At 44.9% G+C, this 64273-nt stretch overlaps 4 protein-coding genes across 4 annotated transcripts; 2 read left to right on the top strand and 2 right to left on the bottom strand.

Annotated features, from left to right (window-relative positions):
• Nucleotides 1-3555: 3555 nt before the first annotated feature.
• On the top strand, nt 3556-6363 carry LOC119355701 (transcription factor MYB2-like). Its single transcript, XM_037622548.1, has 3 exons — nt 3556-3950; nt 5247-5376; nt 5467-6363. Exons 1-3 carry the CDS (start codon nt 3797-3799, stop codon nt 5963-5965), a joined length of 783 nt encoding a protein of 260 aa, XP_037478445.1. The 5' UTR covers nt 3556-3796; the 3' UTR covers nt 5966-6363.
• A 6552-nt stretch (nt 6364-12915) lies between these two features.
• On the top strand, nt 12916-14260 carry LOC119355699. The gene has a single exon (XM_037622545.1). The coding sequence runs from the start codon at nt 12916-12918 to the stop codon at nt 14098-14100; it is 1185 nt and encodes a 394-aa protein (XP_037478442.1). The 3' UTR covers nt 14101-14260.
• Nucleotides 14235-16719, bottom strand: LOC119355700 (glutaredoxin-C6-like). Its single transcript, XM_037622546.1, has 4 exons — nt 16464-16719; nt 15690-15778; nt 14667-14765; nt 14235-14515 (listed from the first exon to the last, which is right to left on the bottom strand). Exons 1-4 carry the CDS (start codon nt 16565-16567, stop codon nt 14421-14423), a joined length of 387 nt encoding a protein of 128 aa, XP_037478443.1. The 5' UTR covers nt 16568-16719; the 3' UTR covers nt 14235-14420.
• Nucleotides 16720-17214: 495 nt separating this feature from the next.
• On the bottom strand, nt 17215-24359 carry LOC119355698 (isocitrate dehydrogenase [NADP]-like). Its single transcript, XM_037622544.1, has 15 exons — nt 24064-24359; nt 23923-23966; nt 23718-23827; nt 22585-22622; nt 21688-21765; nt 21155-21208; nt 20972-21073; nt 20783-20868; nt 20605-20708; nt 20096-20164; nt 19903-20018; nt 19700-19734; nt 19474-19616; nt 19207-19329; nt 17215-17602 (listed from the first exon to the last, which is right to left on the bottom strand). The coding sequence occupies exons 1-15, from the start codon at nt 24296-24298 to the stop codon at nt 17509-17511; spliced, it is 1431 nt and encodes a 476-aa protein (XP_037478441.1). The 5' UTR covers nt 24299-24359; the 3' UTR covers nt 17215-17508.
• Between the last annotated feature and the right edge of the window lie 39914 nt (nt 24360-64273).

Raw genomic sequence — 64273 nt, 5'->3', positions numbered from 1 at the left:
GATGAGATGCTTCCTATTCCATGCTGACTGATCGGTCAAGACTTGACCAGATGGGGCAGGCCGACATGCAGCTCAAGATCAGGTGCATGCGGGGGCGCGTGTAATGCACGAGGCTACCTGGCATGTCGATCGAGTGACCGATCATGTGTTTGCTTTTGATTTGCTTCGTGCCTTCTCTTTTCTCGATAGCGATGCAGATCAGACGTCTGATCGGTACTTATTAGCACAATTCTCCTTTCTAGTTCTCGGCAAAGCACCACAGCACACACGCACATATGCTTTTGTAACCGCGTGCCAGCTCAGGGGTGTGCCGGAGCGACCAGGTGAGGAGGATGTACGCGAGAATTACTGCACTCCAAGCAGTGCGGCGCATGGTCGTCAAACTAAAGATGATTAGTTTAGTCCGCTTGTGCGTCGGAAAGTCGATCCATCGAACGCTACAAGTACGATTGCAATCAGGGGATGAACTGACACATGTGGCATATCCAGTGACCCACGACGCGCTCTTCTGGAAAACCTACGACGTTTACGTCTCGCAAAGTAACTTTCGGTCCATTCGGTTTGCGGTAAATCCCGCTTTCCTTTTTACCGATAGCTATTTTTTAGCTTTGCCAATGTTCTTACGATATCTCTTAAATTTAGCCATAACACGCCTCTCGGTCTATGCATATTCAGATACATACAAGTTTTTTTTTATGCTAGATACACACAACTCTTTTAAGAAGGGTCTGTCGCTCAAACGTCCATATTGATAAGATCAAACCAAAAGGTCAATTGTGGGCTATCACCCCTAAAGGCAGAGCCAACACCTCCAACAAGAGGAAGATGCATGTATGTTGACATTCTCGGATCCGGCCAAAGAAGATGATCAAGGGTTTTCACCTCGGAGAAAACTCATACTCGTCATTGGTTCACCAATGCACTTGTCGACCATCTCTACCGGTTTGTTGTGGAGTAAGTCGGCTCCCCGTGTGTCCATCGACGCAGTTTGGACTCCACACGAGCCATCGCGGTCGCATGAGAAATTCGTCAGAGCCATCATGGTGTAGTTGCCGCCCACTGAGATAGCAACATCGCGTCACATGCCAGCTCACTCGCAATCGCATACTGATTGTTGCGCATCCCATCCACTACCCTTGTGGTTGTTGTGCCCATAGGCACCACATCCATCACACATGGACTCAAGGTATTTGATTTCAAAGGGTACCCCTGATACAGTTGTTGTCATGTGCCTGTAGTTTTTTTGGTTTTTGCATAATAAATCAGGTGTACATGTTCTTGATATTTACTTCTTTTTACTTGTCGATTTCTCGCATGCTCTTCTCCATCCTCAGCAAGTACACTCTTTGTCCAGATAAATATGGTATGTTTTGCTGTGTTAATACGAATCTCGATCAAGAATTACTCTACTACTACTATGTAGTTTATATATGACACAAACGGATTCATATTCAAAGTACCAGCTTATGATTTGGAATTTGTATTACAAAAATCACTTACCAATAGATTAGCTATCGGTTAAAGTCTTGCATTAGCCAGAAAACAAGCCTTATATATCCTTGGCCAGGGAGGTTTCTACCCAACATGGGTAGCAAACATAATCTTTGAATCAATCCACCTCCTCCTTCTACATAGGCAAAATGTCCGTTCCATAGGACTTTACTGCTGGCGATATGTCGTTTTGTTTATTTATTTATTTTTGTCAAACTTGTTCCTGTTGGTTGTGTGCATCCTAATTATGCCAAGTCTGAGTGTCGCTCAATATGATGTATCCGCTTGATCCTACATTTTAAGTTGATAAAAGCGCTCTTTATCAAAAGAAAAAAAAAATCAGATTGAGGAAGTATACGAAAACTGTGGGTATTGTTCGTGCATATGTTAAGTTTTGTTGCCCGCACTTGCTTTAAGTGAAGCTGGTGGGGCATGCACGCGTGGATTACGTGTGTGTTTGCCTATATCTTGATGGATCTTTTTAATCAAAAGAGAAAAGTATGTTTTTGGTCCCTCAAGTTCCCACAAAGTATAGACTTGGTCCCTCAAGATTTTTTTTGATATACATTTGGTCCCTCAAATCTCAAAACCGATAAGTTTGGTCCTAAACTAGATTTTGAGCACGTTGACTGGTTTTGACCGCCACAAATCCGCCCGATGAACAGTAAATTCGAAAAAAGAAAATAAAACAAACCTTAAATTTTTTGGGGTCGAATATGCTTACATGCGCAATATGCAAACAAAATTTCGAGCTCTTTCGGCACTCGAGGAGCTCGTGGCAAAAGAAAAAAAATCTGGCTGATGAATAGTAAATTCGAAAATAATCAAAAAATTCTGAAAAATTTTGGGGTCCAATATGCTTACGTGCGCAAGGTGCGACCAAAATTTTGTCATGAAATGACATTGAATGGGCTCTAGCAAAATTTTGTCATTTTTCAAAGTTCTTTTTTCATATTTACTGTTTATCAGGCGGTTTTGTGGCGGTCAAACCCGGTCAACGTGCTCAAAATCTGGTTTAGGACCAAATTTATCCGGTTGTGATACTTGAGGGACCAAATGCATACCAAAAAAATCTTAAGGGACCAAGTCTATACTTTGTGGGAACTCGAGGGACCAAAAACATAATTTTCTCTAATCAAAATACAAAGTCGTAAATGTGTATACACACGTATCACCAGATGTGCACACTCGCACATCGAGAATACTGGAGTCGCGGAGCTTTAAAATTATCAAAGTAATCAAGGATGCCTTGCTATTGACAGGTACATCATCTTTTACTTGAAAAATCTAACTTCTTACGTTACAAGATGTGCCTGAAGCGGGCACTGCGAATCGAAAAGGGACGGTTACAATTATTATTTTTGAAGAAAGAACAATTCTAGGAGGCAATGCAGTTTATGGTCTTGTGAAATGCAATATTTTCAACTCACTCTGTAGAATTTCATTCTATATATGTGACCTTCTTCCATTGAAAGATTCCTCGATTCGTGTAAATAAAAGTATGAGGGCCCCATGGTATTCGTATATGATGTAACAGGCTTAACGCACAAAATTCACCTCTCTTCAAAATTCATGGGAGAACTCGTTTGTATCAAACATTTGCTGAATTCTAATAAAGAAACCAAGAAACATAGTTTTACAGTTTCGACTCACTGCACTGATTGTAGTCGTTGCTACATGGTCTACGTAACTGAATGTGATTTATGCTACTTCTGGTGTTCTTTGTATTGCTATGACAGGTACGCTGATGAATGAGTCGAAGTTTTTTTAAAGAAAAAAAAAACTATGGTTGATTCTTCCAAATCATGAGGCCGACATAGCCCGATACACGCACCCAGCGCTTTCCGTAAGCAGCACGCAGTAACTTATCTTAAAAGAGTGAGAGTGAGAGAGAGAGACAGAAGAGAAGGAAAAATTACCGTGGGCATTTTGGGGAATCTCCGCAAGCAGGGTAGTGGAGCTGGAATTCCCCTGACAGTGACGCAGAGAATTTCTTGCTATCGATCGATCCTCTGCCCCATATATACGCGGCAGCGGCTCACTCGTCCCATGCCATCGCTCGCTGGGCGACAGCATCGGAGGAAAGAAAGGTTGCCTCTCCCCCGCCTTGGATTTGATAGCCGCTAGCTGATTAAGCGTAACACGCTCTGTCCCTACCAGCAGCTAGCACAAAAAAATATCTCCAAGAAAAGAGCTGAAATCGCAGCAGCAGCGGCAACGTGCTCAGCTTAGTTAGCAGTAGCAGTGCTATCTCTTTCAGCTAAGTGGGAGAGCTCGCTCGCTAGCTGAGGAGTGCGCGCCATTAATGGCGGAAGCGGAAGGGCAGCTCGCGGCCTGCTGGGGGAAGCAGGACGACGAGTGGAGGAAAGGCCCGTGGACAACCCAGGAGGACAAGCTGCTCCTCGACCATGTCGCCCAGCACGGCGAAGGGAGGTGGAACTCCGTCTCCAAGCTCACAGGTACGGCCCGTAGAGTACTAATCGTACTCCTAATTAACTCGAGGTTCCTGGATGAACAGATCACTACTAGTACTAAGAGTATTTTTCTTGTCCTGCTCTTGATCTGATGTTTTCTAGCTTGCTCTAATGCTTTATGTTCTTCCTTGACTTTTGTCGCTGCAAGTACGGACCTCCTTTTCCAATTAACCCGGCCGGCTCGTCTGCAACTGGCAAGTTGCGAATGATTGATCCGGCCTGCAAGTTGCACACGGCCGTAAACAGTACCTTAGGATCTTCAAGTACCGGCAACTTGCGAGTTCACAAAGCTAGCCGGCCGCATGCATGCATGATTCGATCCTGTACTGTACGGTCTTGTGTGTGTTCGTCTCTTCTTGCTAGGACGAAGATGGTGATGAACTACCTAACGCTCTCTTTCACTCACGCATTGAAATTTCTTGGAGAATATCGTCAGTGCGTTCCTTTGATGAGATTTCAATCATCAATTCTTCAACTCTACAAGAACTAGCTTGCACGTAAGTAGAAACCTATTAGCTAGCTCTGCTTTACATACGATATACATGGAAGATGCATGCGTGCATATAGTGCTGGTCCTGATTCCTGAGCGAGCTACGTACGGGAAGTCCGGGCAAGTTCCATGGGCTACTGATTAACTATTTAATCAAGACACCCATGACCATGAGCTAGTGTACGTACACGCGTTTGTTGAGGTGAAAAATATACATACATATATGTATAAACTAAGTGTAGCATGGCCTATAATGGACGGACTATACATCCCGTCTATGTGCATCCACCTCGCAGAATTGGCAAGCCAAAGGGGAGTGTTGGACGAATAATCACCAGATAATTAGTTAATTGACGTATGAAAAATATCTAGTCAGTTGGCTATGTATCAGATGGAAAGACATTAGCACTTATATATACCTAAATAGTTAGTTGGATTAGTATCAACATAGTGATGCCGACATCAACTATATATGCACAGCACTAGCGGCGTATCCAGCATCCAGGCATGCGTTGGGGTTAATCCAACCCCAATATGTGGAAATATATCTTTCTCCCTGGGCTCGAGCTTTCGGGTAAAGCCGCATGCAAAGGGATGAATTCAGTATTACTAAATGAGGCAAATGACACCAATAGACTATATAGTTCATATGGGTACGTGGCCAGGCCAGGTAATATTTTTTCCTGGACCACCCCTGCGTGGTACGTAGTATAGTATTGCACATGTGGTAATCTAATCACTTGGCCTGCCCCCGAGTACGTTTCTCATTTGAGCTTTGCATGCTGCTGCAGGTCTCAAGAGAAGTGGCAAGAGTTGCAGGCTGCGGTGGGTTAACTACCTCAGACCTGATCTAAAGAGAGGCAAGATGACACCCCAAGAGGAGAGCACCATAGTCCAGCTCCACTCCTTGTGGGGGAACAGGTAAAATATACACTGGTACTGCAGACTGATCAGCTGAAACAATAGACTTGAACGATCGAGCTGAAATTCAGTGTCACGTTTCTTCTTCAGGTGGTCGACGATTGCACGCAGCCTCCCGGGGAGGACGGACAACGAGATCAAGAACTACTGGAGGACGCACTACAAGAAGGGCAAGCCGTCCAAGAACATCGAGCGCGCCAGGGCTCGGTTCCTGATGCAGCGGCGTGAGATGCAGCAGCAGCAGCAGCAGCAGCAACAGAAGCTGCTACTTGGGCAGGGCAAGGACGTCGAGCTCGCCAGCGCCACTGCCGAGGACGACGTCGACGAGAAGATGACCGGCAACGTAGGCCCGGCAGCGACGGCGCTGGCTGACCACGGCCACGAGGAGCTGATCATGCAGGACGTCTTGGACTTCCTGTGCCCCATGTCCTGCGCCCTCCTCCACAGCGCCGGGCAGAGCGGCAGCTGCGGCGCCTCCACGAGCGAGGAGTATGGGTCGACCGAGGATGACGGCGCCACGTGGGGAAGCCTGTGGAACCTCGAAGACGTGGCCCATGACGGCGACGGTGGGGCATGCGCGCTGTGGTAGCTGGATTCCCACCGTTAGCCCTCGCGGCGAGAGAAAAAGAAGACCCCATTAAGAAGTTGCATGCTCCCTTCTGATAGCGAACGGAGGGATGCGAGAGTACATGGTGCTGAAGTGATGGATAATGATGCGGCAACAACAACAACAACTATCGTACGCCCACTTTGCAGGAGGCTCAGTTGGTGACACGTTGAAAGCTCTGCTGCACTTTCTCGAGGGGAAACTGAAGATGTGTTTTCCCTGGTTGGCACTGACGAAGCTGTCTTCCTGACCGGTGCCTACTCAGACATCAGGGACAGGGGTGTGTTGAAATTGGTTTCTGTGTTAATATTAACTGTCTGAATATAACATTATCTCTGAGTATTACGTCGGGTTATGATAATCCTGTTTGTCTAACTGTATTTTGACTATTTTATGGTCTGTTTAACCGCCCTATTGTTTAACACATGTCAGGACTAGCCCTTAATGGTTTGTTTTCATAGAAGAAACACCGTGAGCACGAGCACTGAGTTCGGAACTCGAACGCTTGGTGACTTATTTTTTATACATAGAAGCAACGCCGTGAGCATGCAATGCTGAGTTCAGGACTCGAACGCTGGTGGGCAGCATGTGCACTCGCCCAGCTAGCCAACCGAGCGATGCTCGGTGCTCTAACCGGCTTTTTCAGTTTTGGCTACTTCGCATGGTTTTATTTTTACACCAGACTATGAAGTAGGTTTAGCACAACACAATTCGACAATTCAACAATCGCAAACTGAGCATTACTCAACTACATAATCAGCGCTACCAGCCTTAGAATCTTGATCACATGGCTGAAAGATCCGCATCAGCCTTTATTGCGCAAGGCCTAGAGAAAATAATCATGAAAGACTAAACTTATAGAACAAAGGCCTCATAGCTTGTCTAATATCCTGATATGAGGAAGAGGAAGGAGGAGGACATGAGACGCTGACCGGCCGGCGAGGTGAGGTCAATGTTGATCTCGATGGTGAAGGCGGGTAGCTAACCAGTGATGGCAATGAATAATGAGCTCCCATCTAGGCTTGGAGAACTGCTTGATGGGGGTTTGGCGGTAGTGGTGGTTTGTCATATCTAAGCAGTTATGGTTTACGGTGGGCGGCTGGAGCAAAAAAACAAGGGGGCCAGTGTCATGGGGTTGACGGGTGCGCTAGTCACTATAGGAGGAAGGAGGAGAGGAAAGGCGAGGAAGGAAGGCGATGTGCAGCATCATGCCCTAAGGGTACAATGCAACCGAACTGAATTGCCCATATCCAAGCCTAAAATCCCACTCCTTTTTTTTGTGCTTGGTCCACGAGTTGGCAATATTCTCGGTCCACTCAATATTAATAAAATCCATCTCTATTAAAATTAACTAAGGGGGCCATTATAGCTCAACCGATGTAGAAAAAGTAATGCAATTTTGTTAATCGATTCTTACAAAATTTAATTGCATATATATTTAAAAACATATTATATATAAAAAAGATGGTATCTATTTTTCCTTTCTGAGGGAAAATGGTATCTTCGGTAGTCCATGCATGCATGCATGTGCTAGGGTCATATATGATAATGTGAACCTAGGGCATGCCATCATTCAAGAGGGAGTGACTCCACACTAATCAATGTGACTCCGATTTCTGCCGTCTTAAGTCTTCCTTAACCAATCCCATTATCACATGAATTGTCTAGCCCGTGGTAGTTATTTCAAAGTCTGATTTGGCCGACATATATAAGCATAGGCATGTTAATGGCGTATATACCGTTCAAATTTTCCGGTAGTTGGAAAAAAGCTCTGAATATAGATTCAAAGCATCAACATAGGTAGCTCAATCATTAGTTCACGACTCATAACAGTTTAAGTAGAAAGCTTGCTTTGATATTCCATAGTAGATGAAATGTGTAACCTAGCTTATATAGTTTGCAAACATCCTCTCGGGCACTTGCTCGTACGATCCCGACATCACATACTTTAGTTAGTTAAGTTAGTGTGCACATTGACTAATTGATGGAAGTATTCTAAAACACTAATTTTTTGAAGAAAAGGACATTCACATGGCAGATAAAAATGTTTTTTGTTTCATGTTTGGTTTAGTCCAGGGCTAATGCCTTTGGTTTTAGGATAGTGGTAGTCTGTGGATCTGCTTATGAATCTAGGAAGGAAGCCTTTCTCTCTCAGTTAGACTCTTTGTTTGTAGACTACTCTATCCCGACTTTGGTTGAGGTAGATTTAAATTTAGTTAGGTATAGCTCTGATAAGAAAATTGTAATGTAGATCACAAGTGGTGTGGCCCTTTTTATGCTTGGGGTGGGGATTTGGAGTTTGTTAGGGATCAAGATGGGCAATAGGTTATTCCCTTAGTCCACCAACCGGAGTGATCTTGTCATGGCCATCATTGATAGGGTGTTCTCCTCAACTGACTTGAATCTGATTTTCCCATTACCAACCATTCAGGATCTCCCTAGGCTGGGTAGTGACCATACCACCATCTTATGGGATTCTGGTATGGATCGAAAATCCAGAAGCTCTAGTTTTAAGTTTGAGAAATGGTGGTTGCTAAGAAGTGATTTTAGAGTAGTTGTAGTAAATGCTTGGACTAGGCCTGCTAAGGGTAGGAATACAATAGATATTTGGCATACCAAGATGAGAAGTCTTAGGAAAGCTACAAAAGGCTAGAGTATTAATATAGAGGCTAACCATAGGTACCTTAAGAGAAAGATGATGCAGGAATATGACTGGGCCTACCGAGCTATTTCTGGAGCGGTTTCCCCCTGGGTTTTTTTCATGGAGAATTATGTATGGCTTTCTCTGTTCTTTTTCATTTTCATTTCCTGTTTTATTCCTTTTAAAAATTTGCAACTTATTTCTCCAAATCATGGGCTTTTCTAAATTCGTGAACATATTTCAAATTCGTTTATCTTTTTATTTGATTTTTTTCTTCCTTTTTCTAAAATGCGTGATTTCTCAAATATGTGAACTTTTTCAAATTTAACAGCTTCTTTTCAATTTCTTCGTACATTTTCAAATTGTGAACTTTTTAAAATTAGGAACTGTTCAAAACCAATAAACAGATTTTAAAATTTGTGATTTTTTTCAATCCGTGATTTTCTAAAATAAAAATGCATGAACACTTCCTATTCAATTTTTAAAATTTTGCAAACTCCTTTTCCAAAATCTGCTATTTTTTTATTAAAATCAATGAACTTTTCTCAAATTTTTTATTTTTTATTTTTGGAAATTTCTGATCTTTTTTTCAAACTAATGTTTTTCAAAATTTGGTTTTTTTTATAAATTTTACGGTTTTTCAAATCATTTTTAAAAGTCAACGGTCAACCGATCCAGCTGGCAACCCATCCAAGGTCCACCTGTCATCCAGGCGTAGCTGGGCCGGCCCACCATGCGTGCGGTGGCGCTTAAGGCGTTGCTTAGGTGCGAACCAACCTGTGGTTGAGATGGTTAGGTGGACAGTGGTATCCCAACCCGTCAGGGTTGAAAGGATCGATATGGTTGACTAGAGGGGGGTGAATAGGCAACTACCAATTTTTTACTTTTCTTTACCAAATTAAACTTTGCATCAAAGTAGGTTGTCTAGATGTGCAACTAGGTGAGCAACCTATATGATGCAATAACAACAAGCATACAAGCAAGCAAGAGAAGTAACACTAAAGAGCTTGCACAAGTAAAGATAAGAGATAACCAAGAGTGGATCTGGTGAAGACGAGGATGTGTTACCGAAGTTCCTTCCTTTTGAGGGGAAGTACGTCTCCGTTAAAGCGGTGTGGAGGCACAATGCTCCCCAAGAAGCCACTAGGGCCACCGTATTCTCCTCACGCCCTCACACAATGCGAGATGCCGTGATTCCACTATTGGTGCCCTTGAAGGCGGCAACCGAACCTTTACAAACAAGGTTGGGGCAATCTCCAAAACTTAATCGGAGGCTCCCAACAAAACCACGAAGCTTCACCACAATGGACTATGGCTCTGTGGTGACCTCAACCGTCTAGGGTGCTCAAACACCCAAGAGTAACAAGATCCGCTAGGGATGAGTGAGGGAATAGAAAATCCCTTGGTGGAAGTGTAGATCGGGGCCTTCTCAACCACTCCCGAGCAAATTAACAAGTTTGATTGGCTAGAGAGATAGATCGAGCGAAAATGGAGCTTGGAGCATTTAATGGAGCTTGAGGGGGAAGAGGTAGGTCAAAGGGAAGAAGAGGACCCCCTTTTATAGTGGGGGCAACAATCCAACCGTTGCCCCTCATCAACCAGCCCCGCACAGGGCGGTACTACCGCTAAGAGGGGGCGGTACTACCGCTAGGTCAGCGGTACTGCCGCACCAGCCAGCGGCACTGCCGCGTCAAGGAGACTAGTAGGGAAAAGGACCCAACGCCGTACTACCGTGGTGGTAGGGGCGGTACTACCGCTCCTGAAATGGTACTACCGCCTCTACAACCGCAACTAGTGCCGCAAAACCCGACACGAGAAAAAGAGCCCTTGAGTCGAGGCGGTAGGAGCCAGACTGCCCAGCGGTACTAAGGCAGCGGGGTCACGGGCGGTACTACCGCTACGGAGCAGAACTACCGCTTGTGACCCTTCGGCCGTACTATCGGTGGTAGTGCGGTACTACCGCTGGGACAGGAAGAGAGAGAGAGAATCTCTCCAAAGAGGCTGAGGACGAGGCGGTGGTGCCAGGTACCCCAGCGGTACTACTGCTGTGGAGTCATGGGCGGTACTACCGTTGTGGAGCCGTACTGCCGCTTGTGGCTCCTCAGCGGTACTATGGCTGGGTTGCGCGGTACTACCGCTGGGACCCAGACAAGACAGAAAAGTGGAGAGATCTCTACAATGCAATGGAAAAGCTCGGAGGGTGAGAAGCTGATGTGTACGTGTTGATTCCACCCATGCAATACCCCAGCGGACCCCCTCTTGATAGTACGGTGCCCTCTACGCAACTAGTCTACCGAGAGAGAAACGAAAGAGCTACACCGTCTTGAAAGACACTTCGAAGGGAAGAAAACGTCTCATGCCAGGGATGAATCTGTGAACTATTCAAAGCACAAGATTAGTCCGCAAACATGTTACCATCAATCACCAAAACTACCTTGAGAGAGATATTGCCGTAACAAGGGTTCAAATCCTGGTGCTCGCATTATTCCTAGATTTATTTTAGGATTTCCGGCGATGCGCTTTTAGTGGGAGGAGACGTTCCCGTCGAGGACGAGGCGCCTACGGTGACTTTGTAAATCTCAAGATGATATGCCGCTCAGTCTCTCGGAGGTGCTTATAGGGGTAGGGTGTGCGTGTGTGCGTTCATAGGGATGAGTGTATGCACGTGTATATGAGCACTTGTGTCTGTACTGATGCTAAAAAAAGGCGTTGCTTAGGTCTTTTTCTCGATTCAACTAAAAAAGGGGTTTTTCTCGCTTTTTTTAGGATCAGGCGTTAGTTAGGTGCTCTCCGCTCTTTGCGTCAAATGGTTGTCTTTCCGCACAGGAGCAAGCGCACTGGGCCGGCCCCTTTTACGGTTTGTATATTGGACTCTGGTTCTGGTTTTGGAAACCTTCTGAATGTTATCAACCCGGCTTTTTACCGGATAAGTATGGGAACTTTCTAAAAGGTTCCTCTGAACTGGTTTTCTATTTTTGTTTTTTACTAGATTTTTTGGTTTCTTTGTTTTATTATATTTTATTTTTTTAAAATTTATTTTATTTTATTTTTAACTAAATAGTGATACAAAAATGTTTACAGATTGTATAAATGTTCATAAATTTGAAAACAAATGTTTATGTTTTCATGAAACGTTGGTTTATAAAAAAACATATTTCAAATAATGTTCACAACAATCCATGAGCACGTGTTCAAAAAAAACAGCAATCCATGAGCACCTACGGGTTTGTGTATGTTGTCGATCAAGGTTAGATCAGCGAATTTTGAAGAAATCAGGTCTTCTCAAGAAATCCAGAAGCTTGAATTGGGAGGCCCATCGACTAGCTAGAAGTTCTTTCTTTTTCAGGTAGAAATTTGTATAACTCAAAACCTCAAGTCCTTACAATCCATCGCAGCCAAATTCAAAGCATCGAGGTCCCGAACCAAGCCAAGTCATGGTTCTACCCTCGCTACGAGCAAAATATGCTAAACAGTTTTGCTAAAGCACATCTAGATGTGCCATAAGTATTGCACATCTAAATCATATGTCATTGATCTTACATTAAGATTCGTGTGAATATTTTCTTTCTCTTTTATCCTTTTTTCTTTATGCTTGATTCACTCACTTAGATGTGGAATAACTAGGGCACATCTAGATGTGTCCTAGACACACCCTATGCTAAACTATCACTAACTTTATTTTGGCTACGATCTACATGAGTAATACAAAAATCACGAAAAGACAGAAGATATCTAATTAATCTCCTTGATGATGGACGAGTAAACCGATCTGTCAACATCTGAAGCGTGAATCAATTTTACTGCCATTAGAGAGTCCATCTCAACCTGCACTGGCAAGTCGCTTCTCTAGGTAGAAAAGGATAGGCCTTACATGCATGCACATAGACCCCTTGACAAGGGTCAAAATATATTCGGCTCGTTTTTCTCAAAAAAAAGTCGGCTCGTAAATCCGCCGGAAGGCATATTGGTATCCCTATATAACCTTTTCTTCTAATTATTGTTTGAAATTCATTTATCCTGCTTTCCCTTTAAATTAAAAAATAAAAACTGGCAACGAGATTTTTCCTTTAAAAGGCGAGATTTACCCCGCGTCCAGCCGTACTTCGCTTCGGATTCCGTTCCGATCCATGATTCGACCGGCCGGCTCGACCTCCACGTCAAGTTCACCCGTTGGGGCGGTCGGCCTCGTGGACCTGAACCGCGCGCTTCGCGTTGACATAAACGATCTTGCGTGCACCCTTGGAGGATCGACCGACCCATCGCGCGGAACGGTAGCGTGCGGCACACAAACATGTACTGGCCCGCCCTTAAACCCTCGCCGGCCAGGAAGAAGCCTGCGCCGGAGGCCACCACGGCGGCTTCCTCCGCCCTCCGCGACCTGGAGGAGGAGACCGACGACGGCTGGATCGTCCTGCCTCCGGCGCCGCCCAACTCGGGCAAGCCTCCCAGGCCCCCGCCGCCGCGCGCCACGGCGACGGACGCCGTCAACGCCTCCCCCGACGAAGCGTTCGACCCGGCCCTGGACGCCATCGTCGCCCGGTACCTGCCCCTGCGCCGCGCCCTGCTCTGCGACGGCCTGCCCCGGCAGATCCACGACGCCGACGTCTACGGCGCGCACCCCGGCTTCCTCGCCGCCGTGTACCCGCCGGCCAACGGCCGGCCCGAGTGGTTCTTCTTCGTGTGCCGCGCGCAATGCCAGGGCGGGCGGCGCAGGGCCGGGCCCGGCGCGTACCGCCTCGGCAGCGAGGCCAGGCTGCTCGGCGGCGCCGCCTACTGCCACGCCTTCCGCTACTACGAGGACGAGGCCGAGGTTGGCTCGGCCTCGACCAGGGAGACCGAGTGGCGCATGGACGAGTACGGCGACTGCCGCTCTGCCGCCGCTGCCTTCGACATGGTGGTCTGCAAGCTCTACCCGGCGCGTGGCGGGGTCGTCCATACGATGCTCGGCGTCCACCAGCCCGCGTCCCCCGCGCACCACCAAGACATGAATAAGCCGCAGGTGCTCGTCCAGCTCTACCTCGACAGCCTCAACCTGGGTGACCCACAGCGCTGCAGATTGTACGCCGTGCCCGACGTCTTTGCCGCGCACCCGGCGGTGCTCACGGTGGCGTTCCCGGCGGCCAACGACCGGTGCGAGTGGTTCTTCGCCGCGCATCGGCGCCGGCGCGAGCTAGAGGAGAACGACGAGGACAAAGCGCGCCCGCGGAGGGCAGGGCCAGGGGCGTACGTGCCGGTGCGCGAAGGCCGCGTCGTGAACGGCAATGGCGGGGACATAGGGTACCGCCGCGTGTTCTTGTACCGGGAAGACGACGTGACGGTGAGGCGGGTGTCTCGGACGGAGTGGTGGATGGAGGAGTACGGGTTCGGGAAGGACTTCCCGCACGGCGAGCTGCCCGCAGCGAAGGCACCAATGGACGAAGACGAGGAGCTGGTGGTGTACAAGCTGTGCCTGAAAATGCTTGGTTACCGGCGGTAGAAAAATTGGTCTGCAGATTCTGTCATGAAACTGAATTCTGCCTTAAACGTCTACGGTTCCCTTTCAGCAGGGAAACAATAAAGAGTGACATGTATATATGCAAACGAACGACAGTAATTTGGGGTTTGATGATATCACCAAAATAATTTGCTTTATTTCTAACGAGTTTTACACTGAGATTTAACAGTCGCTGCGGACATGCTAGACAGCAACAAGCCCTGAACTTGCCAAACACATCCAACTTCGTTATTTCATGACACGGGAACAATGCAACTCATGTAACACACTAACATGTCGATCACAACAACTCGCAAACAAAGCTAAGCAGTGACGGTGGTCTTCGAAGAACCGGAGATCGCTCCAGCCTCTGTCAGCAGAGCAACCAGCTTCCCTCCCTTGTTCAGTGCAATAGTATCTGCCACAGAAGACATTGACATGGAAGTAACTATCAGAAAGTAATCCAATTGCAAGAAAGCAAAGCTCGCACAATGGAATTTGCTGCTTGTTCATAGAACCATAACTACAATCAACAGTTTAACATGGTTGTAGGGAGCAAATCAGCTCACCGTCACAGCCACCGATGTGTTTTCCATTGATGAAGACATTGGGAACAGTCCTCTGCCCAGTCCATTCAGCAAGAGCTGACTGAATCTCAGTTCCATCGCCTTCATAAAAGATAACATGGGTTAGTTGAATAAGGTTTCTCCCAAGTCCTGTGCCGATCATCCCAATGCAGAGCCAATACATGATGCAATTAGAACTTAGAACATGCTTGATTGTTTATCATGAGCGTAGATGAGTAGTAGCGTAGTACGACTGGGAGCAGAATCTAAAAGAAACGTGTTTTGCTCATAGCATGTAAACACTAAAAAGAAGACTAACTACTCTGAGGTTCTGATGATATCACTTTCATTACGGTCTAGTTCTTTTAGGCGGCTTAAAAAATAAGCTGCCTCTCCCCAGCTTATAAAATAAGCCGCACATAAAATTTGTTGAGACTTCTAAATTATTTATCCCATAACTAATTTAGAAGCCCCGATGAATAAGAGAGAAGGCTTATAGGAAAAACTAGGAAGAAGGTGGCTTATTTTTTAAGCTGCCAAAAGACCTGCCCCTACATAGTGATTCATTGTTGGATCCTTGGGACCTCAATTGCTTCTTTGTTAACAGAAAACTCAATTGCTTCTTAATGTGTCTAACCAATCATCAAAGCTACCAAGAGATTTGATATCACACTCACATCATTACGTAGTGAGCTTACTGAAATCTTTTCCAAAAATTGTGCTGTCATATTAAATTCTTTTCCAGGCCACAGCAGTATGAAAGCTCATAAACCCAATACGCATAGTATTTCAACAAAACAGTACACAGGGCAATCCAAATGCAGGAAAATAACCTGCATTAAGCTCTTATAAACCCAACAAGGACACTATTTCAACGCAACAGTACAAAGCAACATCCGGATGCAGGAAACTTAAGGTTATTATTCATCTAAAAAATAGTTGGGAGCCCGTGGCCGTGAAACTTAGGTGCATACAGTCTACTTAAGTGAAATTTAAATAACCAAGAGACAGGACAATTCTACTTACTTTCAGTGTCCATCTCAACGGCCTTGAAACTTGCTCCAAGCTGCATGAGCAACTTCTTCACTTGAACACAGAAAGGGCAGTAAGACTTGCTGCAGATAGCCCAAAGAATCAGATGAATCAGAGTTAGCGTCAACAGGGCATGTAGCATTGGGCATCAAACATGTCGTTACAAATACAGTACTACTACTACATATTTGATCGGAACAGGTACAAACAGTAGTTGGACCAAATATTTAGGACGCGACATAAAACTTGAACCAAAACCACGAGACTTAATTTACTTTGGAATGGATGGAGTAGTAGTTAAGCTCATCATCACCGGAACAGGTACAAACAGTAGTAGTTGGACCAAATATTTAAGACGCAACATAAACCTAGCTAGTAGATCCCCTAACAACGTCCCAATCCCTTGCAAGAGGTCCGAGGATCCTTAATTTCAAGGCCGTGGCGCATCCGGAATTCAAACAAGCCAATAGGATTTGGGTACAGTTCTTCTAATTAAATATATTTAAGGCAGCTTTCTTCCTCCACCGGAAAAGAATTTAAAAAGAACAGGGAATAAAAAACAAGAACGAATATGCTCTACTCATAGGGGATGGGGAAAGAAGACCAAGGATAAGATGCGGAAATAGTGTGGGATCTATTCCTGATCATCCGCGCCCCCTTTTCAGTTCTTATCACAGACCGAATTTCCAAGTCGAGTTCAGCGGCGTCTGTTCATGGCAGGAGCGATCGGTGAGATGGAGAGAGGGGAGATGAGTCGGAGAGGCAGACCTGAAGACGACGACGGGAGCGGAGGCGACGATCTCCTTGGCCTTGGCGAGCGCCATAGCTCTGGACTCTGGGGTGGAAGAGGAGGAGGAAAAAGCGGTACCCATCTCCGCCACGGGCGCCTTGTATTTATACGGCCGGAGGGGCGCGGGGCAGGTGAGCGGCGGGCGGCGAGGGCGCTGTGCTGGTGGGGTGGGTCGGGGCTCGCGTAATCAGTGGGGCGTCTCCAGCCGACGACCGCGTGGGCGTGGCACGTTCCACTCACGTCGCGCGTGTGGAGACTCTCTTTCTCTTCTCTTGCTCCGTTTCGTTTCTGTAGCCGGGGAGGCGGCTAAATACGCGGTCAGGCCTCAGATCACAAACGAGTATTTAGTACGTACTTCTTGCTGTACGGCGAGGAGACTTGCCAATTCCACACGGAACGGAAGGCCCTAAATGTAGAAGGCGACCTCGCCGGAGACGTGACGGCGACCACTGCGAATCCCCCGCCTTCACGCCATGGACCCACGCCCACGCATAATGACCTTCCTTGAATAATCGCCGTTGACCACCCTTTTGCTACTCACATGTTTTGAACAATTTTACAGCGAACGAGAGTTCTTTACTTTACAGATACAAGAATTTTTCAAATCAAAAGAACACATAGGACCAATGGAAGTATATAAACCATTCCACCGCAAAATTTCAATCAGAAGTGAGAAACGAAAAAAAAAACAAATACGTGGAAGTGAAAAAAGGGGACATGGACAGAAGGCTAGGCTAATAATCTACGTATATATTGAAGTCCATTCAAAGTCTAGTTTGGCCGCCTAGGGACCATTATTTACCCAACAAACGCCGAAGGGATATGGTCGGATATAGCAGATTATTAACACGAAGTTCAGGCCTTACAAAAATTGCTTCCACACAATGCAACTGTATCAGATCCTCCATCTCATCATCTCAATCAAAATACGTGACGAATGCGCACAGCCAGAGTGAACTTGAACCTGGTCCGCCCAACTCCAGAGGCTTCCAGCTAGAAATAACATATGCACATGGTTGAAATTTACAACGAGGCTGGCATCTGGATCTTTTCCCGCAGCTGCTGAGCTACAGCATCAATGAATTCCTCGGTGCTCAGATAATGCTCCCTTGTTACCCTAGCAACAACAATACAGAGAAAACAGAATGACATGTTAATGTGTAACACCAGGAAAGAAGCATAACAGGCCAAGCAGAAGCAACAAACAGTGGCAGCAACATATTTGACACGCTCCCACAAATAAATGTGATTTCTTGCATTTGCCGACAGATTGGCCTGTTGACATAAAGTACCAGACAACTCAGAAAGACCATGATGCAATATACTCCCTCGTTTATTTTTATTTTTTATTTTTTATTTTTGATGAGTACATTTCTTGAAACTATGCTTTGTGATAAAATAGCAAAGAACAATGTTCTAGCTTATAAGTACTCCCTCTGTTCATAAATATAAGATATTTTGGATATTTCAATATGGACTACATGCGGACTAAAAGGAGTGAACAAACACACTAAAACGTGTCTATATACATCCGGTTCAAAAAAAAAGGTTAGAAAATCTTATATTTGTGAATGGAGGAAATCGTACCTAAAACTAAACCACATTTGTGTCATGGTTCTAGAAAACCACATTTTAGGATTTCAATGGAATTAACAGGTGTGGCTAGGCCTACCCATCAGTGATAAGTCCATGAACGGGCCTGTTATGAAGTTCCACTAGTGCCGTTCATAATTGTGTGCGTGATGAGCTGGCTGTGCTATCAAATTCCATTCCATCGTAAATAGCGTGGTTCTTCCGGAAGAGGAGCGCAAGAAGCTGGTTTTAGGAAACTCCTCACGAGATTTAGTACTTAGAAAAGAACTGTAGATTTAAGAAATTTCTATAATCTTATTGAAAATCGTAAGGTGTGGATTCATAGTTAATATTATTTCCTGTCTTTTGGCCATTGTTTATTTCATCCTTTTCTTGAGCATTTACGCATGACAAAGGACACAAATTATTCTCACTCATCTCTCGAAAGCACTAAATATAAGGGTAATTTAGTCAACTGTTTACTTCATGGAGGGTACTGTGACTAAATTATCCTGCAACAAAGTGCTTTGAAAAGAATGAGAGAGAACAATTTGTGTGGTTAATCATGCATAAATACTTGAGAAAAAAAGAATAAAATAAGGAAGGGCAAAAAAAGAGAAAATAGCACTAATGATGCATGCACGCCTTATAATTTTGAGCAAGATTGCAAACAAAAAAAACTTACAAACGAATGGGGAGAATACAAAACAAAAGACTAGAGGTTTCAAGAACATTCACCAAGATTTAAAAAATAAGTTTGAGAGAGGGGAGGAATATTATTTTTGATGAACTGTTGTTTCTTGCAAATTCGGGACTGGGAATAAACACTGTAATCCGGCCCACCCACTCTCATGAGCTAGTGAAAGTGCTACTGTTAAGCAATTAAAATTCTGGTACCTATAAGAATATTTGGTCCATTGCAACAGCAATGAATTTTCTGTTTACCTTAGTCACTAATTATCCTCAATAAAATGCTACCATATTTGTTTTAGCTGTTTCATTGTTTTATTATTGTCAGTTTGAGATAATATATTGTTGCTTACAATAATAATATCACTGTGCTTCCAGATCAATGAGTAACCACAAGGATATCAACCAAAGTTTCTGAAACACCACAAAAACTGAAAACATATACATAAATCAGCTTACTTGGTGCCATGGCTAAGAAGTGCAAGATCCTTTGTCATTTTCCCAGATTCCACTGTTTCAACACATGCAGATTCAAGCTTCTGTGTGAAATCCAGCAGCTTATCATTATTATCCAGCTTTGCTCTAAACAGAGAAATAAGTGGTTACTACATAGGCAGGGGAAGAATGTGAAAACACTTGAGCTGATTATAAACAAAAGCAGAAGAAGATTCTGATAGATCTCCTAATTCAAGGGTAAATTTTCATCATCAACACTATTGTGATTACCTATGCTCTAGCCCACGAGTCCAAGCAAATATAGAAGCTATGCTATTGGTACTCGTCTCCTGTCCCTTCTCATGTAACCTGAAATGTCTAGTGACAGTCCCATGAGCAGCCTCTGCCTCTAATGTCTTCCCATCAGAAGATAACTGTAGAAGAGGTGCTGTTTAGCTAGTGATCGAATACAATAACATAAATTCCACAGAAAAGCAGAAGGAATAGCATGACTTACCAGAACAGATGACATCAAACCCAGAGAACCAAAACCTGAAACAAGAACTCATCAACAAAAATAGATTGAATATAAAACATGAATGGCAGGACAAATTCATAGTATTAAGCAAGCGTGTTGGCTAACATCATCATGCAGCTTCAGAAAATATAGAACTCTTTAATTATAGTGTGTTGCAAGATCAGGAAGAAAACAATGCAAACCTTGGGCAAGGAAGTCACTTTGAACATCTCCGTCATAGTTTTTACATGCCCAGACATATCCACCCTCGTTTTTCACAGCATATGCCACCATGTCATCAATCAACCGGTGCTCATACCTGCATGAATCATGTAAGATCGAATATAATTTAAGCAGAACTTTACTGATCCAAATCTGGCATAAATTGGCACTAACCATATTGAGTTTTCCTCAAACTTCTCCTTCCAATTCTCTTCATATACCTCCTGAAAGATGTCCTTGAATCTATGGACATTCCAAATTTGTACATGTCAAGTTGGGACTGCTGTATGACAATATGATTAACTGCAAGATTATACTCTCGAAACGCCATCAGAGAAACAAAAAACAAACCACTTGTACTACATATAAACAAGTCTGCACGTTCAACGGAAATTATAAGGTTAACGAGAGTAGTAACCATACAGGTTAAGAGAGTAGCCTATCACTCTTCCAGTTTATTAGAATAATCACTTCACCTACCAACAAGACATCATCAGAGCACAACAATGAAACCTCATGGCAACTGGATAACTAGTACATTCACAGTTAAGACTTAAGAGTGCAGCATGAAACAGTGTATATAAGAGCATTGAAGAGACTGGTTGGTAGTCCTCGCAACAAAAAAGTTCTTAATGACTCTGGCACAATAGAAGTATATCGTAAATAATGGTCATTCCAGATACCTGCCATCGTATTTTTTTAGTATTGTGTTCTTGGTGCTCAGATAAAGAGGCCATTTCTTGGACAGGGCCATTGCCATTGATGACTCAGCAAATGCCCTAATAGACTAAAAGAAAGAGCAGAAATTAGCAGAGCTCCCAAGAGAAGAATAGAGTCATGAAATCTAGTTCGCTATCATACCTCATCCACATTATACATTGCCAATGCAACTCCAGGCCCTTTGAAATCATAAACATCTAGCTCCACCGGCTCAGCTCCATCAGGCACTGATTTTCAGTACAAAAGAAAGGAGTAGATGAACAAAGGTACAATAGAAGCTTTGGCATTAATAGAAAAATAATAAATAAATGGCAGGCCAATGGAGCTCACCATAAACCATCTTAAGCTTTCCTGGACCATTAATAATCATATCGGTAGCTCGATACTGGTCTCCAAATGCATGTCTTCCTATGCAAATGGGCTTCTTCCAACCTTCAAAACAAGGTTCCTTCCTTTAATTAGGAAACTTTATTATTTGCTATCATAAACATAATTTCACATATCCGCTCTTACCAGTAAGTATCCGTGGAATATTTTTACACAAGATAGGCTCCCGGAAAACAGTTCCTGTGTGTCATAGTGAAAATGTGTAAGGCAAAGTTAATGGTCATGATCCAGACTATCAATTATATTCTTGGAAGTATGTTTTGTACTTCTTTGTTCAAAGATTGTTACTAATACTTTTCATACTATTGTTCCTTTGTGATACCTATGGAAATATCCTGTGGCATTCCATGTTTAGGATGTTACTGTGATACGTATAAACTAATTGAGTTCGATAGTTACTTGTAACACTGCAAAACGTCAAGAAGCCTACCAAAATTTTCAAATGTTACTATGAGCAAATTCTTACAATCTACTCCTTCCGTCCCATAATATAAGACCTTATTACATCTGATTTGCTCACAAATCGGATGTAATAAGGTCTTATATTATGGTACGGAGGGAGTAACATTTATAGATTGCCTACCAATTTGGCTCCATATTATTTCATCCAGTAACTACAACACCAAAGGCAACTCAAAGAGAGAGAGAGATGAACAAACCATTTAGGATGTTCCTGATGGTGCCATTTGGGCTCCTCCACATTGACTTGAGCTTGAACTCTTTGACTCTTGTTTCATCTGCATATAAACACAGAAAAAAGACATATTAATCCAACAAAAAGAACGTGTCCTCGTTCTTATAAACTTTTCAGATGCACTCAATCAAACTATTGGCACAATGTATCAAACTTCACCATATATACTCTTCAGCCCATAAAGAAAGTTAAATAATCGAACAAATACACTTACCTATGTGTTTACATCTAACAAATGCAGTACCCTAATAAGTTAGTAACACAAAATGTAACAGGCAAACAATGCAAAACAAAAGGCATAGAAGATTAAGTTTCACTAAAGGATTCAATTTACCTTACAATAGACAAACAATTAGTCCTATATTTATATATGATGTTCTCATTGGAAACTTAGTAAATAAGTATCCGATAAAGAATCCATAAGCATAAGGGACGATAACTCAACCAGCAATTCAGCACCATGAAAAATGGTGAAATTATAAGAAATGGTGTAAGCCAAAACAAAAGGCCGATACCATCTTCATTAACAGATTGGATAATCCAAACAAGTATTTCAAAATTAGATCTCATTTTTGTTGTTCCTCTTGCAATTTATGTCAACAGAAACACATCTTATTGTGGTTCTAGACACTCAGGTTAGTATCAAACCAAATTTGATCAGCATTCTCATAAATATTTTAAGCTCATGTACGCCAGCTGATTAGCAAGAAAAGTGTAGGCAAGTATGGATAGGCATGTGCCAGGAGCATGCAGGCATTTGAAGGAATACTTAAAAATAAATGTACAAATTAAGCCATGAAATGCATGCATTTTATCACCAGAAAAGAAAAATTGATATGGGATATCAAAGAAAGGACTCTACCAGGAGTAATTGTAGCACACTTAACAGCAACATTATACCTGTTGAGAACAGAGAAAAGAGATTGGTAGAGATGAGAAAAGAATGTAAAAACATATTCTTCAAATATGTAAAAAATAAAATCCTAAAGCTACACTTTGAACTAGGAAATGCAAATTTATGAAACAAAACTATGATTACCATCACAGTAGAAGAATAAACAGTTTTAGCCTGGAAAACTATCAGGGAAAGGATATGTCATAACTTATTCTGCTTATCCTCTTAATGAAAAGATGTGCAAACATCTCGGGTCAACAAAAAATATGCATTCTCTAAAAAAATCGTTGCATATGAAACTGTGCAACCCCAAATCACAAGCAAAATGGCAGGAAACGAAGAACAAAAGATCCAACACCTTGCTGTGAAGGGGAACCATGAGTGTATGTGACATAGCTACTATGCACAATATTGTCATCCTGGAAACAATCTCTCCATGCATATGGCATACATATGAAGAAATAGCCTTGTCAACGCTTGTTTGAAGTGTGGAGTTAGTTGGCTAGGGAAAATTGGGCACATGCAGAGCAGAAGATATCCAATAAATGGTTCTCATTAAGCCGCTTGTTTGAACATGAGTGAGCCAATTCAAGTTTTTAAAACAACTTGGCTGAGCCAATTCCATGGAAAAAGGGACAAGTAAAATCCATCAGGTACTACCTGATAGCAAACCAAAGTTTGCCAAGGGCATACAAAATTGACGTAATCAAATTAGTCATTCGACTACCAGAAGTGATCCATTTCATTTCCACAGAAGTATCCTGGTCATCATCAATACTTGCAGCTACTAGTAGCCTACCAAGCAACATCTCCAAAATTTGACACATGAATGCCAAATGCAAAATTCAAATTCTTCATCCAAAATGCTAAGAAGTCACTGACATGAAGGATTGGATCAAATACTCCCTCCATTCACAAATACAAGAAGTTCTAATTTTCTTTTGAATCGGATGTATATAGACACGTTTTAGTGTGTTTGTTCACTAATTTCAGTCTGTATGTAGCCTATATTGAAATGTTCAAAACATCTTATATTTGTGAACAGAGGGAGCATATTATAATTGAGAGCAGAAACAGGGAAAGGGGATAAGTATAGTTACTCCAAAGTAGCCTCGGCACTCTCGACAGTGACCTTATCATCAGTGGCATCCCGATTGAGCACCCCAAGGTCGAAGTACTTAACATCCAGGTCCAGGTACGGGAAGATAAGCTGCACACGACCCCATGATCCACTCGCATCAGGGAACAAACTGAACTAGCACTAACTACTATAAAAACTGCGAAGATCAAAGCAGAATTCCGCACCTTATCCTTTATCATCTTCCATATTACCCGCGTCATCTCGTCACCTGGAACAAAATAAACACAATCCACTCGCATGTTTACTTGTTTAGGACCGCTGAAGATAGGGGAGGAAGGAGGAGGTGTGACGACGAGGAAACGCACCGTCCATCTCGACGATGGGGCTGTTGACCTTGATTCGGTGCTGCTCGGCCGCCGCCGCGGCGGCATAGCAGCGGAGCGAGGCGGCGCGGAACGAGCGGCCGCCCGGGGCGGAGAGGCACGCGAGCGAGGAGGGGAGGCGGCCCCGGGCGGGGTTTAGCAGGAGGGCTTTGGTCGCGGCGGAAGCGGAGAGGGGAGCCATGGCGAGAAGGCGGCGGGGCAGGAGCAGGTGGCGCATAATGTGGGCGCGGCGGCGGCTGGCAGACGGGAGGGGAAAGGGGCGACTGGCGCGGCCTTGGTCGAGCCGGACGAGAGAGATGGGCTCCTCGAGCCCAACGACAGCGGAGTCGAGAACATGGCCACCTGGTTCGTGCCAGGCGTGCTGGCCCACTAGCCCGCGTGCCTGGCATGTGACGGGTATGCCTGGGCTGCGAGGCCAGGCCCACGTGCCGGCCCGGCCCGGCATGGTTAGGAGGTTGGCCGCGCAGGCATGTCTAAAAGACCCCTAAAAAAGGCATGTCTAAAAGAGCCTCCCCTTAAAAAAAAACATGGTGAAAAAGTCGTTGCGGAGGAGCGAGGGCGCGGGGGATGAGGTGGTAGGGTGGGGGACATGTGGTGATCGCGGAGTGAGGGGCCACCTGTTCGTGCCGTTGGCACTCAAGATGGCAACGGGCTCAAAACCTGCATCCCACGGATATCTACCCTATTAAGGGACATGGATGAGCCAGATTATATCAAACATGGCTTTGATGTTGGGTAAAATCCAAAACTCGTCGATTTTCATGGGTGCAAACCCGTTCCAGTGCTCCCCATCAAGTTTCATGTGTGCAAACCACAACTCCAAAAGGGGGCGGGGGGCTGGGAGTCAGCAGAAAGGCATCCACATTGCCATAGCTTCGATCATGAAGGCCACGACATCGATCTTAGGGATGAGTGTGTGTGTGTGTGTGTGTGAGAGAGAGAGAGAGAGTGAGAGAGAAAGAGAGAGCGTATGTGAGCATCTACGATTGTACTGCATTAAAAAAACTGCCTCCAATGCTCGATTATGCACTAGTAATTGCACGTCGTGATAGTAACATATTGTTTAGAGGTTGTTAACCTCCTATGATCGCGGAGTGAGGGGCCGCCGGTTCGTGCCGTTGGCACTCAAGATGGCAACGGGTTTAAAACCTGCATCCCCACGGATATCTACCCTATTAAGGGACATGGATGAGCCAGATTATATCAAACATGGCTTTGTTGTTGGGTAAAATCCTAAACCCGTCGACTTTCATGGGTGCAAACCCGTTCCAGTGCTCCCCATCAAGTTTCACGTGTGCAAACCACAACTCCAAAAGGGAGCGGGGGGCTGGGAGTCAGCAGAAAGGCATCCACATTGCCATAGCTTCGATCACGAAGGCCACAACATCGATCTTAGGGATGAGTGTGTGTGTGTGTGTGTGAGAGAGAGAGAGAGAGCATATGTGAGCATTTACGATTGTACTGCATTAAAAAAACTGCCTCCAATGCTCGATTCTGCACTAGTAATTGCACGTCGTGATAGTAACATATTGTTTAGAGGTTGTTAACCTCCTGTGATCGCGGAGTGAGGGGCCGCCGGTTCGTGCCGTTGGCACTCAAGATGGCAACGGGTTTAAAACCTGCATCCCCATGGATATCTACCCTATTAAGGGACATGGATGAGCCAGATTATATCAAACATGGCTTTGCTATTGGGTAAAATCCAAAACCCGTCGATTTTCATGGGTGCAAACCCGTTCCAGTGCTCCCCATCAAGTTTCACGTGTGCAAACCACAACTCCAAAAGGGAGCGGGGGGCTGGGAGTCAGCAGAAAGGCATCCACCTTGCCATAGCTTCGATCACGAAGGTCACGACATCGATCTTAGGGATGAGTGTGTGTGTGTGAGAGAGAGAGAGAGCGTATGTGAGCATCTACGATTGTACTGCATTAAAAAAACTGCCTCCAATGCTCGATTCTGCACTAGTAATTGCACGCCGTGATAGTAACATATTGTTTAGAGGTTGTTAACCTCCTGTTATCGCACTACAATTCCCATTCATTTGTTGCTTATATCTTAAAAGAAATAGGGGTGATGGCTCTTAGTTTTGCTTTCTAATCGGTTCACTATGCCCAGAGAACCGATAACAATCGTTTACCACACTCTTGAGGGGGCAGATAGTAAGATTAATAGAAGATGAGACTTTCTTGTAAGTTGTAAGATGAGACTTTCTTGTAAGTTGTAACTAGTCTGCTGGCTTGTTTTAACCAAATCACACTTCCCATTTATCTCGTAGGTCGATGGTAGTCGACCAAATGCCCACCGGTCACTGCTTGAATTTCGGTTGGCCCAAGTAATGCAACCTACCACTTTCGGGTTTGAGAACTTTCTAGAGTGGGTTCTTTTATTTTCTTTCATTTTTCTCTTTTTCCTTTTATTTTTTTTATTTCTTTTTTTTTGTTTCTATTTTTTACGTTCATTTTTTCTTTTCCTTTTCAACTTGTGAACATATCTTGAATTAGTGAACCTTATTTCAAAATCCTGAACATTTTTTGAAATTTTAATTGTGATTTTTTTTCAAAATTGTAAAAGTTTTCTCAAACCATGAACATTTTCTAAATTCTTCAACAGTTTCTACAAATTCATAACATTTTTTGAAATCATGAACATTTTTTAAATTTGTCAACAGTTTCTACAAATTCTTAGCATTTTTTTGAATTCATGAATATTTCTTTGCAAATTCACGAACAATTTTTGAATGAATATTTTTTGAACTCACGAACATTTTTTGAGATCATGCATATTTTTCCATATTAACAAACTTTACTTTACAAATTCACAGCCACTTTTTGAAATATGAGCATTTTTTGAATTTGCAATCTTTGTACAAGTTATGAACATTTTTTCAAAATCAAGAACATTTTTTTACCAATTCATGAACATCATTTGAAATTTGAAAGTGTTAGTTATCGACTAGAGTGGGGTGAATAGACATTTTTTATGAAAGTCTTCAAAACATGGGGGCTTTGAAGACAAATAGTAAAAATAAACCTATTGATATGCAGTGGAAGGTAGACTACACTAGACAAGCCATAGTCAAGTAAGCAATGAAGTGAAAGCACAAAGACTATCAGCTGCTATGTAGTATGGATCATGATGAAAGATAGTATGAAGCCAAACAACAATAGTCTTCACACAATGAAGTCAATCAGATCATGCAAGCAGGCAATGACTTCACAAAGACAAACTGTAAGTAAAGAGAGGTAAAGGATAGAACAATTGCTTGGTGAGGACAAGGATTTGTTGGACCAGTTTCAGTTGCTGTGACAACTGTACATCTGGTTAGGGAGGCTGAGATTCAACTCAGAAGACCGCGCCTTCACCTTATTCCCCTTGAGCTAAGGACACACAGTCCTCGCCCAATCACTCTGGTAAGTCTTCAAGGTAGACTTCCAAACCTTCACAGACTTTGTTCACCGGCAATCCACAATGACTCTTGGATGCTCAGAACGTGACGCCTAACCGGCTGGAGGATTCATAGTCCTCAAGTGTAACAAGTCTTTAGATCACGCAGACAAAAAGACTTCAGTGATGCCTAACACTCTTTGGCTCTGGGTGTTTAGGGCTTTGTTCTCGCAAGGATTTCTCTCTCAAATGCTTCGGAGGTGGGTTGCTCTCAAATGACAAAAGCCGTGCACTAACTCTGAGCAGCCACCAATTTATGGTGTAGAGGGTGGGCTATTTATAGCCAGGAGGCAACCCGACCTGATTTGTTGTAAATGACCCTGGGTCACTAAGGAACTGACACGTGTCCAACGGCCATATTTCAAACACACGCGGCAGCTTGACTTGGGCTACAAGTAAAGCTGACTCATCCAGCTCTGGATAAGATTTGCTCTCACTGTCTTCGCTCGAAGACATATGATTTGGTTGAGCATCACTTCAGTCACTCTGACTTTGTTCACTTGGACCCCACTTAACAGTGCGGTGGTTCCTATGACTCAACAAAGAAGAAAAGGAAACTACGAAACAACTATGTCTTCGAACTCCATAGTCGTCACGTGAATGTCTTCTCGAGTCATAATCTTCATTGTGAATATCTTCACAGACCACCATTGTCTTCAATGTCTTCACACATTTTTAGGGGTCATCTCTGGTAGGTAAACCGAATCAATGAGGGAATACTACATGTGTTATCTGCTGACCCACAAGTGTAGGGGATCTATCGTAGCCTTTTCGATAAGTAAGAGTGTCGAACCCAACGAGGAGCAGAAGGAAATGATAAGCGGTTTTCAGCAAGGTATTCTCTGCAAACACTGAAATTATCGGTAACAGATAATTTTGTGATAAGGTAATTTGTAAACGGGTAACAAGTAATAAAAGTAAATAAGGTGCAGCAATATGGCCCAATCCTTTTTGTAGCAAAGGACAAGCCTGGAAAAACTCTTATATAAAGTAAAGCGCTCCCGAGGACACATGGGAATTATCGTCAAACTAGTTTTCATCACGTTCATATGATCATCATTGAGTTGTAAATAAATAGAAGTGTGATGATCATAATTTTCTAGAGCATAGAAATAATAATAAAAAGGCCATAAAAAGAGAAGGCCCAAAAAAGAGAGAAAAGGAGAGAAGGGACAATGCTACGATCCTTTGCCAACTTGTGCTTCAAAGTAGCACCATAATAGAGAGTCTTTTGTTTTGTCACTTTCATATACTAGTGGGAATTTTCATTATAGAACTTGGCTTGTATATTCCAACAATGGGCCTCCTCAAGTGCCCTAGGTCTTCATGAGCAAGCAAGTTGGATGCACATCCACTTAGTTTCTTTTGTTGAGCTTTCATACATTTATAGCTCTAGTGCATCCGTTGCATGGCAATCCCTACTCCTTGCATTAACATCAATCGATGGGCATCTCCATAGCCCATTGATTAGCCTCATTTATGTGAGACTTTCTCCCTTTTGTCTTCTCCACATAACCCCCATCATTATATTCTATTCCACCCATAGTGTTATGTCCATGGCTCACGCTCATATATTGTGTGAAAGTTTATAGGTTTGAGACTACTAAAGTATGAAACAAGTACTTGGCTTGTCATCCGGGTTGTGCATGATGAGAGCATTCTTGTGTGACGAAAATGGAGCATGACTAAACTATATGATTTTATAGGGATGAACTTTCTTTGGCCATGTTATTTTGAGAAGACATAATTGCTTAGCTAGTATGCTTGAAGTATTATTATTTTTATGTCAATATGAACTTTTATCTTGAATCTTTCGGATCTGGATATACATGCCACAATTAAGAAGAATTACATTGAAATTATGCCAAGTAGCATTCCACATCAAAAATTCTGTTTTCATCATTTACCTACTCGAGGACGAGCAGGAATTAAGCTTGGGGATGCTTGATACGTCTCCAATGTATCTATAATTTTTGATTGCTCCATGCTATATTATCTACTGTTTTGGACATTATTGGGCTTTATTATCCACTTTTATATTATTTTTGGGACTAACCTATTAACCGGAGGCCCAGCCCAGAATTGCCGTTTTTTTGCCTATTTTAGGGTTTCGAAGAAAAGGAATATCAAACGGAGTCCAAACGGAATGAAACCTTCGGGAACGTGATTTTCTTGCCGAACATGATCCAGGAGACTTGGACCCTACGTCAAGAAACAAAGGAGGAGGCCATGAGGTAGGGGGGCGCCTACCCCCCCAGGCACGCCCACCACCCTCGTGGGCCCCATGTTGCTCCACCGACGTACTCCTTCCTCCTATATATACCTACGTACCCCCAAACGATCAAATACGGAGCCAAAACCCTAATTCCACCGCCGTAACTTCCTGTATCCACGAGATCCCATCTTGGGGCCTGTTCCGGAGCTCCGCCGGAGGGGGCATTCATCACGGAGGGCTTATACATCAACACCATAGCCTCTCCGATCAAGTGTGAGTAGTTTACCTCAGACCTTCAGGTCCATAGTTATTAGCTAGATGGCTTCCTCTCTATTTTTGGATCTCAATACAATGTTCTCCCCCTCTCTTGTGGAGATCTATTCGATGTAATCTTCTTTTTACGGTGTGTTTGTTGAGACCGATGAATTTGTGGGTTTATGATCAAGATTATCTATGAACAATATTTGAATCTTCTCTGTATTCTTTTATGTATGATTGGTTATCTTTGCAAGTCTCTTCGAATTATCAGTTTGGTTTGGCCTACGAGATTGATCTTTCTTGCAATGGGAGAAGTGCTTAGCTTTGGGTTCAATCTTGCGGTGTCCTTTCCCGGTGACAGTAAGGGCAGCAAGGCACGTACTGTATTGTTGCCATCGAGGATAACAAGATGGGGGGTTTTATCATATTGCATGAATTTATCCCTCTACATCATGTCATCTTGCTTAAGGCGATATTCCGTTTTCATGAACTTAATACTCTAGATGCATGCTGGATAGCGGTCGATGAGTGGAGTAATAGTAGTACATGCAGGCAGGAGTCGGTCTACTTGTCTTGGACGTGATGCCTATATACATGATCATACCTAGATATTCTCATAACTATGCTCAATTCTGTCAATTGCTCAACAGTAATTCGTTCACCCATTGTAAAAATACTTATGCTCTTGAGAGAAGCCACTAGTGAAACCTATGGCCCCCGTGTCTATCTTCATCATATTAATCTTCCAATACTTAGTTATTTCCTTTACCTTTTCCTTTGCTTTTATTTTACTTTGCATCTTTATCACAAAAATACCAAAAATATTATCTTATCATATCTATCAGATCTCACTCTCGTAAGTGACCGTGAAGGGATTCACAACCCCTTATCGCGTTGGTTGCGAGGAGTTATTTGTTTTGTGCAGGTACTAGGGATGCGCGTGCAACCTCCTACTGGATTGATACCTTGGTTCTCAAAATTTGAGGGAAATACTTACGCTACTTTGCTGCATCATCCTTTCCTCTTCGGGGAAATCCAACGCAGTGCTCAAGAGGTAGCAAGAAGAATTTCTGGCACCGTTGCCGGGGAGGTTCGCGCAAGTCAATATTTGACTTCCGACAACGAACCATTTCTGGTGCCTATGCAAAAGTCAACATACCAAGTACCCATCACAACCCTTATCTCCCGCATTACGTTATTTGCCATTTGCCTCTCGTTTTCCTCTCCCCCACTTCACCCTTGCCGTTTTATTCGCCCTCTCTCTCTATCCTCCCTCTCTTTCTCTATTTGCCTCTTTTTGCCCGCTTGCTTTTTGTTTGCTTGTGTGTTGGATTGTTTGCTTGTCTCGTTGGCTCAAGATAACACTAAATTGTGTGACTTTACCAATACCAACAACAATGATTTTATTAGCACTCTGATTGCTCCTCTTACCGATGCCGAATCTTATGAAGTTAATGTCGTTTTGCTGAATCTTGTTATGAAAGATCCGTTCTCCGGCCTTCCTAGTGAAGATGCCGCTACCCATCTAAATAGCTTCGTTGATTTGTGTGATATGCAAAAGAAGAAAGATGTGGATAATGATATTGTTAAATTGAAGCTATTTCCTTTTTCGCTTAGAGATCGTGCTAAAGCTTGGGTTTCGTCTTTGCCTAAAAATAGTATTGATTCTTGGAACAAGTGCAAAGATGCTTGTATCTCTAAGTATTTTCCTCCCGCTAAGATCATCTCCCTTAGAAACGATATTATGAATTTTAAGCAACTTGATCATGAACATCTTGCACAAGCTTGGGAGAGGATGAAATTAATGATACGTAATTGCCCTACTCATGGTTTGAATTTGTGGATGATTATACAAAAAATTTATGCCGGATTGAATTTTGCTTCTAGAAATCTTCTAGATTCGGCCGCGGGAGGCAATTTTATGGAGATCACTTTAGGAGAAGCTACTAAACTCCTAGATAATATTATGGTTAATTATTCTCAATGGCATACTGAAAGATCTACTAATAAAAGGTGCATGCGATACAAGAAATTAATGTTTTGAGTGGAAAGATGGATGAACTTATGAAATTATTTGCTAGTAAGAGTGTTTCTTCTGATCCTAATGATATGCCCTCGTCTACCTTGATTGAGAATAATAATGAATCTATGGATGTGAATTTTGTTGGTAGGAATAATTTTGGTAACAATGCGTATGGGGGAAATTTTAATCCTAGGCCTTATCCTAGTAATCCCTCTAATAATTACGGTAATTCCTACAACAATTCTTATGGAAATTATAATAAGATTCCCTCTGATTTTGAATCTAATATTAAAGAATTTATTACTTCGCAAAAGAATTTCAATGCTTTGATTGAAGAAAAATTGCTTAAGATTGATGATTTGGCTAGGAACGTTGATAGAATTTCTCTTGATGTTGATTCTTTAAAACTTAGATCTATTCCACCTAAGCATGATATCAATGAGTCTCTCAAATCCATGAGAATTTCCATTGATGAGTGCAAAGAAAGAACCGCTAGGATGCGTGCTAAGAAAGATGCCTTTATAAGAGCGTGTTCTTCTAGTTCCTATGAAAATAAAGATGAAGATCTAAAAGTTATTGATGTGTCCCCTATTAAATCTTTGTTTTGCAATATGAATCTTGATAATGATGGGACTGAATATGATCCACCTTTACCTAGAAGGCGTTCCAAAAATTCGGAGTTTTTAGATCTTGATGCTAAAATTGATGAAAGTGGGATCGAAGAAATTAAAACCCTAGATGTTGCTAAACCCACTATTTTGGATTTCAAGGAATTTAATTATGAAAATTGCTCTTTGATTGATTGTATTTCCTTGTTGCAATCCGTGCTAAATTCTCTTCACGCTTATAGTCAAAATAAAGCGTTTACTAAACATATTATTGATGCCTTGATGCAATCTTATGAATAAAAACTTGAATTGGAAGTTTCTATCCCTAGAAAACTTTATGATGAGTGGGAACCAACTATTAAAATTAAGATTAAAGATCATGAGTTCTATGCTTTATGTGATTTGGGTGCTAGTGTTTCCACGATTCCAAAGACTTTGTGTGATTTGTTAGGTTTCCGTGATTTTGATGATTGCTCTCTAAACTTGCACCTTGCGGATCCCACTATTAAGAAACCTATGGGAAGAATTAATGATGTTCTTATTGTTGCAAATAGGAATTATGTACCCGTAGATTTTATTGTTCTTGACATAGATTGCAATCCTTCATGTCCTATTATTCTTGGTAGACCTTTTCTTAGAACGATTAGTGCAATTATTGATATGAAGGAAGGAAATATTAGATTCCAATTTCCGTTAAGAAAAGGCATGGAACACTTTCCTAGGAAGAAAATTAAATTACCTTATGAATCTATTATGAGAGCCACTTATGGATTGCCTACCAAAGATGGCGATACCTAGATCTATCCTTGCCTTTTATGCCTAGCTAGTGGCGTTAAACGATAAGCGCCTGTTGGGAGGCAACCAAATTTTATTTTTATTCCTATATAGCCTCTCTTGAGGATGTGTTTTTTGTGTTTAATTAGTGCTTGTGCCAAGTAGAACCGTTGGGAAGACTTGGGGAAAGTCTTGTTAATCTTGCTGTAAAAAACAGAAACTTTAGCGCTCACGAGAACTACTTCCATTTTTATGTGGAAAGTGCTATTTAGTTAATTATTTTTGCAGATGATTAATAGATAAATTCCTCACATCCAGAAATTTATTTTAGAATTTTTGGGGTTCCAGATCTTGAGCTAGCTACATATTACTACAGACTGTTCTGTTTTTGACAGATTCTGTTTTTCGTGTGTTGTTTGCTTATTTTGATGAATCTATGGCTAGTAAAATAGTTTATAAATCATAGATAAGTTGGAATACAGTAGGTTTAACACCAATATAAATAAAGAATGAGTTCATTACAGTACCTTGAAGTGGTCTTTTGTTTTCTTTCGCTAACGGAGCTCACGAGATTTTCTACTTTGAGTTTTGTGTTGTGAAGTTTTCAAGTTTTGGGTAAAGATTTGATGGATTATGGAACAAGGAGTTGCAAAATCCTAAGCTTGGGGATGACCATGGCACCCCCAAGATAATCTAAGGACACCAAAAAGCCAAATCTCGGGGATGCCCCGGAAGGCATCCCCTCTTTCGTCTACTTCTATCGGTAACTTTACTTGGAGCTATATTTTTATTCACCACATGATATGTGTTTTGCTTGGAGCGTCTTGTATGATTTGAGTCTTTGCTTTTTAGTTTACCACAATCATCCTTGCTGTACACACATTTTGAGAGAGCCATACATGATTTGGAATTTGTTAGAATACTCTATGTGCTTCGCTTATATCTTTTGAGTTATATAGTTTTGCTCTAGTACTTCACTTATATCTTTTAGAGCACGATGGTGGATTTGTTTTATTGAAACTATTGATCTCTCATGCTTCACTTAGATTATTTTGAGAGTCTTAAATAGCATGGTAATTTTCTTAAATAATCCTAATATGCTAGGTATTCAAGATTAGTAAAAAAATTCATGAATGTTCTGAATACTAAGAGAAGTTTGATGCTTGATGATTGTTTTGAGATATGGAGGTAATAATATCAAAGTCATGCTAGTTGAGTAGTTGTGAAATTCAGAAATACTTATGTTGAGGTTTGCAAGTCCCGTAGCATGCACGTATGGTAAACATTATGCAACAAATTTGAAACATGAGGTGTTATTTGATTGTCTTCCTTATGAGTGGCGGTCGGGGACGAGCGATGGTCTTTTCCTACCAATCTATCCCCCTAGGAGCATGCACGTAGTTCTGAGGTTTTTGATGACTTGTAGATTTTTGCAATAAGTATGTGAGTTCTTTATGACTAATGTTGAGTCCATGGATTATACGCACTCTCACCCTTCCATCATTGCTAGCCTCTTCGGTACCGTGCATTGCCCTTTCTCACATTGAGAGTTGGTGCAAACTTCGCCGGTGCATCCAAACCCCGTGATATGATATGCTCTTTCACACATAAACCTCCTTATATCTTCCTCAAAACAGCCACCATACCTACCTATTATGGCATTTCCATAGCCATTCCGAGGTATATTGCCATGCAACTTTCCACCATTCCTTTTATCATGACACATTCATCATTGTCATATTGCTTAGCATGATCATGTAGTTCACATAGTATTTGTGGCAAAGCCACTGTTCATAATTTTCATACATGTCACTCTTGATTCATTGCATATCCCGGTACACCGCTGGAGGCATTCATATAGAGTCATCTTTTGTTCTAGTATCGAGTTGTAATCATTGAGTTGTAAATAAATAGAAGTGTGATGATCATCATTTTCTAGAGCATTGTCCCAAGTGAGGAAATAATAATAAAAAGGCCATAAAAAAGAGAAGGCCCAAAAAAAGAGAGAAAAAGAGAGAAGGGACAATGCTACTATCCTTTGCCACACTTGTGCTTCAAAGTAGCACCATAATAGAGAGTCTTTTGTTTTGTCACTTTCATATACTAGTGGGAATTTTCATTATAGAACTTGGATTGTGTATTCCAACAACGGGCCTCCTCAAGTGCCCTCGGTCTTCGTGAGCAAGCAAGTTGGATGCACACCCACTTAGTTTCTTTTGTTGAGCTTTCATACATTTATAGCCCTAGTGCATCCGTTGCATGGCAATCCCTACTCCTTGCATTAACATCAATCGATAGGCATCTCCATAGCCCATTGATTAGCCTCGTTGATGTGAGACTTTCTCCCTTTTTGTCTTCTCCACATAACCCCCATCATTATAAATTATTCCACCCATAGTGCTATGTCCATGGCTCGCGCTCATATATTGCATGAAAGTTTATAGGTTTGAGACTACTAAAGTATGAAACAAGTGCTTGGCTTGTCATCGGGGTTGTGCATGATGAGAGCATTCTTGTGTGACGAAAATGGAGCATGACTAAACTATATGATTTTGTAGGGATGAACTTTCTTTGGCCATCTTATTTTGAGAAGACATAATTGCTTAGTTAGTATGCTTGAAGTATTATTATTTTTATGTCAATATGAACTTTTATCTTGAATCTTTCGGATCTGAATATACATGCCACAATTAAGAAGAATTACATTGAAATTATGCCAAGTAGCATTCCACATCAAAAATTCTGTTTTCATCATTTACCTACTCGAGGACGAGCAGGAATTAAGCTTGGGGATGCTTGATACGTCTCCAACGTATCTATAATTTTTTATTGCTCCATGCCATATTATCTACTATTTTGGACATTATTGGGCTTTATTATCCACTTTTATATTATTTTTGGGACTAACCTATTAACCGGAGGCCCATCCCAGAATTGTTGTTTTTTGCCTATTTTAGGTTTTCGAAGAAAAGGAATATCAAACGGAGTCCAAACAGAATGAAACCTTCCGGAACGTGATTTTCTTGCCGAACATGATCCAGGAGACTTGGACCCTACGTCAAGAAACAAAGGAGGAGGCCACGAGGTAGGGGGCGCGCCTACCCCCCAGGCACGCCCTCCACCCTCGTGGGCCCCATGTTGCTCCACCGACGTACTCCTTCCTCCTATATATACCTACATACCCCCAAACGATCAGATACGGAGCCAAAACCCTAATTCCACCGCTGTAACTTCATGTATCCACGAGACCCCATCTTGGGGCCTGTTCCGGAGCTCCGCCGGAGGGGGCATTCATCACGGAGGGCTTCTACATCAACACCATAGCCTCTCCGATGAAGTGTGAGTAGTTTACCTCAGACCTTCGGGTCCATAGTTATTAGCTAGATGGCTTCTTCTCTCTTTTTGGATCTCAATACAATGTTCTCCCCCTCTCTTGTGGAGATCTATTCGATGTAATCTTCTTTTTGCGGTGTGTTTGTTGAGACCGATGAATTGTGGGTTTATGATCAAGATTATCTATGAACAATATTTGAATCTTCTTTGTATTCTTTTTTGTATGATTGGTTATCTTTGCAAGTCTCTTTGAATTGTCAGTTTGGTTTGGTTTACTAGATTGATCTTTCTTGCAATGGGAGAAGTGCTTAGCTTTGGGTTCAATCTTGCGGTGTCCTTTCCCAGTGACAGTAGGGGCAGCAAGGCACGTATTGTATTGTTGCCATTGAGGATAACACGATGGTTTTTTATCATATTGCATGAATTTATCCCTCTACATCATGTCATCTTGCTTAAGGTGTTACTTTGTTTTCATGAACTTAATACTCTAGTTGCATGCTGGATAGCGGTCGATGAGTGGAGTAATAGTAGTAGATGCAGGCAGGAGTCGGTCTACTTGTCTTGGACGTGATTCCTATATACATGATCATACCTAGATATTCTCATAACTATGCTCAATTCTGTCAATTGCTCAACAGTAATTCATTCACCCACCGTAAAAAACTTATGCTCTGGAGAGAAGCCACTAGTGAAACCTATGGCCCCCGGGTCTATCTTCATCATATTAATCTTCCAATACTTAGTTATTTCCTTTGCTTTTTTACTTTGCTTTTATTTTACTTTGCATCTTTATCACAAAAATACCAAAAAAAATATCTTATCATATCTATCAGATCTCACTCTCGTAAGTGACCGTGAAGGGATCGACAACCCCTTATCGTGTTGGTTGCGAGGAGTTATTTGTTTTGTGCAGGTACTAGGGACGCGCGCGCAACCTCCTACTGGATTGATAACTTGGTTCTCAAAAACTGAGGGAAATAATTATGCTACTTTGCTGCATCATCCTTTCCTCTTCGGGGAAATTCAGCGCAGTGCTCAAGAGGTAGCAACATCTCATCAAAATATCGAACGAATACCAAATTCGCATGACTACTTATAGCAAGACTTCTCCCATGTCCTCGAGAACAAACATAACTACTCACAAATAATATTCATGTTCATAATCAGAGGGCTATTCATATGCATAATGGATCTGAACATATGATCTTCCACCAAGTAAACCAACTAGCATCAACTACAAGGAGTAATCAACTCTACTAGCAACCCACATGTACCAATATGAGGTTTGGATACAAAGATTGGATACAAGAGATGAACTAGGGTTTGAGATGAGATGGTGCTGGTGAAGATGTTGATGGAGATTGACCCCCTCCCGGTGAGAGGATCGTTGGTGATGATGACAGTGATGATTTCCCCCTCTCTTGTGGAGATCTATTCGATGTAATCTTCTTTTTGCGGTGTGTTTGTTGAGACCGATGAATTGTGGGTTTATGATCAAGATTATCTATGAAAAATATTTGAATCTTCTCTGTATTCTTTTTTGTATGATTGGTTATCTTTGCAAGTCTCTTTGAATTATCTGTTTGGTTTGGCCTACTAGATTGATCTTTCTTGCAATGGGAGAAGTGCTTAGCTTTGGGTTCAATCTTGCGGTGTCCTTTCCCAGTAACAGTAGGGGCAGCAAGGCACGTATTATATTGTTGCCATTGAGGATAACACGATGTTTTTTTTATCATATTGCATGAATTTATCCCTCTACATCATGTCATCTTGCTTAAGGTGTTACTTTGTTTTCATGAACTTAATACTCTAGTTGCATGCTGGATAGCAGTCGATGAGTGGAGTAATAGTAGTAGATGCAGGCAGGAGTCGGTCTACTTGTCTTGGACGTGATTCCTATATACATGATCATACCTAGATATTCTCATAACTATGCTCAATTCTGTCAATTGCTCAACAGTAATTTGTTCACCCATCGTAAAATGCTTATGCTCTGGAGAGAAGCCACTAGTGAAACCTATGCCCCCCGGGTCTATCTTCATCATATTAATCTTCCAATACTTAGTTATTTCCTTTGCTTTTTACTTTGCTTTTATTTTACTTTGCATCTTTATCACAAAAATACCAAAAAAAATTATCTTATCATATCTATCAGATCTCACTCTCGTAAGTGACCGTGAAGGGATCGACAACCCCTTATCGTGTTGGTTGCGAGGAGTTATTTGTTTTGTGCAGGTACTAGGGACGCGCGCGCAACCTCCTACTGGATTGATAACTTGGTTCTCAAAAACTGAGGGAAATAATTACGCTACTTTGCTGCATCATCCTTTCCTCTTCGGGGAAATCCAGCGCAGTGCTCAAGAGGTAGAAACATCTCATCAAAATATCAAACGAATACCAAATTCACATGACTACTTATAGCAAGACTTCTCCCATGTCCTCGAGAACAAACATAACTACTCACAAAGCATATTCATGTTCATAATCAGAGGGCTATTCATATGCATAATGGATCTGAACATATGATCTTCCACCAAGTAAACCAACTAGCATCAACTACAAGGAGTAATCAACTCTACTAGCAACCCACATGTACCAATATGAGGTTTGGATACAAAGATTGGATACAAGAGATGAACTAGGGTTTGAGATGAGATGGTGCTGGTGAAGATGTTGATGGAGATTGACCCCCTCCCGGTGAGAGGATCGTTGGTGATGATGACGGTGATGATTTCCCCCTCTCGGAGGGAAGTTTCCCCGGCAGAACAGCTCCGCCGGAGCCCTAGATTGGTTCCGCCAAGGTTCCGCCTTGTGGCGGCGGAGTTTCGTCCCGTGATCTTGCTTATGATTTTTTCCTGGACGAAAGACTCCATATAGCCAAAGATGGGCATCAGAGGGCCACCAAGGGGCCCACGAGGCAGGGGGCGCGCCCCCCCCAGCCTCGTGGACAGTGGGTGGCCCCCTCTGGTACTTTCTTCGCCCAATATTATTTATATATATTCAGAAAATCATTCTCGTGGAGTTTCAGGACTTCTGGAGATGTGCAGAATAGGTCTCTAATATTTGCTCCTTTTCCAGCCCAGAATTCCAGCTGCCGGCATTCTCCCTCTTCATGTAAACCTTGTAAAATAAGAGATAATGGGCATAAGTATTGTGACATAATGTGTAATAACAACCCATAATGCAATAAATATCAATATAAAAGTATGATGCAAAATGGACGTATCATTATCCTGCAATTCTGATGACCCACAAGTATAGGGGATCTATCGTAGTCCTTTCGATAAGTAAGAGTGTCGAACCCAACGAGGAGCAGAAGGAAATGATAAGCGGTTTCCAGCAAGGTATTCTCTGCAAGTACTGAAATAAGTGGTAACAGATAGTTTTGTGATAGGATAATTTGTAATGAGCAACAAGTAACGAAAGTAAATAAAGTGCAACAAGGTGGCCCAATCCTTTTTGTAGCAAAGGACAAGCCTGGACAAACTCTTATATAGAGAAAAGCACTCCCAAGGACACATGGGAATATCGTCAAGCTAGTCTTCATCACGCTCATATGATTCGTGTTCGGTACTTTGATAATTTGGTATGTGGGTGGACCGGTGCTTGGGTACTGCCCTTACTTGGACAAGCATCCCACTTATGATTAACCACTATTGCAAGCATCCACAACTACAACCAAAGTATTAAGGTAAACCTAACCATAGCATGAAACATATGGATCCAAATCAGCCCCTTACGAAGCAACACATAAACTAGGGCTTAAGCTTCTGTCACTCTAGCAACCCATCATCTACTTATTACTCCCTAATGCCTTCCTCTAGGCCCAAACAATGGTGAAGTGTCATGTAGTCGACGTTCACATAACACCACTAGAGGAGAGACAACATACATCTCATCAAAATATCGAACTAATACCAAATTCACATGACTACTAATAGCAAGACTTCTCCCATGTCCTCAGGAACAAAAGTAACTACTCACAAAGCATAAACATGTTCATAATCAGAGGGGTATTAATATGCATATAGGATCTGAACATATGATCTTCCACCAATTAAACCAACTAGCATCAACTACAAGGAGTAATTAACACTACTAGCAACCTACTAGCACCAATCCCGGACTTGGAGACAAGAATTGGGTACAAGAGATGAACTAGGGTTTTGAGAGGAGATGGTGCTGATGAAGATGTTGATGGAGATTGTTCTCTCCCGATGAGAGGAGCGTTGGTGATGACGATGGTGATGATTTCCCCCTCCGGGAGGGAAGTTTCCTCGGCAGAACAGCTCCGCTAGAGCCCTAGATTGGTTCCGCCAAGGTTCCGCCTTGTGGCGGCAGAGTTTCTTCTGAGAAGATGGCTTATGATTTTTTTCCCATCGAAAGACTTCATATAGCAGAAGATGGCCACCGAAGGGCCACCAGGTAGGGGGCGCGCCCAGGGGGGTAGGGCGTGCCCCCCACCCTCGTGGGCAGGGTGTGCCCCCTGGTGAATTTCTTCCGCTGAGTATTTTTATATATTCTGAAAACATCTTCCGTGAAGTTTCAGGACTTTTGGAGCTGTGCAGAATAGGTCTCTAATATTTGCTCCTTTTCCAGCCCAGAATACTAGCTGTCGGCATTCTCCATCTTCATGTAAACCTTGTAAAATAAGAGAGAATAGGCATAAGTATTGTGACATAATCTGTAATAACAGCCCATAATGCAATAAATATCGATATAAAAGCATGATGCAAAATGGATGTATCAACTCCCCCAAGCTTAGACCTCGCTTGTCCTCAAGCGAAAAGCCGAAATCAAAAAATATGTCCACATGTTTAGAGATAGATGTGTCGATAAAAATAAAATACGGACATGAGGGCATCATGATCATTCTTAGAACAGCAACTTATATAATTCTTGTCATATAGTTTCTTATGCTAGAGTAATAATTCGATCACAATTTCAAGTATGAGTCGTAAACTTCATTGAAAACTATCAAACTATAATCTCAGTCATTGGAGCAATTGCAATTTATCATAACATAGGAAAGAGTCAATATATAAGAGCTTTTCAGTAGGTCCACATACTCAACTATCATATAATCTTTCACAATTGCTGACACTCACGCAATACTTATGGGTATGAAATTTTAATCGAACATAGAGAAAGATAGGGGCTTATAGTTTTGCCTCCCAACATTTTACCTCAAGGGTAATGTCAACAGTAATAGTTAATGAAAACTCACATCCAATTAGCCATATATACCAGGATATTTCCAACATACTGTGCTGGCCAAAGGATAAAATGTAAAAAGGAAAGGTGAAGATCACCATGACTCTTATGCAATGTAGGAGATAAAAGTAAAAGATAGGCCCTTCGCAGAGGTAAGCAGAGGTTGTCATGCGCTTTTATAGTTGGATGAACAAAATCTTAATGCAAAAGAATGTCACTTTATATTGCCACTTATAATATGGACCTTTATTATGCAGTCTGTCGCTTTTATTTCTTCCATATCACATGATCGTATAAAGCTTATTTTCTCCCACACTAATAAGTCATACATATTTAGAGAGCAATTTTTATTGCTTTGCACCGATGACAACTTACTTGGAGGATCTTACTCAATCCATAGGTATGTATGGTGGACTCTCATGGCAAAAACTGGTTTAAGGGTATTTAGAAGCACAAGTAGTATCTCTACTTAGTGCGATGAATTTGGCTATCATGAGAGGGAAAGGCAAGCTCAACCATGTTGGATGATCCATGACAATATAATTTATCTCAGATGTAAGAAAACATAACCCATTACATTGTCTTCCTTGTCCAACGTCAACTCTTTAGCATGTCATATTTTAATGAGTGCTCACAATCATAAAAGATGTCCAAGATAGTATATCTATATGTGAAGACCTCTCTTTCTTTATTACTTCCTATTAATTGCAACGATGACCAAAACTATGTTTGTCAACCCTCAACAACTTTTATGCATCATACTTTTTCTATGTGAGCTCATTACTCTCCATGAGATCCATATGATCTCTTTGTTTCTTTTTGTTTCTTTCTCTTTTCTTTTATTCACTTAAGATCATGGAAAAATAATCAACCCCTTGACTCAACACTAATCTTTATTATATAGCTCATGGACTCGATTACATAGAAGAATTATAAGACAAAACTCACGACTAGATCATACTAAGAACTTTTATTCTACTAGATCAAGATATTACCAAAAGGATCGAACTAAGAAAAACGGTAAAGATAAAAGTGATGGTGATACGATACCGGGGCACTCCCCCAAGCTTGGTAGTTGCCAAGGGGAGTGCCCATACCAGATACTTAATTCTTCTTTGTTGGTGAAGAAGGTGGGGTCGTTGATGATGGATAGTCGCACATCGAGCGTAGGAGGTCTTCTAACTTGCGGATAATGCCCTTGAGTGCGATGATATGCTCCTTCAACAAAATATTTTCACGTGTGATATATTTATTTTGTATACGAGCTAACTCAATCATCTTGAAAGCTTCGATCTCTGTTGGGGTAAGAAGATTGTGATCAAGTTGAATGGTGTCTTCTATTGCCGGCACTTGGTCCCCCATGGCTTCCTTGATCCCTTCATCCTTGTTGATCTCCATGGGTTCTTCTCTCTTCAGCTCTATCTTCATTAGCCAAGCATCGTTGCCCTCATGGTTGGAGGAGGAGGGACACGACATAGTGCCTGGCCTTGACTACCGTGACAGAAAATAGCTCGAAACAAAGACAGGAGATTTTTGCGTGATACGGGAGTCAAAACCCCCGGGAGATTATATAATGAATTTGTACCGACCAAAATACATGTCGTGTATGAAAACGGAGTCCGGAGAGCACACGAGGTGCCCACGAGGTAGGGGGGCGCGCCCTCCACCCTCGTGGAGCCCTCGTGTCCTTCCCGGACTGCTACTTATTTTTCTATTTTTCTAAATATTCCAAAACGGAGAAATATTGCCTTAAAAACTGTTTTGGAGTCAGTTTACTTACCGTACCACATACCTATTCCTTTTCGGAGTCTGAAACATTCCGGAAAGTGTCCCTTATGTATTCCCCTGGGGTTACGGTTTTAATAATATTGGTTTCAACATTTATAGGATTACCTGAGATATAATGTTTGATTCTTTGACCGTTCACCACCTTCGGATTTGTGCCTTCGAAGTTGTTGATTTTTGTCGTGGTATTCTCACGGGGGGTGCTAGACGACATATGCCACAAGGTGGCTTCGTGTGAGGGCAAGACTGCTGCTGATAGGCCCGGGAGCGGGTATGCGAGTAGCACGCGGTAGTTTACCTAGGTTCGTGGCTCTCCGGAGAGATAATACCCCTACTCCTGCATGTCTGAGTATATCTGGTATGTACATCTGCTACAGAGTGCTCCTGGAGCTGTATCTCGGGCATGCGTGCCCATTGCCGGGTGGCGTATGAACTAGTGGCCATGCATGTGTGTGTGTGTGTGTGCTAGCTAGCTATCTTGCTAGCTAGCATGCATGCGTGAGGCCTCCTCCCCTGGATGGATGGATGGGTCTCCTTTTATAGTGTGTGCTAGCTTAGGGAGTAAGCTAGGTAGTGGCATGGGTAAGGCATGGTGGGTGTCATCCTTGTCCCCTGGGTCACTTCATAAATAGTGCCAGGGACAAGGGACACTGTACATGATGGCTGGGGTGACACGTGAACAGTGCCGGGTACGGCCGTCACGTCGGGGCCGCGTCAGGCTGCAGTTGACTTCGGGTAGCCGGCTGGTTGGCACAGTCGGCAGCCAGCAGCCGGCCTGGTGGAGCAGTCGGCAGCCAGCAGCCGACCTGGTGGAGCAGTCGGCAGCCAGCAGCCGGTAGGGGCGGCCGGGCAGTCGGCAACCTGCAGCCATCTTGGTGGAGCAGTCGGCAGCCAGCAGCCGGCAGCCAGCAGTCGGCCGGGTAGTTTGGACTGAGGGGCTTTGCTAGCCCTGATGTCTTGATTTATTGTCTCGCCGTCTTCGGGGTATCCGTGTCCAATTACTCCGATAGTAGCCCCCAAGCCTCCGGGCAACTTGGCAAAGTTGGGCGGAGGTTTTTTGGCGAGTGTTCATGGAAATGATCATGAAAAACACAAAGTTAGTCCACGCAGATATATCAAATATTTGCTTTTAGCATTGCAAGTTTTATGCGGAGGGTGCTGACTCGGTTTCGTCGGAGCCCCCTTAATCTTTTTCGTGCTCTCTCCACTATTTGGCTTGTGCTCTCGCTCGCCGGATAGCCGCTCTGCGGTCTGTGGCTGAGAGTGGGCCGCGAAGTGGAGTGTACAGTACTCGGACTCTGGGAGCAGATTCGACCGAGCAGATACTCATAAAGGAAACGGCCGGGTCGCTCGAACCATTTTTCTTCTTGGACGTTTTTCGCATGGGTGGCCTCCAACGTTCACTCTTTCTAGTCGGGCAGCCGCTCTGTGGTCTATGACTAAGAGTGAGCCTTTGGTACCGCGCACGGTACTAAGCCGTCTGCGGGAACTAACGTCTCGGGCCAAGCGGCAGCCCCCGGGCCAACTCTGGTTGGCACCGAGGCAAACAGTGATGCAACTGTAATAAAATGCGGAGATAGCCCCCGAGCATCGCTCAGGGTTATTCGTGCTTTCGTGGTGAAAAAATATGCGGGTGAGGAGCTCACATTGGTTTTTGTGTAGCCGAGGCGGAGTTTGCCGAAGACAGCCGGCGCGGCTCGGTGCTTGCGGAGTGCGCCGGCGTACCCGCTGGGTGTAGCTTTCGAGCCTCCGGGTGCTCGAAGGGGAGTCCTGGCTGGTCAGGCTCGACCAGCCAGGTGGCGAGGCGTCTTGCAGCACCCTTTTTCTTCTTCTTTTTTCTCTTCTGCCGGTTGTTGACAGCCGGACAAAACTCTTTCTCTTGTTTGCAATCTTCCGTGTGGGCGCGCCAGCGCACCCACTGGGTGTAGCCCCCGAGATTCGGGTCGACTGCTGAGCAGTCGGGCCGGATCTTCCGGCAACTATCTTGTCTTCTTCACGGGGGCGCGTCAGCGCACCCACTGGGTGTAGCCCCCGAGATCTGGGCCGACTTCTGAGCAGTCGGGCCGGATCTCCCGGCAACTACTTTGTCTTCTTCTTCGCGGGGGCGCGTCAGCGCACCCGCTGGGTGTAGCCCCCGAGATCTGGGCCGACTGCTGAGTAGTCGGGTCAGATCTCCCGGCAACTACTTTGTCTTCTTCTTCGCGGGGGCGCGTCAGCGCACCCGCTGGGTGTAGCCCCCAAGATCTGGGCCGACTTCTGAGCAGTCGGATCGGATCTCCCGGCAACTTTGTGTTGTCGAAGCAGGAGGCAGTCCGGCCGGCTTGGCACAGCCGGCAGCATCGGTCACGACTGACCGTCCGAGTGGCGAAGCAGGCGGACAAGTCATTCAGACGGGCTTTTCTTTCTTGTCTTTCTCCCAGCCGACTTCTCTCTCTCTTTTTTCCAGCAACCGACCTCTTTCCTCAGCCGGATTGGGCACTTGGGCTTTTTTATTTTCCCCGAGCACCCAACCTCACCTTTCTTTTCTTTTCCTTTTATTCTTCGGACACTCGACCACAGCAGGCGGCCGTAGTGGGAGTGCAACACCTGGCTTCTTCTTTCTTTTCTCTAGCCGGATGGGCACCCGACCCCTTTCTTTCTTCTGCTTCTAGCTGGCATCTCTTCTTCTTCTGTTTCTCTCTCTGTCCAACTGGCTGGGCAGCCGACTACGACAGGTTCAGCAGCGGGAGCCGTCCAGGAGGTACCGGGCGCAACCGGAGGTGGAGCAGCCGGCCGGACGGCGAGCCGCGGCCGGGACGCGGCAGTGGCCGGCAGCAGTGGCGAGCTGGCTGTGGGGCGCGGGGCGGCCGGTGGGTGGAGCGAGGCAGCGTGCCGGCAGGGCCAACACGGGCGGAGTGGATCGGCCGGGTTGCGCGGAGCAGAGCCGGCCTGGCCACGAGCGTGTGCGAGACGGAGCGGGGCGGAGCCGGCGCGACGCGTGGAGGTGGAGGCGCCACAAGCGGGGCTGGCGAGCAGGCAGAGCCAACGCACGGGCGTACAGAGCCGTGGAGGTGCGGCGAGGCGGTGCAGCTGGTGCGGGGAGCCGGTGGAAGTGTGGGGAGGCGGGGCGGCACAGCAGGCGGGCGCGGGAGCCGGCAGGCGGCCAGGCCGGCCAGGAGGTGGGCAAAACCGGTAGGCGGCAGAGCCAGCAAGCGGCGGGGCCAGCCGTTCGGCCTGGGGCGGAGACGGCAGGCGGCAGGAGCCAGGCACGGGTTGGTGGAGGCGGAGCCAGGTTGGCCGGGCAACCGGCCACGCGGGCAGGCGGATGCCCGTGAAGGGCGCGGACAAGGGGCTTGGCCCGGGTGGACCCGGCGTGCAGGAGGCGGCAGCGGCAAGCCAGACGGCGCAGGACGCGGAGCCGGCGTGGAGCAGAGGCGACGCTCATGGGCCAGGATGCGGGCGCGAGCTGGTCCTAGGAGGCGGCGCCGGTGGGGAGGAAACCTGCCGCAGTTCAGGTGCACATGCACGTCGGTCGTGGCGAGGCGCCGCGCGTGCGAGGCGGGAGGAAGGTGCAAGGGAACCGCCACATCGCCGCGAACGAGAGCCGCAGGGGACTCGCCGGGGCGCGGTGGAGCTGGCGCGGGGTGGCCCGGTGGCCGAGCACCGGAGCGGTATAGGCGGATGGGGACCTCGATGGGCGGCGCACGCGAGCGGAGGAGCGAGAGCAGGCGCGAGGCCACTGTAGGAAGGCGGAGCCGCATGACTGTGGTGAAGTGGTAGGGAAAAGCAGCAGTGGTAGGGCTACAACGGAGAGCAGCGGCAAGTAGCATCGGTGACATGGGCTGCGGTAGCCACGGGGAACCGCAAAGGGCGGCTGGCCGGAGCGAGGCAGTGCAGGGGGACGACGCACGGCCGTGGACGAACCAGCCAGAGCATGTGTCGCGCACAAGCGTGTATGAGGAGTACCATGGTTTGGCTAATGGTTTGACCATGGTTGACTTGCATCTAGCTAGCTTGCATAACGATATATGGAAGAGCAAATGTGTGTGTCCACCGGAGAAAGGCGTAATGCAGAGGAAAACAGACGCGAGCGACGCGTGGACGGATAAGGCCGACCGAAGCGAAGACCCGCGCGCGGCGCGCGCGTCGACGGACCGCTAGCGTTGCAATGGTGGTGACGAAGACACACCGCCCAGCATGGAGCGCTGAGGGCGTGCTGATGTCGAGCCCTCGACCGGCGCCGGAGAGGTAGTGACGTCGCGGTGATGATGAAGATGGTGAGGCCGACGACGAGGACGCGCCATCCCGCGCGGCCGCTCTGGGGGCGGGTCGAAGTCGAGCCCCCAAGCGCTACCGGAGAGACGGCGCGATGCCGCAGCGGTGATGGCGAAGATGGTCCCACCCGGACTGCGAAACTAGCAGCAGCGCGGTAGCATAGTACCGCCCACGGTGGGCGCCAAATGTCGTGGTATTCTCACGGGGGGTGCTAGACGACATATGCCACAAGGTGGCTTCGTGTGAGGGCAAGACTGCTGCTGATAGGCCCGGGAGCGGTATGCGAGTAGCACGCGGTAGTTTACCCAGGTTCGGGGCTCTCCGGAGAGATAATACCCCTACTCCTGCATGTCTGAGTATATCTGGTATGTACATCTGCTACAGAGTGCTCCTGGAGCTGTATCTCGGGCATGCGTGCCCATGACCGGGTGGCCGTATGAACTAGTGGCCATGCATGTGTGTGTGTGTGTGCTAGCTAGCTATCTTGCTAGCTAGCATGCATGCGTGAGGCGGCCTCCCCTGGATAGATGGATGGGTCTCCTTTTATAGTGTGGGCTAGCTTAGAGAGTAAGCTAGGTAGTGGTACGGGCAAGGCATGGTGGGTGTCATCCTTGTCCCCTGGGTCACTTCATAAATAGTGCCCAGAGATAAGGGACACTGTCGGTGTCAAAACCGGCGGATCTCGGGTAGGGGGTCCCGAACTATGCGTCTAGGCCAGATGGTAACAGGAGGCAAGGGACATGAAGTTTTACCCAGGTTCGGGCCCTCTCGATGGAGGTAAAACCCTACGTCCTGCTTGATTAATATTGATGATATGGGTAGTACAAGAGTAGATCTACCACGAGATCGGAGAGGCTAAACCCTAGAAGCTAGCCTATGGTATGATTGTTGTTGTCCTACGGACTAAAACCCTCCGGTTTATATAGACATCGGAGAAGGTTAGGGTTACACAAAGTCGGTTACAATGGTAGGAGATCTACATATCTGTATCACCAAGCTTGCCTTCCACGCCAAGGAAAGTCCCTTCCGGACAAGGGACGGAGTCTTCAATCTTGTATCTTCATAGTCCAATAGTCCGGCTGAAGGTATAGTCCGGCCATCCGGACACCCCCTAATCCAGGACTCCCTTAGTAGCCCCCGAACCAGGCTTTAATGATGATGAGTCCGGCGCGCAGGTTGTCTTCGGCATTGCAAGGCGGGTTCTCCTCCAAATTCCGTGTACCTGTTGAATAAAGTCCGGTTTCTTGTAGATGTTGTGCTCCTTGGCTTCTACGCCCAATAATGGCTGCTTCCCACGTGTCAAACGAATATGAAAAGTCTGAGTGTTTTTTACATTCACACCCCTAGCCGCGTAAATGAGCTGACCTATTTAAGGGGACGAGGATTTAGATCCAAACCACATCTCCCCCCCCTTCGCGAGTGTTCATCAGAGTGCATCCGACAAAGGTCCATTCCACCATGGTCAGCCGTCGCGACTCCTCCTCTCGCCCTTCCAGCCCTCATCCTGGATATTGGGAGAGATGCTCCATCCCGCATAGCGAGCTAGTGACGCTCCAGACCAAGGGATTTCTCCCCTCGGCCTATATGGTCCCGGTTCGAGCCGGCCTTGCCATCTATAATGGCGGAGAGCAAGCGGAGAGTGCCCCTAATCCCTCCAAAGGAGAGCGGGTATGCCTTGTCCCTTATTTAATAGGGGGGCTCGGATTTCCAATCCATCCATTTCTCCGGGGGCTACTGGAGTTCTATGGCCTCCAGCTACACAATCTCACGCCTGCCTCCGTATTGCTTATTGCGGGCTTCGTAGCCCTCTGCGAGCTGTTTTTGGGTATTGAGGCTCATTTCGGGCTATGGAAGAGGTTATTCTGCCTTGTGCCCCACTCTAAGGAGGGGTCAATGTATCAAGTGGGCGGAGCCGAAGTGTGGCGCATCACCGGGACCGGATATCTGTCCAGAACCCCAAAGAAGGCGTCCGAAGACTGGCCCTCGGAATGGTTTTATATAGAAGACGTCCCGCTGCCGGATCCTGTCCGGATCGGCATCCCTGAATTCGACAGTGCTCCCTTAAAGAAGCGCCTAAGCTGGCGTCCACGGAGCCCTCAGAGGGAAAGTGACAGGGACATAATTTACCTGATGGGCCGAATAAGATTGTTAGCCCATTCCGGACTAACCATGATCGGGGTTATGGCCGAATGCATTATGCGGGGGGTGCAACCGCTTCAATATAGAGGCCACCCCATGTGGGACTTCAACGGCGAGGACGACGCCACCTGCTACGGCCGTAAGGGGCCGGATTCAGCTGCCGCTCTACTAAAAATATTGTCCACTTTGTATAAGGGAGAAGAGGAGGAATTTCTCCGCGTCAACCCACAGGGTGGATTCTCTATGCATAATCCCCCAAGCTGGGTAAGCGGTCATATTTACTTGCCCATCCGTTTTGTATTCCCATTGTTAAATATTCAGTCTGACGACTTCAATGCAGGAACTGCGCCGGGCTGTTAAGGAAATAAGCAGCCCTCCTCCACAACCCGAGGACCCAGGACGGTCCCTCGACCCGGCCTCTTAAGAGGATCCAGACATATCTGTGTAGCTGATTGATGGAGTGTTCCATCAATTGAGCAAGGAGAATGCCTTCGTGGCCATTACGACCGATTACCCAGGGCTAATCCCGGCCTCCCAGGTAACTCAGATTGAAGCCCCAGTACCCCGAATAGGTGCCCACCCTCTCGTGTTTTCAGTTTCCTTATTGCAACCAAACTTTGCAGGGGGTTTTTTTAAAGCGGAAGGCTGAACCTGCGGCGACAAGCCAACGAGGGGCCAAGAAGTGCGGTCCGGACCGAGGCATTAGCGCAAAGGTATGGCGCGCCCCCTTATCCCAGGTGTTATACCTTCGAGGCACATTGACACTCATGCTCTCTTCAGGACAAAGAGGCCTCGCCAGACTACATCCGGAGAGGCTGCCAATCGCGCCTCCACCAGCCAGGCTCCAAAGCCTGGTCCGGAGGCGGAGGCGAACGCAAGGCGCGCGCCAGACGCTCCTCCGATGGAGGATGTGGATGGGTTGTCTGCCACCAACTCTGAGGTGGAGAGTGCCATGAACCACAGGCGTCGCTGGACAATTCTTCGCGACGCTTGTTTCTCCCAAGGGGCGTTAGATGCCTTCAACTCGGGAGATGCGTATCTCCGTGCCGCTCAAAATGGTCTAGACAGAGCCACGGAGCAATATGTAAAAGACATACGGGTAAGAAAATTTTGGTAATTATATATATATATATATATATATATATATATATATATATATATATATATATATATATATATATATACCAGTAGCCCCCGAGACTTTGAACAGTCAGAATAACTGATTTAAGGATCATTTGTTACGCAGGTTTTTACAGAAAAGAATTCCCTACTGTCCAAGGAGCTGGAAGAGTGCAAAGCCCAACTTGAGGCCGCACAAGCCGCGGTAGGGGAGCCCAAGGACACCCCCTCTGGTAATATACACTTCGAAAGATATGTATTTTGCGAAGCACGACATGGGTGTGAATCTGACAAATGAAATTGTAGATGGCGCCGGATTGAATCCGGAAAGGCAACACCTCCTACGCCAGCTAAAGGCTGGTGAGAAGGTGCTGACAAAGGTGAGGTGGGAGAAGAACGATCTCCAAGATGCCAACACCAAGCTGGGAGTCGAGTTGAAAGATGTTCGTGCCCAGCTGTCAGACTCCGTGAAGGAGAATCAGCGGCTTCGGCGTGGCATATTTAGTAAGTGCTTGAACGAACCTTTGAAAGAAAGTTCGGCGGGGAAGTCGACTAACAGAGCAATGTCTGTAGGTGTGCTAACAGGTCGTCCTGCAGAGGAGATGCCCGGTTCTACGGGTGACCTTCTTCCCGAGCTCTCGCAACTGCTCGATCGAGTTCGGCAGGCGATGCAAGGAGTCGCCCAGGCCCTGTGGCCATCCGTCTCCATGCCCGAAGGTGTTGGAGAGCTTGCGGAGAAGCTAAAGGGAGCACAGCGGCGCTTCCGATTGTGGAAGATATCGGCCTGCCGTCAAGGCGCTAGGGAGGCCTGGGCCATGGTGAAGACGCGGTACGCAAAGGCTGACCCCAACCACATGGCCGAGGTCGGTCCTGTAGGGCCCGATGGGAAGGAGATCCCTGTAAGCTTAGTATAAGGCCAAGTAGAGTTGGCCGCAAAGTATTCCCAGCAGGACTGTAAATTAGATAGCCTGTTAGATGGTATTGAAGAGGAATACAATCAGTCAAAATGACTATGTAATTTAATTAACATTTATAATGCCTTCTAGCTGGATTGTAGATCATTTGTCATGGCCGACCTTTTCGCTTCAGCCTCGGGACCTGACGGTCCGGAGTGTGTCCGAATTCCCATGCGGTTATATAGAAACCGGGGAATGCATGGAGACCAGGCGTAGGGATCATTAGTGCGTTAACAGACAAGTGCCCGACTAGTTATGTTATATTACATGGTTAGTAAGAAACATCTTCCAGGGAGAATAGTTCCGTTAGGGGTTCCTTTCCCTGGGAGGCATGCCCTAAGGTGCATGTCCATGCCGCGAAAAGAAACGCAGGAAAAACATCTGGGGGCGTATAGATAAAAATAAAAAAGATCATCTTTAGTTCACTGACCGAATATTCCCTTAAGAACGCTAGCTTTCGGCTTCACCCAGTCTGAGGTACACGTCCGGCTGACCCGACAGTAACAATCGCAGAGGTGCTCCCTTTACCACCTAGACGAACAATCGGGAACGTAGGGGTAAGCACAGGAGCCAGGCAACCCAGCTTGGCCAAAAGTTAAGTCATATCGATGCATATAATGGTGAATAAAAGGTACATGCGGAAGTGTGACACATGTGTTGGGCATGAAGCCCGTATAAATAAGCTTCTATTTAAAGAAGCCCCCAGGTTTAATGAGCGCGGATAGCGCGTCACTTTATGAGCCTTTAAAGGCTATAAGAGAGAGAGAGAATAAGAGAAATGTAAGACAGAAAATATATAAAAAATGGACAGAGGAAGGAGACAAACACAGAGTCCGGCGCTAGGCGTAGAATCTTCGGAGACGGGCTGCATTCCATGGGTTCGGCTCGAGTCGGTTATCCGATGCATCCCGCAGGTGGTACGCTCCACCAGTCAGGACTTGGTCAATTACGAAGGGACCTTCCCACTTGGGCTTGAGTTTGTCCTTTTTCTTGTCTGGTAGTCGTAGGACTAATTCGCCAACGTTGTAATTTTTGGCCCGTACTTCTCTGCTTTGGTATCTTCAAGCCTGCTGTTGATAGAATGCGGAACGGGCTTTTGCCACGTCACGCTCCTCCTCCAATGCATCCAAGTTGTCCTGCCGATCGAGCTCGGCTTCTCTTTCTTCGTACATGCGCACTCGAGGTGAGTCATGAATTATGTCGCAAGGCAAAACTGCCTCTACGCCATACACCATAAAGAATGGTGTGTATCTGGTGGTGCGATTCGACGTGGTCCGCAGCCCCCAGAGTACGGAGTTGAGCTCCTCTACCCAGTGCGTGTTAGATTCCTTGAGGGACCGCACTAATCTGGGTTTGATGCCGCTCATGATAAGACCATTTGCATGTTCGACCTGGCTGTTAGTTTCTGGGTGATGGACGGAAGCATAATCGAGCTTGATGCCCATGTTTTTGCACCAGAGTTTTACCTCATCGGCCGTGAAGTTCGTGCCATTATCAGTGATGATGCTATGGGGGACGCCGTAATGGTGTACAACCCCGGATATAAATTCTATCACCGGTCCGGATTCGGCCGTCTTAACAGGCTTGGCTTCTATCCATTTGGTGAACTTATCCACCATGACCAGTAAGTATTTTTGCTTGTGGGTTCCGCCTTTAAGGGGTCCAACCATGTCAAGCCCCCAGACCGCGAAGGGCCAAGTAATGGGGATAGTTTGGAGGGCGGTGGGTGGCATATGGCTTTGGTTTGCAAAAAGCTGGCAACCGGTACATCGTTGGACCAAGTCCTGAGCGTCTGCCCAGGCCGTCGGCCAATAAAAGCCTATACGGAAGGCCTTGCTTACAAGGGACCGAGCTGCAGCGTGATGACCGCCGAGTCCGGCATGAATTTCAGCCAGGAGGTTCCGCCCCTCCTCTTCGGAGATGCACCTTTGAAGGACTCCGGTAGTGCTTTTTCTTATAAAGCTCTCCTTCGTGGACTCTGTAGGCTTTGGATCGCCGCACTATGCAGCGTGCCTCATTTTGGTCCTCGGGGAGTTCCTGCCTAGTAAGGTAGGCGAGGAATGGTTCTGTCCACGGGGCGATGATGGCCATTATTACGTGGGTTGAAGGTGTTATTTCATTGGCAGAGCCTCCGATTGTGTCAGAATGTTCGGTGTCGGGCAGTGCGGTTGGGTCCGGGCTGTTATTGTTCGGCTCCCCTTCCCATACTATGGATGGCTTGAACAGCCTTTCCAAGAAGATGTTGGGGGGACTACATCGCTTTTGCGCCGATGCGTGCCAGGACATCTGCCGCCTGATTATTTTCCCGGGCTATATGGTGAAATTCAAGCCCCTCGAACCGAGCTGACATTTTTAGGACGGCGTTGCGGTAGGCTACCATTTTTGGATCCTTGGCATCGAAGTCTCCATTTATTTGGGATATTGCGAGGTTCGAGTCCTCGCGCACCTCTAGGCGTTGAATGCCCATGGATACTGCCATCCGGAGACCATGTAAAACAGCCTCATATTCGGCTGCATTGTTGGAGTCCGTGTACATAATCTGGAGTATGTATTGAACTGTGTCTCCTGTGGGGGACGTCAAAACGACGCCAGCCCCCAGTCCGGCCAACATCTTGGAGCCGTCGAAATGCATGATCCAATTTGAATATGTGCCATGCTCTTTAGGGAGTTCGGCCTCCGTCCATTCCGCGACGAAGTTGGCCAAGACTTGTGACTTGATGGCTCGCCGTGGCTTATAAGTTATGTCGAACGGGAGGAGCTCAATGGCCCATTTTGCAATCCGGCCCGTTGCATCATGGTTGTTTATAATATCATTAAGTGGTACTTCCGAGGCTACTGTTATTGAACACTCTTAAAAGTAGTGTCGTAGCTTCCGGGACGCCATGAATACTGCGTACACAATCTTTTGATAATGCGGGTACCGTGATTTGCAGGGAGTGAGGACAGTGGACACATAATAGACCGACTTTTGAAGGGGGAATTTGTGTCCGTCCGCTTCTCGTTCGATGACGAGCACTGCGCTTACAACCTGATGTGTTGCTGCAATGTATAATAGCATTGGTTCGCCAATGTTTGGCGCGGCCAGGACTGGGTTTGTTGCCAGTATGGCTTTTATTTCATCGAGTCTGGCCGTGGCTGCATCCATCCATTTGAAGTGTTCGGTGCGCCGAAGGAGGCGGTAAAGGGGTAGGGCCTTTTCTCCCAAGCGGGAGATAAAGCGGCTTAGAGCCGCCACGCATCCGGTTAACTTTTGTATTTGTTTGAGGTCCTTTGGGATATCCAGCTGCGACAGAGCTCGGATCTTGGCTGGATTTGCTTCAATTCCTCTACCGGATACAATGAAGCCCAAGAGCTTTCCGGCTGGAACACCGAAAACACATTTTTCCGGGTTGAGCTTGATGTCGTATTTTTGGAGGTTATCAAATGTGAGCCTCAAGTTGTCTACTAGAGATTCAACATGTCTTGTTTTGACGACCACATCATCTACATATGCCTCCACTATTTTGCCGATCTGGCTTGCCAGACATGTCTGAATCATGCGCTGATATGTTACGCCGGCGTTTTTGAGCCCGAAGGGCATCGTGTTGAAGCAGAATGGGCCGTATGGTGTGATAAATGCCGTTGCGGCTTGGTCTGGTTCTGCCATCTTGATTTGATGGTAGCCGGAATATGCGTCGAGGAAACACAACGAATCGTGTCCTGCCGTAGCATCGATAATTTGATCGATGCGGGGGAGGGGGAAGGGATCCTTTGGGCAAGCCTTGTTAAGGTCTTTAAAATCAACACACAGGCGCCAGGATTTTCCTTCTTTGGTACCATCACCAGGTTTGCTAGCCAGTCCAGATGTTTTATATCTCTGATGAATCCGGCCTCCAATAGCCTTGCTAGCTCCTCTCCCATGGCCTATCTCTTAGGTTCGGAAAAACGCCGAAGGGCCTGTTTGACAGGTTTGAATCCTGTTTGGATATTTAAGCTGTGCTCGGCCAGCCTGCGTGGGATTCCTGGCATGTCTGAAGGGTGCCAGGCAAAAATGTCCCAGTTCTCTCGTAGGAACTCTTGCAGTGCGGCGTCTACATCAGGGTTTAACTGTGCCCCGATGGAAGCTGTTTTATTGGGGTCCGTTGGATGGACTTGGAATTTGACTATTTCATCCGCCGGTTTAAAGGAGGTGGACTTGGATCTTTTGTCTAGTACCACATCGTCCCTATTCACCGTAGAGCGCAGCGCAGTCAGTTGCTCAGCCGCTAGGGCTTCGGATAGTGCCTCGAGGGCTAGTGCGTCTGTCTTGTTTTCGACGCGGAGTGCTATGTCCGGATCACTAGCGAGAGTGATGATCCCGTTAGGCCCGGGCATCTTGAGCTTCATGTACCCATAATGGGGTATTGCTTGGAAGATTGTAAACGCTTCCCGCCCTAGCAGAGCGTGATAACCTCTGTTGAACAGAGCCACATGGAACGTGACTTCTTCGGACCTGTAATTATCCGGCGTGCCGAACACCACATCTAGTGTGATTTTTCCTGTACAGTGCGCTTCCCGACTGGGGATTATTCCTCTAAAGGTTGTGCTGCTTCGCTCAATGCGGTTCTAGTCTATTTCCATTTTTTGAAGGGTTTCCTCATAAATGAGGTTCAATCCGCTGCTGCCGTCCATGAGTACCTTGGTAAGACGAAAGCCGTCCACTATTGGACTGAGGACCAATGCGGCTGGTGCTCGGGCTGTTCGGAATTTAGGTTCATCGCTGGCGTTAAAGGTAATAGCCGTGTCACTCCATGGGTTTATTGTTGCTACTTGGTAGACTTCGACAAGGCCGCGGAGTGTCCTTTTTCGCATATTATTTGATGCAAAGGTCTCGAAGACTGTTAATATCGTATTGGTGTCTCTGGGGTGGCTTTCTGTGGCCTCCGGAATTAGGAGATTTTCGCCAATTTTGGCCACCTGCTGGAGTATCCAACATGCTCTGAGGCTATGAGTTGGTGTGGTGTCCTCTCTACTGTGAATTTTACAGGGTCCATTAAGCCATCCTTCCAGTACGGTTCCATGCCCTATAGAGGGTTTTTGCTTTTTAGTGCTTGACCCGGGTGTCTGGTGATGATGCACCCTTTTATTTCGGACTGGGTTTGTATTCAGGGCCGGATTGTCCCAAAATTTTATTTCGGTTTTCCAGGCGCTTTCCATCGCACAGTACTTTCGTACAATGGACGCCAAGTCAGCAAAGCGTGTAATATCACGGTGACTTATGGCGTTGAGTATTCCCTTGTCCATGCAATTATTGCAGAAGATTGAGATTGCGTCTTCCTCGCGGCAGTCCCTTAGCCTGTTCTTAACCAGGAGGAATCTGGCCTAGTAATGATGTACTGTTTCATCGGGTTCTTGCCTGATTTTGGATAGATCGCTTATGTTGGGGTGGGTGGGTGGAATTAAATCCGAAGCCTCACCCCATCTGAGGCTCAAAGGCCGAGGAATTTCCGAACTCGAAAATTTGGATTCTTGGATGTTGTCCAATGAATCCAGCCCGTCGCCTGACTCTAAGTTCAGGTCTTGAGTGATATCCTCCCCTCCGCGGGTATCCGGCTTGGAGGGATCGGGAATCCGGACGTAGTGAGCCCTTAAGATAGATGAAGGGTAGCCGCACTGTCCCTCTACCACGACCACGTGATGGGTGACTTGGGGAGAGTTAATCTCTCTCAGATCGGGTTTAGGCCCAATCTGGTCGTAATCCGTAGCGACTCCCAAGGCGGCGAAGCGATCCAAGAGCTTGTTTATGGAGGAGAGATCCATTGGATCTAACTGCTCGGCGAGTTCTGAGCTGACATGAAGATTGTTTTCGATGGCTCGAGAGGTCATCGTTGGTGCAGAAGCCGAACAGGCGGTCATAAGAAAACCACCTAGCCGGAGGGTTTGGACGAGAGCCAAAGCTCCCTTAGCAACGGTGCCGTCTTTAAAGACGGGGCGAGGCATCCTTCCTGATGGCGACGACACAGAGGAACTCTCAATGAAAGCCCTAATGTCGGTGTCAAAACCAGCGGATCTCGGGTAGGGGGTCCCGAACTGTGCGTCTAGGCCAGATGGTAACAGGAGGCAAGGGACACGAAGTTTTACCTAGGTTCGGGCCCTCTCGATGGAGGTAAAACCCTACGTCCTGCTTGATTAATATTGATGATATGGGTAGTACAAGAGTAGATCTACCACGAGATCGAAGAGGCTAAACCCTAGAAACTAGCCTATGGTATGATTGTTGTTGTCCTACGGACTAAAACCCTCCAGTTTATATAGACACCGGAGAAGGTTAGGGTTACACAAAGTTGGTTACAATGGTAGGAGATCTACATATCCGTATCGCCAAGCTTGCCTTCCACGCCAAGGAAAGTCCCTTCCGGACACGGGACATAGTCTTCAATCTTGTATCTTCATAGTCCAGGAGTCCGGCTGAAGGTATAGTCCGGCCATCCGGACACCCCCTAATCCAGGATTCCCTCAGACACTATACATGATGGCTGGGGTGACACGTGAACAGTGCTGGGTACGGCCGTCACATCGGGGTCGCGTCAAGCTGCAGTTGACTTTGGGCAGCCGGCTGGTTGGAGCAGTCGATAGCCAGCAGCCGGCCTGGTGGAGCAGTCGGCAGCCAGCAGCCGGCAGCCAGCAGTCGGCCGGGTAGTTTGGACCGAGGGGCTTTGCTAGCCCTGATGTCTTGATTTATTGTCTCGCCGTCTTCGGGGTATCCGTGTCCAATTACTCTGATAATTTTATGGCACCGGAACGATAGGCCTCCTCGATAACGTAAGGACCTTCCCATTTAGAGAGAAGTTTTTCTGCAAAAAATCTTAAATGAGAGTTGTATAGCAATACATAATCACCTACATCAAACTCACACTTTCGTATTCTTTTGTCATGCCATCTTTTAACTTTTTCTTTAAACAACTTGGCATTTTCATAGGCTTGGGTTCTTCATTCATCAAGTGAGCTAATATCAAATAACCTCTTCTCACCGGCAAGTTTAAAATCATAATTGAGTTCTTTAATAGCCCAATATGCCTTGTGTTCTAGTTCGAGAGGTAAGTGACATGTTTTTCCATAAACCATTTTATACGGAGACATACCCATAGGATTTTTATATGCAGTTCTATAGGCCCATAATGCATTATCAAGTTTCTTGGACCAATCCTTTCTAGATCTATTAATTTGCAAAATTAATTTGAGCTCTCTATTACTCAATTCTACTTGACCACTAGACTGTGGGTGATAAGGACATGTAATTCTATGATTAACATCATATTTAGCAAGCATTTTACGGAAAGCACCATGAATAAAATGTGAACCACCATCAGCCATTAAATATCTAGGGACTCCAAATCTTGGAAAAATAACTTCTTTAAGCATCTTAATAGAAGTGTTATGATCAACACTACTAGTTGGAATAGCTTTTACCCACTTTGTAACGTAATCAACAACAACTAAAATATGTGTATATCCATTAGAGGAAGGAAAGGGTCCCATATAGTCAAAGCCCCAAACATCAAATGGTTCAATAACAAGTGAATAATTCATAGGCATTTCTTGACGTTTACTAATATTACCAATTCTTTGACATTCATCACAAGATAAGACAAACTTACAGGCATCCTTGAAGAGAGTAGGCCAATAAAAACCAGATTGCAATACCTTATGTGCAGTTCTATCTCCAGCATGGTGTCCTCCATAAGCTTCGGAGTTACACTTGCGTAGGATCTGTTCCTGTTCATGCTCAGGTACACAACGTCTAATAACACCATCTACTCCTTCTTTATAAAGATGTGGGTCATCCCAAAAGTAATGCCTCAAATCATAGAAGAACTTTTTCTTGCTGGTATGTGAAACTAGGTGGTATAAACTTAGCAACAATATAATTAGCATAATCAGCATACCATGTAGCAGTGATAACCCACAAGTATAGGGGATCGCAACAGCTTTCGAGGGTAGAGTATTCAACCCAAATTTATTGATTCAACACAAGGGGATCCAAATAATATTCTCAAGTATTAGCAGCTGAGTTGTCAATTCAACCACACCTGGAAACTTAATACCCGCAGCAAAGTGTTTAGTAGCACAGTAATATGATAGTGGTGGTAGCAGCAACAAAAGTAAAGACATCAAAAGTAATGTTTTTGGTATTTTGTAGTGATTATAACAGTAGCAACGGGCAAGTAAATAAGCGAGAACCAGTATATGGAAAACTCGTAGGCACCGGATCAATGATGGATAATTATGCCGGATGTGGTTCATCATGTAACAGTCATAACATAGGGTGACACAGAACTAGCTCCAATTCATCAATGTAATGTAGGCATGTATTCCGTATATAGTCATACGTGCTTATGGAAAAGAACTTGCATGACATCTTTTGTCCTACCCTCCCGTGGCAGCGGGGTCCTATTGGAAACTAAGGGATATTAAGGCCTCCTTTTAATAGAGAACCGGAACAAAGCATTAGCACATAGTGAATACATGAACTCCTCAAACTAAGGTCATCACCGGGAGTGGTCCCGATTATTGTCACTTCGGGGTTGCCGGATCATAACACATAGTAGGTGACTATATACTTGCAAGATAGGATCAAGAACTCACATATATTCATGAAAACATAATAGGTTCAGATCTGAAATCATGGCACTCGGGCCCTAGTGACAAGCATTAAGCATAGCAAAGTCATAGCAACATCAATCTCAGAACATAGTGGATACTAGGGGTCAAACCCTAACAAAACTAACTCGATTACATGGTAAATCTCATCCAACCCATCACCGTCCAGCAAGCCTATGATGGAATTACTCATGCACGGCGGTGAGCATCATGAAATTGGTGATGGAGGATGGTTGATGATGACGACAGCGACGAATCCCCCTCTCCGGAGCCCCGAACGGACTCCAGATCAGCCCTCCCAAGAGGTTTTAGGGCTTGGCGACGGCTCCGTATCGTAAAACACAAAGATTTCTTCTCTCTTATTTTTCTCTCTCCGAAAGCAAATATATAGAGTTGGAGTTGGCGTCGGAGGGCATCCAGGGGGCCCATGAAGTAGGGGGCACGCCCTAGGGGGGCACCCTCGTGAGAAGGGTGTGGGCCCCCTGGTCTTCATCTTTGGCGAGGATTTTTTATTATTTTTTTCTAAGATGCTCCGTGAAGTTTTAGGTCATTCCGAGAATATTTGTTTTCTGCATATAAAACAACACCATGGCGATTCTGCTGAAAACAGCGTCAGTCCGGGTTAGTTCCATTCAAATCATACAAGTTAGAGTCCAAAATAAGGGCAAAAGTGTTTGGAAAAGTAGATAAGACGGAGACGTATCAACTCCCCCAAGCTTAAACCCTTGCTTGTCCTCAAGCAATTCAGTTGACAAACTGAAAGAAAGAAAGAAAAAACTTTTACAAACTCTGTTTGCTCTTGTTGTTGTAACTATGTCAAGCCAGCATTCAAGTTTTCAGCATAGATCATAACTAACCGCATTTCCAATAATTCTCAGGTCTCATAATTACTCATATCAATAGCATAGTCAACTAGCAAGCCATAATAATAAATCTTGGATGACAACACTTTCTCAAAACAATCATAATATGATATAACAAGATGGTATCTCGCTAGCCCTTTCTGAGACTGCAAAACATAAATGCAGAGCACCTTTAAAGATAGGACTGACTAGACATTGTAATTCATGATAAAAGAGATCCAATCATAGTCACACCCAATATAAATTAACAGTGATGAATGCAAATGACGGCTGTGCTCTCCAGCTAGTGCTTTTTAATAAGAGGGTGATGACTCAACATAAAAGTAAATGGATAGGCCCTTTGCAGAGGGAAGCAGGGATTTGTAGAGGTGCTAGAGCTCGGTTTTGAAATAGAGATAAATTGTATTTTGAGCAGTATACTTTCATTGTCAACGTAACAACTAAGAGATGGCGATATCTTCCATGCTAAACACATTATAGGCGGTTCCCAAACAGAATGGTAAAGTTTATACTCCCCCTCCACCAACAAGCATCAATCCATGGCTTGCTCGAAACAACGAGTGCCTCCAACATACATCAGGTCCCAAGGGGAGTTTTGTTTGCAATTAATTTTGATTTAGTTTGCATAAAGCATGGGACTGGGCATCCCGGTGACCAGCCATTTTCTCGTGAGTGAAGAGCGGAGTCCACTCCTCTTGAGAATAACCCGCCTAACACGGAAGATAAGGACATCCTTGGTTGATACATGAGCTATTCGAGCATACAAAACAGAATGTTTATTTGAAGGTTTAGAGTTTGGCACATACAAATTTACTTGGAACGGCAGGTAGATACCGCATATAGGAAGGTATAGTGGACTCATCTGGAATAACTTTGGGGTTTAAGGGATTGGATGCACAAGCAGTATTCTTGCTTAGTACAAGTGAAGGCTAGCAAAAGACTGGGAAGCGACCAACTAGAGAGCGACAACAGCCATGTACATGCATTAAAATTAATAAATATTGGATGCAAGCATGAGTAGGATATAATCCACCATGAACATAAATATCGTGAAGGCTATGTTGATTTTGTTTCAACTACATGCGTGAACATTTGCCAAGTCAAGTCACTTAAATCATTCAAAGGAGGATACCATCCCATCATACCACATCATAATCATCTCAATAGCATGTTGGCACACAAGGTAAATCATTATAACTCATAGCTAATCAAGCATGGCACAAGCAACTATGATCTCTAATTGTAATTGCAAACATGTTTATTCATAATAAGCTGAATCAAGAACGAGGGACTCATCATATTTACAAAAACAAAAGAGGTCGAGTTCATACCAGCTTTTCTCATCTTAGTCAGTCCATCATATATCATCATAATTGCCTTTCACTTGCACGACCGAACGGTGTGAATAATAATAAGAGTGTACGTGCATTGGACTAAGCTTGAATCTGTGAGCATTCAACAAACAGGAGAAGACAAGGCAGTATGGGCTCTGGGTTAATTCAACAAAGATGCATATAAGAGCCACTTCAACAATTTAATTATGGTCTTCTCCTACTAACCCCCAAAGAAAAGAAAAGAAATAGAACTATTTACACGGGAAAGCTCCCAACAAGCAAAAGAAGAACGGGAAATATTTTTGGGTTTTCTTTTTAATTATTACTACTACTAATTTTTTGGTTTTTCTTAAGGTTTAACAAACACACAAGAAGAAAGCAGGGAAAAGAAAATAAACTAGCATGGATATTACAGTGAAAAAGTATGAGCACCGACATCTAGTAATGAGTGTGTGTGAATATAAATGTAATGTCGGTGAGAAATACGTACTCCCCCGAGCTTAGGCTTTTGGCCTAAGTTGGTCTATGGCCACGGCTGGCCTGGCGGATATCCATAATAATAGTTGTTGGGGTCGTACTGTGATGAGGAAGAATAGTTGGGATCATACTGATGTGCAGCGGTTATCACCAGCTGAGCTGCAGCGTGGAGTCGAGCTGCCTCTGCCCTCCTCTCATACTCTTTTGCCTCCTCTCTGGTAATAACATATCTTATTTTTGTCTGTGAATCAAAGAAGGCAGGAGCAGGGAGAGTAATACGGAAAATGCGTCGTTTATCAAAAATTAAATGATATAATAGAGGTGATTCATGCCTCTCGACAAACTGGTGCGAAGCCATAGAGTCATAATCTAAATATGTAGGAGGCAACTCCGTATCACCCTCACGAATGTCTATCTCAAGAAAATGGGCTAAGCGGGTTGCATAAATTCCTCCAAAGAAATCTCCATTATGTCTATTATGATGCAACCTACGAGCTACAATGGCTCCCATATGATAAGTTTGGTCTCCTAACACAGCTCTCCTGAGAATGCTAAGATCAGGGACACACATGAGACATGCTTCATCCTTAGCATTTATGCATCTATCGATGAAGAGAGCAAAATAATGTATAGCAGGAAAGTGAATGCTCCCTATGGAAGCCTGCGTTATATCTCTAGATTCCCCCATAGTTATACTAGCAAGAAAGTTTCTAAATTCAGATTTTGGGGGATCCCTAACACTACCCCATGATAGAAGTTTGCAAGCAGAAGTGAAAT

The sequence above is a fragment of the Triticum dicoccoides genome, chromosome 2A (assembly GCF_002162155.2).
Source record: "Triticum dicoccoides isolate Atlit2015 ecotype Zavitan chromosome 2A, WEW_v2.0, whole genome shotgun sequence".
In the NCBI taxonomy this organism is placed as follows: Eukaryota; Viridiplantae; Streptophyta; class Magnoliopsida; order Poales; family Poaceae; genus Triticum; species Triticum dicoccoides.
The sequence above is the reverse complement of the archived record's forward strand: the minus strand, read 5'-3'. Positions and strand labels throughout refer to the sequence as shown.

Excerpts from the sequence above, each read along its gene's own strand:
- LOC119355699 (XM_037622545.1), top strand. The coding sequence starts at position 12,916 with ATGTACTGGCCCGCCCTTAAACCCTCGCCGGCCAGGAAGAAGCCTGCG.
- LOC119355700 (XM_037622546.1), bottom strand. The coding sequence starts at position 16,567 with ATGGGTACCGCTTTTTCCTCCTCCTCTTCCACCCCAGAGTCCAGAGCT. Across the intron at positions 15,779-16,463 it reads GCTCCCGTCGTCGTCTTCAG|CAAGTCTTACTGCCCTTTCT; the intron begins GTCTGCCTCTCC and ends GGCTATCTGCAG. Across the intron at positions 14,516-14,666 it reads ACACATCGGTGGCTGTGACG|ATACTATTGCACTGAACAAG; the intron begins GTGAGCTGATTT and ends CTTCTGTGGCAG.
- LOC119355698 (XM_037622544.1), bottom strand. The coding sequence starts at position 24,298 with ATGCGCCACCTGCTCCTGCCCCGCCGCCTTCTCGCCATGGCTCCCCTC. Across the intron at positions 21,766-22,584 it reads GTGTGCTACAATTACTCCTG|ATGAAACAAGAGTCAAAGAG; the intron begins GTAGAGTCCTTT and ends GTTTATATGCAG. Across the intron at positions 20,709-20,782 it reads CAATGTATAATGTGGATGAG|TCTATTAGGGCATTTGCTGA; the intron begins GTATGATAGCGA and ends TCTTTCTTTTAG.
- LOC119355701 (XM_037622548.1), top strand. The coding sequence starts at position 3,797 with ATGGCGGAAGCGGAAGGGCAGCTCGCGGCCTGCTGGGGGAAGCAGGAC. Across the intron at positions 3,951-5,246 it reads CTCCGTCTCCAAGCTCACAG|GTCTCAAGAGAAGTGGCAAG; the intron begins GTACGGCCCGTA and ends ATGCTGCTGCAG. Across the intron at positions 5,377-5,466 it reads CACTCCTTGTGGGGGAACAG|GTGGTCGACGATTGCACGCA; the intron begins GTAAAATATACA and ends TTTCTTCTTCAG.